This window comes from Eubalaena glacialis, chromosome 6, assembly GCF_028564815.1.
Source record: "Eubalaena glacialis isolate mEubGla1 chromosome 6, mEubGla1.1.hap2.+ XY, whole genome shotgun sequence".
In the NCBI taxonomy this organism is placed as follows: domain Eukaryota; kingdom Metazoa; phylum Chordata; class Mammalia; order Artiodactyla; family Balaenidae; genus Eubalaena; species Eubalaena glacialis.
The window spans coordinates 78,167,825-78,239,913 of NC_083721.1; the positions used below are offsets into that span (position 1 = coordinate 78,167,825).

At 36.9% G+C, this 72,089-nt stretch overlaps 1 protein-coding gene and 1 pseudogene across 1 annotated transcript; both read left to right on the top strand.

Annotated features, from left to right (window-relative positions):
- Positions 1-2,017: 2,017 nt before the first annotated feature.
- LOC133092989 (ZZ-type zinc finger-containing protein 3-like) lies at positions 2,018-3,133 on the top strand (annotated as a pseudogene).
- Positions 3,134-20,245: 17,112 nt separating this feature from the next.
- LOC133092990 (pleckstrin homology domain-containing family A member 3-like) lies at positions 20,246-34,535 on the top strand. Its single transcript, XM_061192744.1, is given in 4 exon segments — positions 20,246-20,529; positions 33,356-33,533; positions 33,664-33,750; positions 33,753-34,535. Coding segments are annotated over 4 exon segments (1,332 nt in total).
- The last annotated feature ends 37,554 nt before the right edge of the window (positions 34,536-72,089 follow it).

Genomic DNA, 72,089 nt, shown 5'->3' on the forward strand with positions numbered 1-72,089 from the left:
TGATCTCCATTTTACAGATGAGGAAACTGAAGTCCATAGAGTTTACGTAACTTACCCAAAGTCACACAGATATTGAGTCAGAATTTGAACTTGGGCAACCTGAGTCCAGTCTATGCTCTCAGCCCCTCAACACGTTGACTGTTAATGTTGTCAGATATTTAACGAATATTTGCTTGAAGGAGCTTTCAACTTATTAGCCTATTCTGAAGACCAGCTTCTATTTATGCTTTGAGTATGAGCTGAGGTCTCCCCTTTCTTGAAAATGTCCTCCTTGGACTAAATCAGGCTATGTTGGGTATCCCCCTTTCATCCTAGCCACAAAGTCTAGAACTCCTTGCTGTCAGAACTGTGACTTACTTTTTGAATTCCCAATGCCTGACATAGCAATGGGAGCTAAAGAGGAGCTTGTAAAATGGCATATTGCAGTAGGCAGTATATTTAAACATAAGCGATACTTAGAGATCCAAAGAAAATTGAGTATGACCTTAATAATTCAGTTTATGACCATTCTGAAAAGCAGTTGGTATATGCGTTAAATTTACATTCAACATTATGATCATTTATTATACTCTTCAAAGTCTTCTTCAGAATTTATAAAGCAGACAAATAGTAACTTCTACTTACATGTGAATGCTGTTAATGTTTCAGTATTAGATACTAAAACTACTAAAATGTTGCCCCCAGAATAACAGAATCTCCTTTATTAGTTAACATAAAACAAAACTCTTCTGCTTTCCTTTTGTAGAAAAGGAAATCCATCAATTCATTTATCTAGCTATTATTTGACAATTCTCTGTAACCAGTGATACAGATTGAAACTTTTCCTTTCTTCCCATCAGAATTAATCCTGAGTCCTCTTGTCTCACAGGTAGCTGTGACCTTGAGAAATAACATGATAAATAATAGAATGATGATCATTAATAATGGCTCAATATGTTTCAACATTGGGATCTCAAGCATTTGAAAAGGAAAAATTTTAAAGAAAACTCAGAATCATATCCAAGGTTATTAGTCTTTAAAGCTATAATGTGCTGTGTTTTGAATAGGTAGGTCCTACCTATGTCTTTGACAGCACACAATGTGAAATAATCATGTGCATCATATTTTCACTTCCCTAAAAATTCTCTGTGCTCTGCCTATTTATCCACCCCCTCAACCCATGCCCCAGCCCCTGGAAACCACTGATCTTTTTACTTTCTCCATAGTTGTGCCTTTTCTAGAATGTCATATAATTGGAATCAAACATTATACTATTATTTAAGATTGGCTTCTGGCAGGAACGGGAGGCGGGGACCCACCTGGAAGTGCCCCAGCACTGCTGTCTAGCTTCCGGGGGCGGCAGCCAGCCGAGCCAGTGCCGTGGCGGGGGCGGAGAGCGGCCATGGCGGCGGCGCCTCCCAGAGTGGCCTGCGGTGCTCGGCCCCGCCCGGAAGATATCAAGTTGTGCTAGTACAACCATATATATAATTAATACCTGAAGTCTCAGTGTAACATCGACATTAACAGTGATGACAGATAAATGCAGATGCTTGGGAATCAAATACTAGGCGAAACACTTTTAAAAAACAAAGGAATTTAGGAAGTTCTAGTATTCTCCATGGCTGAAGCTGAGAGTCTGAAACCGTGATGCTTAAGCTCTATTCTAGATCATAGCTCCAACTCTTTCAGGATATGAGGAAAAGAGATAATATTTCCACAATGATAGATCTTTGGTTGTACAGGTTTCCCAGTGAGTGGATCATGATGACCGTATTGTAGGGACTTGCCATAGTATGGCTGCTTCCCGATCTACTCGTGTTACAAGATCAACAGTGGGGTTAAACGGCCTGGATGAATCTTTTTGTGGTAGAACTTTAAGGAATCGTAGCATTGCTCATCCTGAAGAAATCTCTTCTCATTCTCAAGTATGACCAAGATCACCAAAGAAGAGACCAGAGCCTGTGCAAATTCAGAAAGGAAATAATAATGGAAGAACTACTGATATAAAACAACAAAGTACTCGAGAGTCATGGTTATCAGAGACTGTTACAGACGATTGCTGTACTCGAGGCTCAACGTTCTCAAGCAGCCCAGGACCTTGAAAGTTTAGGCAGACATCAGAGAGAAGCACTAAAAAATCCCATTGGATTTGTGGAAAAACTCCAGAAGAAGGCTGATATAGGGCTTCCATATCCACAGAGAGTTGTTCAATAGCCCGAGATTGTATGGGACCAATATACCAATAGCCTTGGGAACTTTGAAAGAGAATTTAAAAATCGCAAAAGACATACTAGGAGAGTTAAGCTAGTTTTTGATAAAGTAGGTTTACCTGCTAGACCAAAAAGTCCTTTAGATCCTAGGAAGGATGGAGAGTCCCTTTCATAATCTATGTTGCCTTTGAGTGATGGTCCAGAAGGCTCAAACAGTCGTCCTCAGAGGATAAGAGGACGCCTGTGTGATGATACCAAACCTGAAACATTTAACCAATTGTGGACTGTTGAAGAACAGAAAAAGCTTGAACAACTACTCTTGAAATACCCTCCTGAAGAAATAGGATCTCGACGCTGGTGGAAGATAGCAGATGAACTGGGCAATAGGACAGCAAAACAGGTTGCCAGCCGAGTGCAGAAGTATTTCATAAAACCAACTAAAGCTGGCATTCCAGTCCCAGGCAGAACACCAAATTTCTATATATACTCCAAAAAGTCTTCAACAAGCAGTGCCCCCTTAATAAGCATCTCTTTAAACCTTCCACTTTCATGACTTCCCATGAACCACCAGTGTATATGGATGAAGAAGATGACCGATCCTGTTTTCGTAACCACATGAATACTGCTATGGAGGAGGCATCAGATGAAGAAAGTATTCCTATTATGTATAAGAATTTACCTGAATATAAGGAACTATTACAGTTTAAAAAGTTAAAAAACAGAAACTTCAGCAAATGCAAACTGAAAGTGGATTTGTGCAACATGTGGGCTTCAAGTGTGATAACTGTGGCATAGAACCTATCCAGGGTGTTCAGTGGCACTGCCAGGATTGTCCTCCAGAAATATCTTTGGATTTCTGTGATTTTTGTTCAGACTGCCTTCATGAAACAGATATTCACAAGGAAGATCACCAACTAGAACCTGTTTATAGATTCTTCAGCTGACCACTCCTAAGCATTTGGACGACAAACAAGGAGCCCCAAAGAAGAAAGATGACACCCACACAGCCAACTCAACTCTGGGATTATACAGATGTTGCTGAAGCCCACTGACTCTTGCATCAGGACCACAGAATTTAACCTAGACTTCCTTATTTTCTGTGACATCCCACTTTGATAGCTCCAGGACTAACATGGGACCTTCTCTCTAGTCGTTTGGCAAATTATGTGGCATACGGAGCTTGGAGAGTATTCTGATTGAGTACTATAAGGACAACTGCCACTTAATGGACAAAGATCTTTACAAAATGGTAACATTCAGTGTTGGAGAGGTTCTGTGTATGATATGCTTGAGATCCTAGAAGAAATCCTGTCTAACCTCCCGTAGATATCAGCAATGAGAGATTCTGTTCTATGAAGGTGTGACTTCCCTCAAAGATGAAATGAGTATAGCCTCTGAAAAGTGATTAGCCTCTGTGCTGTCTCCAGCCAAGTCTGCTTCTCTTTATGATTTATCTCTGCCATCGTGGGCATGGTGAACTTCCTCCTAAAGGGGCTGGGAACTGGTAAGCTTACCTAAGCTATAAAGGGTGCATAGTATTTGCAAAGCAACGGACTTCTCCAAAATTTTATAGACAGCATTCCACATGGTACACATGGGACGTGCCAGTGGAGACCAAAGCCAATGAGAATCTGTTAAGAGTCTCAGGACAAAAAGCTGAGCCTGAGAAAACCAAAACTCATGTCAATTTCAAATGCAACCTTCAAGCTCATAGAATAAGGCAGCTTTGATTACACAAAAGCAAAGGCAAATATATCAGCTTTTACAAAATGAAAAAAAAAAAAAGATTGGCTTCTTTCACTTAGTAGTATGTATTTAAGGTTCCTCCATGTCTTTTTATGGCTTGATAGCTCATGTTTTTTAGCACTGAATAACATTTCAGTGTTTGGAGGTATCACAGTTTATTTATCCATTTACCTACTGAAGGACATCATGAGTGCATCTAAGTTCTGACAATTATGCTCTCAGCAAAGCTTTAAGTAATTGTTCTTATTAATTACAGTAGCATCCAAATACATTTGAAAAGTAATACCCAAAAGTATGAAACATATTAATATTTTTTTTGTCTACAGAAAATTCTTGGCAAACACTTTGAACTTTTTGCACTGGTAAATTTGGAATCATTGGTACAGTAGAAAGAATCCAGGACTTAGAGTCAGAAAATTTGTGTATATATCTGGATTAACCAGTGAGTTCATTCTCTTTTAAGTAGGGATGTGTGTTTGGGAAATTGACTTGACGTCAGAATTTTGTTTGATTACAAAGCCAGCACAGAGTACATGATATTAAAGGAAGCTATCGATAAGACAGGCATCTAATGGAGAAAGTTCTTTCATGGATTAATTTCCTGTGATTCTGGTCCATTCTTACTCTTGGTTCCTCTTTTTTCTAATTATCATGGAACATAGACTTCTGCTATGTTAGATGCCCCCTCCTATGAAGAATTTGGAGATAAGAAAAATAAAGTTGTTCTCTAGCTTAAACTAGTGCATCATTTATTGGATGAGGGCAGAATGTCTCCTAGGCTTAATCAGTGTTATTAAAAACTCTGTAGAAGTACTACATTAACCTAAGACCCAGGGATAACACAACAAAGTAGTATTTAGAGAAGAGATTTTATGTGGTTGTGAAAGCACCGTCATTCTGGAAAGAGAAAGAGAGAGCAAAAGAGAGATTAAATCAAGCCTGGCTGGGGTGTGCGTGTGTGTGTGTGTGTGTGTGTGTGTGAGCTCATACCACACACCTACTGAGAGGAGGTGCAGAGTTTAGGCACAGGTATTCATCCCACTTTCTACAGGGAAAGCAGATGCCCTCAATATGTTAAAATTAATTCAGCATGATCTATAAGCTAGTCCTGAGTTTAAACAGAAGCTAGGCACTTAAAATGCTCTAGCACAAATTACATAATTTAACAAATTATTCTATTGGCCAACCTTATGAATTTAGTTAACAAGAGTCTGTCACCGGGAGGGGGAATGGTAAGCTGGGACGAAGTGAGAGAGTGTCATGGACATATATACACTACCAGATGTAAAATAGATAGCTAGAGGGAAGCAGCTGCATGGCACAGGGAGATCAGCTCAGTGCTTTGTGACCACCTAGAGGGGTGGGATAGGGAGGGTGGGAGGGAGACGCAAGAGGGAGGGGATATGGGGTTATATGCATATGTATAGCTGATTCACTTTGTTATAAAGCAGAAACTGACACACTATTGTAAAGCAATTATACTCCAATAAAGATGTTAAAAAAAAAGAATCTGTCACCAAGAGTTTGATCATCTATTTATTATAAAATCCAAAGTGATTTAAAAAAATGCATTTTTAGTCCTTTCAGAAGATGCCTTTTAAATATGCAAATATGTATACCCAAATTCTTGGCCAATGTTTTGACTCTTGCAGCTTCTAGAAGACAAATTCTAAGAGCAATATAAATTTTTAAAAGTCAAAAATAGATATTACATACTTTTTCAGTGAGTTTGAAAACAATGTTTATAAAACATTGTGTAGAATTTATGATTGCTGTGCAAATAAGTGGGGACTGAAATCTCCCTGAATTCAGTTGTGGGAATAAAGAACCAGATGGTCTGGTGAATCTTCCCCATTTTTAATTCTAATTAATTGAGCATTTCTTTTTTCCTTTAACAGGTGTTTTATTTCCCCCAATACATACCACTGTAAATTTATATAGAAAAGAATCATAACTGAGAATAATTCCCAACTGCCCTGACTTCCTGCTAAAGAGGAAAAAGAAACATTTATACTCCTTTTGTTTAATGAAATAAATTTAGATAAGAGGATCTATCTAGGTAGCCTGTGCTTTCATTCAGTGGTTCTGACATGAATTTGCTTTAACCAGATTTGAAATTTACCTCTCTGTATTACATCTTCAGGTGTTGATTACAACACACATTTGGATGAAAAATAAAATTAGAAGGATTTCAGCCAAGCCAGTGACTTCATAGCAGAGGTATAAAGTTAAGTTCTATTGATACTGGATGAAGCATAGTTTATACATGGGAAGCTTTACAGTGACTGATAAACTCTTTGGTAGGGAAGTTGTATCAGGCTCTTAAGGGAAAAAAAAAAAAAAAAAAAAACCCTACACATCTCTAAAAGATCAGAACTAATGCTAGAAAAGCTTATAGCCCTAAGTCTTTCCTTTCGCCAATGAGAAGACAGTTTTCCAGAAAGGTGGTTGGAAGGTTAATATATCTAGATACTCTAGGCTACAAACCAGCAAATGCATAGAAGATGACCACTGTGCTATTAAGCACTCTGGAAATGCTATCATGTGAGAAAGAAATAAAAGCGAGGAGGCCTCAAAAGTAACCTCTGACATTTGTCTCTTTTCTTTGACTCATTTTTCACGTTTTAATGTAGGCCTATATCATATCTTACCTGGACTTTTATAATAGCCTTTCAATTTGTCTTCCTCTCTTGAACTTCAACATATCTCCAATCTATCACCCATTTTGCCACCAGAATTATCTTTTCTAAATTAGGAGTCTGTTAAAATTACTTCCCAAGTTGGTGTGGCAATCTATTGACTCTTGGTGAAAATTCCATCTTATTTGCCTGATCACACAAGAACTTCCATAATTTGCTCCCCAACTATATTACTATTTTATTCTTCCTTCTTTACCCTAACCCTACAATAATATTTAACTACATGCCGTTTATCAACTGTTCTCAGCAAATGCGTGTCTCTGGTATATCTGTGAAAAAAATTAAATGCTATAAATTATATTTTTTTCTTCCTTCCTTCCTTCCTCCCTCCTTCCTTCCCTTCCTCCCTTCCTTCCCCCCTTTCTTCCTTCCTTCCTTCTTTCCTTCCATCTTGCCTAAAAGTTTCTGGCTCTACAAAAAAGTTCCAAGAATAGTATAACCTCTCATGGTCTCCTCACTTGGATTCAATTGCTATTAATATTTTGTCACATTTTCTTTCTCTTCATGTATATGTTTTTCTTTTCCTCCTCCTCTTCTTTCTTCATATTATCAATGAAACATTTGAGAGTAAGTTACAGATGTCATGACCTTGTGTACCTAAATAGTTCAGTGTGTATCACTAAAGGAAAGGGTATTTAATTTGCATTACTCTAGTACAATTCCCAAATTCAGAAAATCCATGGTATAATAATATTTAATATAGAGTTTGTAATTAAATTCTGTCAATTTTTTTCAACAACATCTTTTATGACAATATTTTCCTGATCTTGGATTCAATCTAGAATCACACATTGCATTTAGTTGTCATGTTTCTTTAGTTTTCTTTAACATGGAACATTTCTTCAGCTATTTTGTTTGTATTTGTTATCATTGCCACATAACCCATTACTTCCAAACTTAGTGGTTTAAAATAACATTATTTCACAGTTTCTGTGGGTCCAGAATGTGGATACGCTTCCCTCAGTTGGGTCCTCTACTTCAGAGTCTCTCCTAATCAAGATATCAGCTGGGGCTGCAGTCATCTCAAGGGTAACTTGGGAAGGAACCACATCTCAAGTTCACTCCTGTGCTTTTTTTTTTTTTAACATCTTTATTGGAGTATAATTGCTTTACAACGTTGTGTTAGTTTCTGCTGTATCACAAAGTGAATCAGTTATATGTATACATATATCCCCATATCCCCTCCCTCTTGCGTCTCCCTCCCACCTTCCCTATCCCACCCCTCTAGGTGGTCACAAAGCACCGAGCTGATCTCCCTGTGCTATGCAGCTGCTTCTCACTAGCTATCTATTTTACATTTGGTAGTGTATATATGTCAATGCTACTCTCTCACTTTGTCCCAACACTTCTGTGCTTATTGGCAGGATTTATGGACTGATGGACTGGCCGCCTCAGTCCCCTCTTATTAGAGGAAGAATGGCAAAATATGAGCCTTCTTGTGACTCAGGCTCTCCTGCATTCCATCATGCCATCCTTAGATTCATTCAGAGGTGACAGCAACTGTTTTCCGAGTTTAGCAGTGGATTCTGGCTGCTATCAGTAAACTTTGACACTCCTGGGGAGAATTTATTGAGACTAGTTTCCATGGGAAATTATAAATAGGGCATTGACTAGTATTTGAGCTCTTTCTGTCCTGGATTGGGTACAATGTTGATGAAGGTGACTCACTGGAGAATGAAAAATTACCCAAAGAAATATGAGACACTTTTGCAGGCAGATCCACAACCCTGAAAACCCCCTTAGCCCTTATGTTTGAAACAGATAAAGAATTAAAAGATGCTATTGTGAAAATGGATTAGCAAATGCCCCATAGTAAGGTAGATTTTTTAAAAAGCTGTCATCATGTGATTCAAGTCCAAGTAAGGCAAAGGGCCCAAATCCTAGTCTCAGATGGAAGTAATGTGGCCATGACTGCTGAATAAAGAAGTCTCTCAAAGCTGGAATAGATGGTGTCACTAATGATGACTTTGCCACTCAATATATCGAGAGTTTTCGGTGGACAAAACATTGGAAATTCATTCGATTGGGTTGCAAGCAGTCACCACGTGGCACAAAATGGAAAGTGAACGCGCTCACTTCCTGGTATATGGTAGCTCTCTCTTACCCCTTTATCCCGATTTCGGTCACTTTAAAAAGAATAATACTCAAGGGTAGGACCAAGTTCTCCCTATCTCCAAGGTAGACTAAAGGTCAAATGAACCGATTTCAATACGCTAAAAAAATCAGGAAAAGGAGAAACTCATACTTTTATGGCTCTATTTGACACAGGTACCACAAATCAGCATCTTACCCAGTCCCATGGTGGGAGGGGGTGCCTAGATTCACCTTATGCAAGTTTGGGCAGAGTTCACAATGTGGAAGGGAAACTAAGGTGACCTTGTAGAAGGGTATCTTTGGGCAAACTCAATGAATTTTTGTTATTTCTTATACACCTGAATATATAATAGGAATTGATATTTATATGCTTTTATTTCTCAATTCCATCTGTGGCCAAGTGGATTCTCTCAATTGGACAGAGTCACGTGTAGAGAAGTGATAGTATCTTTGGAGGCCCACAATCCCAATGACAACTTTGAGCTACAAGTTTCTGTGACAGATGATTTTGCCAATTGGAGACTCAAGCAAATGAAGCAGCCTCCATTTGGAGGTTCCCCTTGAGATTCTGGACTGATTGCCTCTCTTCCATGTCTAACAGTTATATCCACTTTGAAAGGCAACTAATAACTTTCCATAGAGACACCTGACTCATGGGTTCCTGTTACTCTTCAGCCTGATAGTCTGATAAGATATGTCAACTTGAATACAATAAATAATATAGTAGGAAGTCCTCAAGATATCTTGCTCATCAAATGGAAATGGTATATCCAAGAATGCAGCTAACTTCATCCCAGAGGCACCTCAGCTTTACCTTGTGCACTTGGGAGAAAGTTTATTTTACACTCCACTGCCTCAAGCAAAGTCACTAGCTCAGTGGAGCCCTTGATTCACAGAGGTCTCCTAAACACCTAGTCCTGGTACGCTGCCGGTTGAGCTAAACTGCTATTCACCAGTGTGTTCTGGGCTGCTGCAACTGTTCAACCATAGTACTAGTAATGTAGAAGCAAAATTGATTGTGGTTGTTCCTCTCTGTGGGCAGAATTCAAGTCCATTCTCATAGCTCTGGCCATACTCCCCTGAAGGAACTTTGTTATATTTGATTCTGTTGCCCTTGGTCTAGCTTTTTGATCTTCCCCTTGGAAAACCACAGATTAGCAGATTTAGGATACTCTTATTCGGATCCATGAACTGTTGAAACAAATTGCAGCTGCTGATTGAACTATCTGGGTCACCTATATAGATGCCCATGCTATGGGCCCAGTTTTAGAGACTGGATGGATCTAGCTGCTGAACAAGATTTCACTGCCTAGACTGCCATTGCTTTGGACACAGCAACACGTCCATCACGTGGACTGAGCACACATTATAGGACACAATATTTCTAATGCAGACGTTACCACTGAACATCTGATGTGTTACTTCTGCTAAAAGTTGACCCATTTGATCCGTGGTAAGAGAGGCCACGCTGCAGGAGGAGGGGCCTCGATGGACGTATACTCAAGGGAACTGAAATATCTTCCATGATCCCTATGATCCATTCACAGGCATTTGGAATTGCTGAGCACTGGAACAACCTCCTCAAATAGGGACTTAAAAATATTTCTGACTCATCTTTCTCAGCTCCTCATGATCTACACAGTTTAGTAAGGCAATGTGGTCACTAAATATGGCTGTTTCTCAGAAAAGGAGCTCCTATATTGAAAACTGGTCACTCCTATTTTGAAAATTCTGGATTGCACCCTCTTTACTCTTGAACATACTTCTTTCTTTCCCTTAACAGCAACCCAGGCTGGACTGTTTGGTTCGCCCTTCAAGTGGCCACCCAGACAAAAGTGTTCAAACTTAATTGTGGTTCAGCCACCTGTATCCTTTAGTTGGATGGACATGGGAATAATTTACTACTTGGTTGCATATGCTGCTCACTTAACATCCCTAAGTAGCACACAAGAGCCAAAGTGGGTGACATACTGAACCTCTGTAAGTTTTATGAAAATGCCTTTGTCCCTCTTGCACTTGAACTTTCTAGACCACAGGTATGGCATGAGCAGGCGATTGCTGAAAAAAATGTTACTGATATAGCAATGGGATACACCAACTTTGTGGCAATAGATGTGAAATAATAAACCAGGTACTTGTGGAAGGAACAATAGAAACCCGCAGAAAGAGATACATTAATGATCTTTTTCTTTAAGATCCACCACTGGCATCTTCCTCACGAAGGAAAATACCCTGACATGGCTCTTCCAAACTGTTGCAAGCACCTTAACTTCAACTGGAAAAGATGATAAGAAATGTGTCCTTGACTTTAGCTGAAGTGATTGATGATACCTTTAGAGGTTCATTATTTTCCCTATCACAGTGAGTGAAGGGAGCCAGACACGCACAGGACACTCTGTATGATTTCATTTATATGAAGTTCAAGGACAAACAAAATGAATCTATAGTGCTAGAAGCCAAAATAATAGTTACCCCATGGATAGGGGCTGTATTGATGGGAAGGGGCATGAGGTTATTTTCTGCGGTGATGGAAATGTTCTGTATTCTCATCTCTGCTGTGGTTAAATGTAAAATTCAAACATCTGTATAGTTTAGACTTGTGAACTTTAATATATGCATGTTACCCTCATTAAAAATGTTTAAAAAAAAGATTTCTAGGGGGTATCACGTTTTTCTCCCTTTCCAGCTAGTGTCAGAGGTAAGAAATTCAAATTCTCATTGTCTGTGTCATGTGTTTGATTCACCCTTACTTCCTGTAGAGCCCTTTGGGAGTCCCAGTTTTATCTGAGAGATGTCAACTTGAGAGTTTCCTGAACTTCACCTTATGTTCCCATATCACGTGTAGTCATCAAAGTGTTTTCTCCGCGGTTTGGCAGACATTCTCAGAGTAAATGGCTATACAACCCTACACATCCCAGGGTTTCTGTTTTATTTGTTTATTCTGCTCAACATATCTCTATTTTCATGTCACTTTAAAATGAGTTTTAAAAGATGCATGTGTACGTGCATATGTGTGAGTACATGGGCATTTCAAACACCCTTTATTCAGCATTATACGGTTTTAGTCAAAAAGGTCACTCTGGCTAGTGCAGAGTTTGTACCAAGTACTAAGGAGGGGTCCACATATGGCTGGCTTTATTTTTCATTGCTTTTCTTTATGGAAGATGTTCAGCTGACATAAACAGAAGTTGGTCAAAATATTGCCTGTACTGTTAACTTCCAGTATAATTCACTTAAATAAAACAGGCTAACCTCAGTGATAACAGTTAACAGTTAAAATGTTCCATCTTAGGTTTCTTTTAAGTATTACCATTATGGTGCTACAGAGTGTTTTCTTTTGATAAAAAGAAAAATGCCATGGGCTGCAGTGTTCTTTCATCACTTTTCTCACCAGGCCCATTAATATGCTTATAATACTAGTGCCAATTATTTTATCTGATCATGCTTATTATGGTATTTGTATATTTGTCTGCATTCCAATTTTGTTCATTAGTGAGTGTCTAAACTGCATCCATGAAATAAATGTAAATACTAATGTAAAAAAAAAGGACTTTTAAGAGTTACTCTCTCATTTTTAATTTTCCTTCTGTGCTTTAGACCATTTGTTTTCAGGCTTAGTTTGAGTGGGAGGTTTTTGTTTGTTGTTTGTTATAATGCTCTTGGTATCTGTAGTCCTTGGATCCAATATAGCTATTTTGCAGATGCACTCCTGTATCCTCATCGCCCAGTCCAGAACCAGGTCCTATATTTACAACTGAGGGCTACTCTCCTGTGACAAAACTATGAAAAGACTTATTCATTCACTGAACCGCAGATGGCTTGACCCAGGTCCTATGTGTATGGCTTTGTATTCTTTCTCTCAGCAACTCAGATAGACAATTCTACTTAAGTAATCACTACCAGTGGTCACAGTGTTTTAGACTTTCTCTTGTTGGTTGGAACAGCCAATCCTGGCTTCTCATTTAATAGAATAAACATGGCTTGTGTCACTTGACATACATACATACCCTGTAGTCAGAGAAATTAATTACCTCAGTCTGATTCTGGCACCAGGGTGTACAAAACATTGGCTGAAGTCCACAATTGTCCCTGCAAATTTTTGCTTTGGTCAAACGCAAACTTGTTTCTGTTTCAAATTTTATTTTTAGAAGTATATTTTATCAGTTGTTGTGATATTTAAAGAGAAGGGAGCAACAGAAAGTATTACCTGACAGTGTGCCATCTGAATTAAAATACCTGCCTCTGGATTTTTGTAGCTGCTGATCTCTCCATGAGAAATGCACAGTAAACCATTACTTGGTCTTACCACTCTGACCAACTGAAACCTATTTTGCGAAGCCTTTCTCCTCTCATTTTCCTAGGAAGATTGAATAAGCCTTAACCTTAAATCCTTATGCATTTTAAACATGCCCCTTTTAGAGCTCTTATCATACTGTATTGCCTTGTTTTCATGCCTTTTTTTCCCCTGTGAAATTCTGAGCTCCTGGAGAGCAGGTATCATATCATGTTCAAATCTGAATCATCAGTACATAACAATGTGCCTTCTGAATTAAGCACTCAAAGTATTGTTAAAATTAATTAACTAATTAATTAAACACCTCAATTTAATTTCCAGGATTTTATCATTTGACTCCATACAAGTTCTGCTTTTTTTTTTCTACTCTTTTTTAACAACCACCCACTGTACCCGCGAAGCTTATTGCCTCATGTTTCCCAAACATGCTGTGACATGCTTATCCTTTTCTTTGGGCTTTTCTCTTACTCGGAATGTTGTCTCCCTGCTTTGAAAATTGGTGGTGTATGTGTGGTATATTTAGCAACTCTCTATTTACAGCAGTATTTTTAAATCATGAAGTGCAATGAGCAATGTATATATTTTTAAAAGACATACAAATGAAAAGCCTCAGGGAAATTGTAGGGAAACTAAGGGAAGTGATTCAAACCTAGGTGACATTAAACACAAGTTCAAGTTTCATTCTGCTTGCATTGGTCTGAATTTCACCGAACTGTCTGATATATGCCAGCGTTTTAATGGGCAACAGAGAAATAGAACTTATAATGTCTGATGTGCATCATGCTGTAGTTTGCTTTCCAGAGGTTAGAGGGCTAAGGAGCTTATTTGGACTTTGCTGTTGCAAAACCACACAAATATTATGCAGACGTTAGAGCATGCAATTTGACTAAAATACGTGTTTATAAAACCATGTGTATGTTCCCTCCAAATATGATATTAGATAAAACAAGTACCACTAGAGCAACTTTGCATGTGTTTAAAGAGGATACCAATGTAGTGTTTGGATTCATCCCACACAGTTTTCAATTCACATTTTAAGAGTGTGGCAGGATACAACCAAAAATGGAATTTTGAAAGCTGAATTTGTTACTGACATGTATTTTTTTGAGTGACAGTCTTCAGATAAAGGAGGAAAATTCTCCTTAAAAAAAAAAATACATCACAAACACACAAAAAAGAAAGCATGCCATAAGTAAACTCAAAAAAAAAATACATCACATAGGAAACTCAAAGTGATTGATCAAATTTATTTCTCCTATTAATTTTAGCAGCTGCATTTATGAAAGCCACATGAGAAATGAGATTTCTTTTAATTTAAGCTTAGTTAGTAAGACATGTCTCAAAACACAGGAAAATTGGTAAATTAGCTGTTTGGTTAAATGTCTGTTAACTATAGATGCTTAATAATATTTATCAATTCACTAGCAACTAATCTGACTAAAAAAAGTGTCTATGGATGAATACAGCATAGAAGTTTAAGCCTAGAGATTTTGAATATGTCTGCCTGGATTTAAACCCCAGCTTTACCACTCTTGGCCAAATTACTTATGTACTCTCTGCCTAAGGTACTTCTTGCATAAAATCAATATCTATGGCATAGTATATTTTTAAGTGAATATGGTATAGAATATATAGCTAATTTCATTTATACATATATTTTTCTAACAATACTGTGCATGTACATAAAAATACATGTATCTGTGTACATATGTACACAGTGTTGTTACAAAATAAAATTAGTATATTTATATAAATATATATATATGAGTTCATATATATTTACACATAAAAAATATACCTACATATATATGAGTTCATATGTATATATGTGTGTGTGTGTGTGTGTGTGTGTGTGTGTGAAGTACTTTGAACAGTAAGTACCTGGTTCATGGTAAGTAATATAAGCGTTATTGATTATCATCACTAATATTGCCATTATTAATGACTGTCTATGCTTTTAGCTAAGGTCACCATCTCCATTTGTACTTTAATGAACATCCACAGTAGCCTACTCCAGTTTATTCTGTTTTCCCTTTCCCACATCATCAGTTTTCCCCTCTCTACTGGATTTTCCTATCAGTATTCAAACTTACCAAAATTTGTCCCACTTTACACAAAGTGCCATAGCAATGGAGGACAAGGTGTTTTTATTATTCCAATAAGTGATGTTGGAACAGTTGGAAATCTATATTAAAGTAATTTTGCCCTGTACCTCATACTTACCAATTCTAGATGGATTGTAGACATATATGTGAAAGATAAAACAATATATGTTATATAGGAAAACAGGAGAATACCTTCATTACTCTGGGATGGGCAAAGATTTTTTTAAGTAGAATACAATAAGCCTCTAATCATAAAAATAAAAACTTGAAAAATGGATCTTTATTAAAATTTAGGCCTTCTGCTCATGAAGAGACTGAAAAGGAAAGCCACAGAGTTCAATAAGATGTAACTCATATAACAACAAAGTTTATATTCAAATATATGATGAAGTCCTACAATTCAGTAGGAAGAAAACAATAAAAATAGTGGTTAAGCACTTCAGAGGAGGATATTCAAACAGACAATAAAGTTCTCAAATGGTGATCAGATAAAAGGAAATTAAAATCAAAATAAAATACTACTTCAAAAAGAGTCATGTACCACAATGTTCATTGCAGCTCTATTTACAATAGCCAGGACATGGAAGCAACCTAAGTGTCCATCAACAGATGAATGGATAAAGAAGATGTGGCACATATATACAATGGAATATTACTCAGCCATAAAAAGAAGTAAAATTGAGTTATTTGTAGTGAGGTGGATGGACCTAGAGTCTGTCATACATAGTGAAGTAAGTCAGAAAGAGAAAAACAAATACCGTATGCTAACACATATATATGGAATATAAAAAAAAGGTTCTGGGGCTTCCCTGGTGGCACAGTTGTTGAGAGTCTGCCTGCCAATGCAGGGAACACGGGTTCGAGCCCTGGTCTGGGAAGATCCCACATGCCGCGGAGCGACTAGGCCTGTGAGCCACAATTGCTGAGCCTGCGCATCTGGAGCCTGTGCTCCGCAACAAGAGAGGCCGCGATAGTGAGAGGCCTGCGCATCGCGATGAAGAGTGGCCCCCGCTCGCCGCAACTAGAGAAAGCCCTCGCACAGAAACGAAGACCCAACACAGCCAAAAATAAATAAAATAAATTAAAAATTAAAAAAAAAAAAAAAGGTTCTGAAGAACCTAGGGGCAGGACAGGAATAAAGACACAGACGTAGAGAATGGACTTGAGGACATGGGGAGTGGGAAGGGTAAGCTGTGATGAAGTGAGAGAGTGGCATGGACATATATACACTACCAAATATAAAATAGATAGCTAGTGGCAAGCAACCATATAGCACAGGCACATCAGCTAGGTGCTTTGTGACCACTTAGAGGGGTGGGATAGGGAGGGTGGAAGGGAAACGCAAAAGGGAAGAGATATGGGGATATATGTATAGCTGATTCACTTTGCTATAAAGCAGAAACTAACACACCATTGTAAAGCAATTATACTCTAATAAAGATGTTAAAAAAAATTTTTTTTTAATTAAAAAAAAATACTACTTTACACTGACCAACATAGGTAAAAATAAAAAGATAGACAATGCCAACTGTTGGTAAAAATGTGGAGCAACTGGAATTCTCATACACTACCAATGGGAATATATAGATACAACTACTTAAATAACTCTTTGTTAGTATTGATTAAAGCTGAACTTACATATAACTTATATCCAGTGATACTAACATACTATCTTATTTACATTTTTATTTTGTTAATGTTTATTTTCTCCAATAGAACCATGAGGACAGGGGATTTTATCTGTTATGTTTGCTGCTGAAACGTACATGCCTAGAACATAGCCTGGCCCATTGTATATGCTTAATAAATGACTTTCAATTCCTTTAGTAGCATCTGAATGGGAAGCTTTTTATTTGCTACACATTACCTTTTGCCCTTATGATTATTCTGTGATTTGTCAGGACAAAGAAGTTGGTTCTACCTAAAAATGTGATAAAATGAATAACCATATAGTATATAATAACAGTATAAAATGAATAACTATAGCAGTCTATAATAATTCTGATTTAAATAACCTCTTAGTCTCTCAAAACAAAAATGATGAAACATAGCATTTTTAATCTCTCAAGTCTTTTAAAGTAACTCTGGGTCATAATTTTATTTTTATAGCACCTCAGTAATGTGAAGTGGACAGTGAAATTTTTTTGTTATCATTTAATCCAACTGTGACCTAGGTAATTGATTCTGGAGAAATTTAAAACTGAGTGGGTTAAAAGTATCATGAGAATGGTATTGGGTAGATTGAATGATTGATTTAATTTTGCAGCCTCAGAGAGAAGATGCTAAAACTATAGAAAGAGAGATTTATATCAGAAATTAGAAAGCCTAAAGCAATTAAGCCCTAAGATAGACTTTTATTATGGATATGAAAATTTCCCTGAGAGTTTTTAAGAAAACAGCAAACAACAAATATTTGTAGAACAGCTGCAATGTAGATAAATTAAAATTTAAGCTCCTTCCCCCCCCAAGTTTGGGGTTAGAAAATATGAATTTTGGAGATTCTTTGGTTTAGAATTCTTTGATTTTGTATCTGACATAGCACACAATCCTTTACACAGCTGAATGGAAAATTTATCTTAGCAATTTTCATAAACTAACACAAATATTATTTTTTAAGTATTTGAAATTCCCTGAATACAAGTGTGTTTAGTATTATCTTAAATATGAATTTAATTCTGGTATATAATTGCCAGAATTTTAAAATATAATTACATTCAACAATTTGCTAGCCCTAATTTTAGTGAAATATTTACCAGCTTTGTGATGTAGATGATAATTAGTAGATAAATATACTTATTACTGAGAGACGTTATGAGGTTATTTGTAGCTCTCTTAAGCATTCATTTCTGGATCCAGATAATGAGGAAAATGGCAATGACTATCTTATAGGGTAGTTTTGATAGTTACATCAGATCCTGTTGGTATAGCAGTTAGTGCTAGGCGTGGTACATGCAGCATACAATAAATGTTAGTTATTATTATTGTTGCAAATATTCATAGTTGGTATTTTAAATACTTTTCTTAATGACCAGGGCAACACCTTACTGTGCATATAACGGACTATGTTTTGCAAGAAAAAGTTCATGAAATCTGAAAAAGAATAAAATGAAAATGTCATATTTTAATAATTTTTACTGGCCCTAAGCATACCGAGAATATAAATATGTTTTTTAAGAAAGTGTTCTCCCTCCCCTAGGGAGCATTTTTGGTTCTGAAATATAAAGATTTTAACACATTTGCCTAAAAATTGTTGCCAGTGTAATAGACTAAAGTAACTAAAAATTAAATTGAAGCCACACACTAGGAAAATACTCATTTTCTAAGAGGATAGTTAACATATCTTCTTAAAGACAATTTTTGAAAACAATAAAAATCTCAAGAACATTATAGATATAAATTTTAAAACTGGTTTTATACCTAACAAATGTACCTATATTTATGGAAAAAATTGACCACATAATATTTAATAAACAAAACAACCTAAGAATTACTGTATTATTGGTTTAATTTGCTCACAAATTGCTTTCACATTAGCTACAGGATATTTAACTATTTGATGTGAAAAACAAGCAAGCATAATAGAGTCGCTTGAAAACTACATTTGATTCTCTCAATTTAAAAGCAAAGTTTTTTTCACTCTTACTTTTACTAATTTTCATTAGTTTAACCTGGAGAGAAGGTAGTTACAATGATTCAATATCATCTGATCTATAGCAGGCTTTCCATTTCCTAGGGAATAAATATGAGTCTATCATAAATAAAACTGATGGACACAGTCGCAGTTCCTTAGCAATTAGTGGGGATGGGCACAGGGAGGGGAATAATTTGCCCCGAAATCAAATTTAGTTTTCAAACCTGTATTTATGATTTTGAAAAGAGCCAAGAACAGAAAAAATTTAAATAGTTATTAGGGGTTTTATGGAAACAGAATAAATGAATGGTTTCAATGGTAAGCCAAATATAAGTATAAAAAAAGATAACTTAGCACTAGCAGGAAACCCTTAGATCTTAAAATAATACATTTCAAAATGAAGACATCCATTCTTGAAAAACAATAACAAAGCCAATCAAAAATGATTTTCCCTTTCTAAGGCCTCTCCAGAGTTTTAAGGCATTGTTTCTCTATTGGCTTTTTTTTTTTTTTTTTGAATCTTTAGTTTGACATTCAACTTTATAGGAGGTATAGAAGAATGTTCTACTTTTATTATTAAAGTATGGTTTAAAATCTTAAATATCCAGGAAGCTCCTTCTCTCTGTGAATTATTCTAATAGTATATAACAATTTTATTTTGCTTGATTTATTTAAATAACATAAATTATTTATTCAGTATCTATGCGACAGTCACTATATTAGGTGCTGTGAAAAAATAGAATAATTAGATATAGTCATTGGCCTGAAGGAAACTCACAACCAAAGGGGAAGAAATGAATATAAAAATAAATTATATACATATAAATATCTGAATATATACGTACGTAAATACATGACGAGATAGAGATGAAAGAAAAGAGGAAAACAGTGAAGTTGAAAAGAAGTTTATTAAGAAATAATACTTCAAACAGTGTCCTATAAAATATAGAAAGAAACTGAAGGAAGCAGTCAGAATTCTGGGGGATTTGGCCAATTCTAGGGATGAGAGATTTTATCACTAAGTTGGGACATTGAAAGGTGTGAGAAGTGAGGGGAAGGTCAGGACTGGTTGAAAACTATTTAAAGGATGCATACAATTCACTAGGGAACAACAGAGGAAAAAAAAAATTCTGGTAAATAAAATAGCATAAGAAAAACATGATTTCCTTAAAGAAAATGAAGGCATATAAAAAACCTAGTACCATACTTTTTTTTTTTTTTTTTTGCATTCTAAAAACTTCAAAAAAAACAAGCAAATGCTATTAGAAGAGTGGGGATTGAACATTTTTAAAAGTTGCATGTTTTTTAAAATCCCTTTAATTTTTTTTCAAAGTGATGCCCATAGGCTGGAAGGCGTCTTTCCCTAACTTTTGCAGGGTTGGGGCAAGAGTACAGTGGAGCGCTACATATCATACAGGGAAATGTTCTACACTGAACTAGAAGACCAGGTAGAAACTTAAAATTATCTACTTGCTGGAAAAGTGGCAATGCATGAAGAGCTGGCCCTGGCCCCTGAAGAGTCGACCACTCCCTTCTTCCCCACCCCAAATTCCATTGACCTGTCCTGTGAGCAGCTGTGCACGAAAGTGGAAACTCCAACCCACACAACCAGCTTCTCTTTATGTAGCTACAAAAAGGCACTTAGTAGTGTGATTCATCTTTGGGAAAAAGGACAGGGGGAGGAGGCCCAAATAACCTTAGACAGTTTGGACAAAGAATTCCAAGGTCTTGTGTGCCCAGATCATGGTTTAGAAGTTGGAGTGTGTTTCCGGTTAGTTGTGTCTCTTAGGTCCCTCGGATTCCTCACCCTGTGGGAGGGGCATGGCTGGAAGAGGGCCAGAGTGGATGATCTCTAAAGCAGTACTACTCATAGAACAGTACTCCAACTGACACCATGAACTACTTGTTACTGTTCCATGATGAGATAATTTGCTTCACCAGAATATAAATGAATGACATCACTAAGCATGTTATTTATTTTTGCTAACATTTTTCTTTAGAACAGCTAGGTAAAGAAACCAATATTAATTTACATTCTGATACAAGCTTCTTATCCTGTCATGGATCCACTCATGAAGTGGTACTGCTCTAAAGTATAAGGCTAAAACTGGGGCCACTCTTGACCAAGTCTAGAGAGTTACAAGAGACCAATACAAGCAAACAAGCTGATTTTTTGATGCACAACATATTCTAATGTAGGATTAACTATCTCCACTGTCCAAGACAGTTCTGTCAGAGGTGAAGTCACTAATGAACTCACATTATATTCTTCCCAGTAACAGCATCAATTTAATTGGATTTAAAATATAAAACGTGAAAATTTTGGACACTAAATTTTTATTCCATAAAGTCAGTCCTAACTTTGTATTCTGTCTTCTTCCAAGATTAGTGCTACTAGTTATAATTACATGCAATGATTATATGAAAAAGATTTTGGTAATCTAATGTAAAACCGTAGATGTGAAGAAATGGAAGTTTTCAACTCAATCTAATTACTTATAGCCAAATAACAAAAGCGATGAATTATAAGACTACTACTGTAGACTACCTGAACTCTGTAACTAGAAGTTTTTATTTCAGTACTATAGAAAAGATCAGATTGGAGGTATAATAGTTGGTCCAATATCTTCTAATTTAAAGAGATCAGAACTATTAGCATTCAAATTTATAGAGTTGATTAATTAGGAGTTATCTCCCGATAACTAGAGTTCTTCCCTTAGGAATCACTCTAAGGGAAGACATTTAATATATTTGCTTCTTTGTTTTAAAGATGTAAGTAAATATTTCACAGAGAGGCTGGCTATCAAAGAAATTTAACCTCAAAAATAGTTCCCTTGATAATTAATCAAAAAATTTATTTAATCTCGGAAATTGCAAGTTCCATCAGAAAACGGATTTATTTAATTTACACACATTTATTTTACACACTTTTTAGAATACAGTGTTTTACAATAACAAGACTATTGAAATGTTAGATTTAATAAATTATTATTTTAAAAAAGAGAATTCCATCAGCAGAGTGAATGTAAGGAGATAATTTTGAAAGAAGTAATTTGAGCTCAACACCTGTAGAGTACAATTCATTCTAACATAGGCTCAAGTGTACAGATCCAGGAAAGGACAATTAGGACCTCTTTAAATCTAATTTCTAGCTCCTGGTCCTAAAACTCATTTGGCTCCAGGGATGATCCAGATGTTCATGTTCATTTTAGCTCAAGACTGAATGAAATCTAAGAATAGAATTCAAGAATGCCCCAACTACAAGAGGTCATGAAGATTGGCTTGTTGATCACTTTCTTTTCATAGATATGGAAACTGAGTTCTGGCGAGAGTAGGTGAATTTTTCAAGACTCACAGAAAAATGAGGTCATGATTTTCTTTCCTAAATCAGGATTCACCCTCTCCCACTGCTGCCCCTAAAACTAATTTTATTAATTACCTTCCTTTAACCACCCAAGCTTACTAAGAATAATAACTTGTGATTGAGTAAGAAGCTCATTCTGTCTAGGATGGACCATCTAGTCTTGGATACATAGCTACATCATTTATTCATTCATTCAGCCAAATACATGCTGAATAACTTCTACATTCAAAGCAGAGCTGGGCATGATGAATCACAGAGAGAGGATTAAAGCATGTTCAGTACCCCTACTATCATCAAAAGTAGTAGTGACTGCTACTAGATAATAAGCTTTTGATAACAGTAAGGGTACTGAACATGCTTTAATCCTCTCTCAGCTATTGGCAACAACACGGATGGGCCTAGAGGGTGTTATGCTTAATGAGATCAGTCAGACAAAGTAAGACAAATACTCTATGTTATCACTTATACTTGAAATCTAAAAAATAAAACAAACAAATATATATATAACAAAACAGAAACAGACTCATAGATATAGAGAACAAACTAGTGGTTACCAGTAGGGAGAAGGAAGGGGAGAGGGGCAAGATATGGGTACGGGATTAAGAGATATAAACTACTATGTATAAAATAAATAAGCCACAAGGATATATTGCACAGTACAGGTAAATATAGCCATTATTTTATAATAACTTTAAAGGGTAGTATAATCTATAAAAATCTTGAATCTCTATGTGGTATAACTGAAACTAATATTCAATATAATATTGTAAATCAATTATACTTCAATTTAAAGAAAGAGAAATAGATACAAATATCCAATGTGATTTTTATTCTAATACAAAAAATGCTATCTTCTTTGAAGGATCAGTTCATAGGTTATTAGAGGAAGTAAAGAGCATATCCAATGGCAGGGTGGTGAGGATGAAGCTTCAAAGTGGAATTGGTGACTGGGACTAAAAGGGTTTCCCTGGGAAAGAGTGGAGATGGAGGCGAGTTGCCAAGGAAAGCTGGCAGCTGAAGGATGGAGCAGAACTGAGTCTAGGATGAAGATATCAAGCCTGGCTGAGAAGCAAAGTTGATAAAAACCTAACCAAGAGAAGGAAAAGGAAAGGGATCAGCTCACCACAGCTACAACCCAGGAGTGTCAGAGCTGAAATAATGTCAGAGTGAAAGAACTTCTTGGTCCAAACCATGTTTATTTGGGAATGACTGGCAGGCTCAATATTCTATTCTGGGTATATATGTTTAGAGTGGGGAGGCAGCGTTCAATGACTGCTGTAAAGACCTCTACTTCTATTTTCTATCTGACAGGGTCACACTGTACAGTGCTTATCAAATCCAACTGATAATGAATGTAGACAGGTCCCACTGGAGTTCTATTCTATTGAGATTTTTTTATGAGGTTTTCAAAGAATTTCATTGTAATATCTCGAAGATGGAACTCTAGGGATGGCAATAATGTATTATATGATTTTATCTATTCATCTTAATCATAGAGAATTTTTGAAAATATATAGAAAATATATAGAAAAACGTAACAGTCACCCATAATTCAACAAAAAGGACCCAAAGTGACTATTGCTAAAATTTTGGTTTCATGTGTGAATGTGTGTGCATGTAGATATATATTATATATATATATATATAAAATATAGGAGGTGATTAAATGATCCCTTTTAGAAAATGATACTGTTATATTGTATGCCTTGGAAACTCAAGAGGCTAAACTTCACTAGTAGTCAAAGAAATACACTTAAAACAGTAATAAACTATATTTCATTTAATAAATTAGAAGTTTAACAATCAATGACAATATCCAGTGTTGGCAAAGGTTTAAGGATATGGGCAAACACTGGTAGAAGTGTAATCGTTTTAACATCTGGTAGTGCAATCAGTCTATATCCATCCAAAGTTTTTGAGATAGCTTTTACTGTGACCTAGGGATGTATAAAAAGGAAGTGACATGAATATATACAAAGTTTTATGAATAAGCATATTCACTAAAGTAATATTTCAAATACTAAATGATTTTAAACAACATAGTTTTCAATACTAATTAAGTAAATGATGATGTGGCTCCATGATGTAAGATACAGCTATGGACCATCATGAAGTGCAGTATGATGTAATTATGGTGTAAAATGTTAATGAAGTGTGTTGAACTTTAAAGGTTCTAAAACTGGTGTGTGTGTGTGTTTGTGTTACATCAAATCTTTTAGGACATACATATGTATTATTTGGTTGTGAAACAATTTTATTAAAATGATAAGAATTAAAATGTTATCTCAGAGATAAAGATGAAACTTTTAGTAATGTGGATAAACTACAGTTTAATGTGAAACTACTCTTTAAGGATAAGAAGAGAAACCATGTGTGCAATAGTCTAGTCCTGCATTTTTGTCTACTATTTCTTCGTGTGTGTGTGTGTGTATTTATACTAGTTTCTGTATTGGTGGATGAGTTTTTTAAGAGTACTTTTATTTTGGAGGTAGAATCAAAGCTGAACTCAGCTCCCCTTTTGCCAACTGCAAAGCAAATAGCAGACAAAAAGGTTTGCTGTATGGGGTTTCCATCTCTGTTCACATAAATTGTACTTCTATTGAAAAGTATATTCTATTTTCTCAAACTTAGAATCTGGGTTGGACTTGCCACTTGCATTGATCAATAGAATACAACAGAATTGACCCTTTGGGACTTCTGAGCCCAGACCTTAATAGTAGTTGTTGGATCTTCTGCTTTTGCTCAGGGAGAACCCAGACACAATATAAGATGTCCAGGTTATACATGTGAATTGAGAGAGAGGCCACGTGAAGAAGAACTGAGGGCTCAGACAAGTGTGGGAGCCCGGCTGATACCACAAGAATAGAGAAGCCCAGTCCTCCCAACCATCCCAGCTGAGTGAGGCAATCTGGAACATTCTAGCTGACCTGATGTTCTAGCCGAATGTAACTGAAGAGGGACCTGTCACTACGCAGAAGAGATAAGCTATCCTTAATGAGGATGTTCGAATATCTGACTGGCAGAGAAAAATGATTGTCATTTTAAGCCACTAAGTTTTAAGTTGTTAATTACGTAGCATAGTTAACTGAAACAGTTAACTATGGGCAGTTAAGTAAATTAGTGTGCTGTAAGAAACATAAGTAGTATCTAGTAAACTAACTCTAAACTAGGTAACTAGCATCCAGAGACATAATTTAGTAGCTAGAATTTGTCATTGAATAGCTCTTTCAAAGACAGATTCTCTTGACATGGAAATGAATCAACATTTTCTATATGTGTTATTTCTATATATGCTATTTCTTATAAGAGGATTTTACCTGTAAATGAATGTCTTATATGCTATTTCCTGTAACATTTTGCTTATATGGTTTTGTCATGTTTATTAATAACATAAAACATGTCCTATGGTTATGTTATATTCTCTGCACGGGATATAAGGTAAGTCATTTAACAAACTAAGGTGACATTTGGCTCTAATTGCAACTTATGGCAGGCTGAATATACAGGGTTCATGAGAAAGAGGTTTGGATTGGAGAAAGAATCCTGCTCCTCCCAGTGATTTGAGGGTGTAAGCAAGTAGTGGGGCAAGATACTTACTCTTTCCCAGTCTCGGATTCCTCATCTCTAAACAGAGGGGAGAAACCTGTTGGCATCTAAATTCCTATCTAATCAAACATTAAGAGTCTGGACTTAAAGTACTAAGGCACACATTTTAGATTGAACATGTATTTTACTTTCCTCTCTTAAACATGTTTCATAATGTAATGAAGGATTACAAATATAGTCCTTAGATTTCTAAAAAATTAATTTGTATGATTTTATGGGGTAACAATGGGAGAGAAGACTGTCATGACTGAGATTTGGTGATTAGTATTAATTCTTTTTATCTAGAAATTATTTCTAAAAGCCAGAATTATATGAGTAAACCCACTTTATAGGGCATCAAGATTCTGCTTTATTTTGTAGGAGTATTTCAGTGCAACCCAGACAAAATATTTTTTAAAATTACCGTAAGCACTTTTAAAAGATGAAAATTAAGCTGGGCACATGCAGGAAAGAATGGTTAGGATGGCAAAGTACTTGAAATTATTAGGTGAAAGAACTGGAATATTTAATCCAGAAAAGAGATTGGGGAAGGGTAGATTATTCTTTGTAGCTCTTAGAGGAAGAACAAGAATGGATGGGTGGAATTAAAGGGAGACAATTTGACTCTTTTATGTGGAAGAACTTCTTAAGAATTCTCTCATAAAGAAGTCGATCAAGCAGAGATTATACAATCATTTGAGAGTCTTCCAGGTAACTTCAAGAACTGGTTTCTGGTTATTCTAAGACTCTAGGAGACTAGTGTATATGCATAAAGATACTTCTGATTTTAAAAAGAAGTTTAGGTAGAAATTTCTCCTCCTGGACCTGGAGCAGTGAAAGGACAAAGGCTCAGGCTGCACTGTTGTGATGGTTTATAAGGCAAATCTCTTCAGAGACGGTAGAACCCACTCCCAGGAAAAGAGTCCCATTACAGGTCTGAAGCATTCACAAGGTTAGCCAACCTTCAAAGACAAGAACACATTTTTCTAAGTGCTCCTGCACCAAAATGACATCAATGTGTTCTTTAACTCTTGTATTTTAAAACCCATGATTTTCTTGTGGTGGGTGCCTCCAAGCCATTGGAGACCTTGAGGATGAGGACTTGCCAAAGCCAATTGTGGCCCGGGCACGTGTGCCAGCTGGATGGCCATGCTTAACTTTGGGTTTCTTATTTTCCTTCTTCTTGCAGCTTTGAGTAACGAACACTTTCTTGGTTTTCTTGAGTCACAAATACAGGACTCTGAAATGAAGTCATCTTTAGAACTCGGCTGTCATAGTGTACCTCTGAGGGAAACTAAATTTGTTTTCCTTTCTAAGCTATTTGACCAAAATTATTTTCCATCTCAGAGCCTCTGTTAAGGAATTCAGAGCTCCCCTTCTGATCCTTCAAAGTTCTAAAAAAGAATACAAGCTTTTCTTTGCCTACTTCATAGCTTGGATGTATGTCCTTATTAATGTTATAAATGCGTGCCATGTCCATGTACTTTCAGATTCCTGGGTAAACTGCTGATGCACTGAAACACAAGCTATAATTATACATAAGAAATGACCAGTATCAAAGTGTTATTAACATTCTGGCTTTTCAGACTGGAATTTTAGTCCTTTTAATTTTCCTATATTCCCTGTCAAACAATAGTAGAGACAAGAGCTGAAGAATTTAGCTTTGTAAAATTTTCCCCACTTGACTAGAATCATAGAACCTAAGGTAAGAAGGACAAACATTTGAAATCATTTATTACAAATCCCCCAATTAATAGTTGAGAAGATATTTGCCTTGAGGTGTTGAATGATTGAGCATAGAAGGCAAGTATCATTATTCCTTTCCCGGGGCTCTTCCAACCACACCCTATTTATTCATAAGACATGTACTCAGCTTCCACAGAACTCCTAAGGCTGTGACTAAGTGCTTGGCTACTATAATGAGAAAGTCTCCTCTTACAGCAGAAAGATCCCAGAAATCAGACTTACTGGTTGAACTAGATACCAAATATAGTGTTATACATAAAATATCCAAATTTAAGCTTCTTTCTCTCCCAAAATTTCAAATGGGAAAAATATCAAAAAATAAAATTATGGTGTATCCATAGCATGTAAGACAAGAAGACTGTTGTTTATAACACCTTTAAATAAAGGAAAACATACAAGAAAATCTTATTATATATATCATGAGTAAGGATAGCATGACAACTGTGAATGTAAGACAGACATGAGGTTCATTTCTATGTGTGGATTTAAGAAATCAGTTTTACATTTAAAAACATTTACATAATTAGCAGCTTCATTTTTTGTTTTCTGAATATTCTGCATAATATAAATTGCTTTCTAATATTCAAGTTTTTATTTAATAATATTTTGGTGGTTTTCTTTCTACTGATTGACATACAAATCATTGTTTTGATATACTTTTATGGCAAAGTTGAAACACATAGGGATTTTCAATTGTTTACCTTAGGCCACCAATATGTGCATTTAAGGAAATATGTATTTCTTGTCTTTGGAGGACCAGTTCAATTCACCACACATTTATTTAGTGCTACTTTATAATGGGCTATCTATGTTTAAGGGCTTAGACCTTCATAATTAAGATTATGAAAAGAAAAAAGATGTAGGGACTTCCCTGGGGCTGCAGTGGTTAAGAATCCTCCTGCCAGTGCAGGGGACACGGGTTCGAGCCCTGGTCCGGGAGGATCTCACATGCCATGGAGCAACTAAGCCCGTGCGCCACAACTACTGAGCCTGAACTCTGGAGCCTATGCGCCACAACTACTGAGCCCATGCACCACAACTACTGAAGCCCGTGCGCCTAGAGCCCGTACTCCACAACAAGAGAAGCCACCGCAATGAGAAGCCCGCGCACCGCAACAAAGAGTAGCCCCCGCTCGCTGCAACTAGAGAAAGCCTGCACACAGCAATGAAGACGCAACGCAGACAAATAAATAAATAAATAAATAAATTTATAAAATAAAATAAACTTATTAAAAAAGAAAAAGAGAAAGGATGTAGTAATGTATATGCAGAACAATGTGATCATGTGCACACAGACTGAAAACTGCAGGAGTCAGGGATTTGCGAGTGGTATCTTGTGCCGAAAGTCTGGAGAGTGTCACAGGGAGGCCATATGGTGATGAAAAATCTAGAAAAGTGAGTGAAGGGCTTGGATTTTATCCTGTCCTATGAAGTCTACTTCCTATCTTCCATCATTTTTCAAAAATTGAGATTACAATGTTAATACATTAAAAGAGTGTTAGGAAAAATAAACTTCTGAGGTAGATAGCCTGGGTTCAAAGCTCAGCTCCTGTACTTTGTATGTAAGTTTGGACAAATGCTTTATCTTTCCATGTCTCAGGTTAGATATTTGTCAAATGGGGATCATAATATTATAGACTTCATTCAGTTTTTATGGGGCATAAATGAATGAATGAGTATAAAGTATTCATATTGAGTAAGTGCTCAATACATCTTGGGTATTATTATTAACATTGCATCTACTAGTATTTGGTATGACAAAAACCCATAATTTATATTTTATTTCAGTGAATCTTTGTCTTATCTCTGGAAACATATTCCTTAAGGCGAAATATTTGTTTGATTTCAATACTATCCTCTTTTGAGACATATATTATTTTAAATGAATTTGGAGCTATAGAGATAAGGTTGCATTCTGAAAAAGAGGATAGGAACCAACCTGATTAGGTCAGAATCTTGGCTCTACTAAATTCTAAGCATTTGACAATAGAAAATAATTTAAATTTAAATAGTTTAAATTCTCAGGGAATTGTTTCCTGAGCTGTAAAGTGGGGATAATATTTCTTTTCCACAGTTATAGTTTTATAGAGGACTATCATTGAATGGGACTAGAAAAGTAAGTAGAAAGCAGACCAGGCAAGGTCTTGCAGATGGTGTTAAGGAATTTGGTCTTTGCTCTACAGGCAATGGGAAGCTATATGAAGATTTTTAGTAGGAAAGAGAAATGATCAAGTGTTAGTTTTTAAAAGATCAAGCTGACAGCAATGTGGGGAATATATTGGAGGAAAATAAGAGTAGGTGGAAGAAGCCCTATCAGAGTCTATTACAGGTGAAAAATAACAATAGCCTAGTTTAAGGTGTGGGTACTAGAAATGGAGAGAGATGTATGGAATGAGACCTATCTTGGAGATAGCGTTAACTGGTGAAGCTAGTTTGGGAGGAGAGGGAATGGGAGGAGTCAAAGATGACAAGCAGGTTTTGCCTTGAACATATGGGTAGAAGGGGGTGCCATTGACTAGGCAGCACTGAGCAGCACTGAATGAAGAGCAAACACTACTGGAGAAACAGGAAGATCACGAGTTCGTTTTAAATATCTGTTGAGTTTAAGGTGTCCGTGAAGCACCTAAATATAGATGTGAAGTAGACAGCTGAATAAATGACCTGGATCTTAAAGGACAGGTGTGGGTTAATGGTATAGATTTGGTATCCATTAGAATATAGGTGCTCATTGAAATCAGAGGAGTGGAATAGATGCCATAGTCCTAGATAGAGAATGAAGAGTAGAGGACAAGAAGACCTAGGACAGACCCCTGAGAAAATTCTTACAGCTCAGTATGGGAAGATGAGCCTTCAAGCAAGACTAAGATTAAATAGCCAGAAAAAAGGAAAATTAAAATTCTCTAAGGTTTAGAAGCTAAAGGAACAGAATTGTATTTTTAATTTTTTTAAAAAAATTTATTTATTTATCTATTCATGGCTGTGTTGGGTCTTCGTTTCTGTGCGAGGGCTTTCTCTAGTTGCGGCAAGCGGGGGCCACTCTTCATCGCGGTGCGCGGGCCTCTCACTATCGTGGCCTCTCTTGTTGCGGAGCACAGGCTCCAGACGCGCAGGCTCAGTAATTGTGGCTCACGGGCCTAGTTGCTCCGCGGCATGTGGGATCTTCCCAGACCAGGGCTCGAACCCACGTCCCCTGCATTGGCAGGCAGATTCTCAACCACTACGCCACCAGGGAAGCCCCCGGAACAGAGTATTTTAAAGAGGAGAAGGCGAATGACTGTTTTGGAGATAACTAAGTGATCTAATAAGCTAAGGAACAAAAAAGTTTCTCCTGGATTTGGTGAAGTAGATGACATTGATAATAATGATGAAAGCAGTTTTGGTGGAATGTAAGGGGAAAATCAGATTGCAGAGGGATGAGTAATTGTCTTTCAGGGTTAAGATCAATGATTGTGAATTTATAAGGAAAAATTTTTTTTAGTACCTTGGGTACAGGCACAGAAAACTCAAAAAGTCATTAATTTGGAGAATGTGGTTTGTTGAAAATGTGAAATGAAAAGAGAAAGGGGGCAGTGATTTTAGGGAAGAGAGTAGTTGCAATGATGACCACGGACTCTGACCTGGATAGGAGAAGAGTAAAGAGCTGACAGATGGGGGAAAGCAGAGGATTTAATAAATCAATGATTCCACTGAGGTTGAAGTTCAGCTGTACTGAGGGTAAATGATCCAATAAGATGGAATTTATAGAAGATTGTGGTCAGAATCTGAGATATTTTAATGATTGTTCTGAAAGGTAGAACAGCTTACGTGCTGACAAAAGAAGGTGTGCACTTTGGGAACTAGCTGTTTCTTTGTTATCAAAAGTGGGCCTGAGGCCTTGATATCAAGTACTCAATTATGCCTCCAAAGGTAGGGTACTATTATGATTGGTTGAGAGCTAATGTCCCAGAGGAGACTCTAAGTAGAGAGCAATGGGGCCCTAAACTATACATAGAAAATTTGGATGACTGTGTCTGGAGCTTAAAAGAGAGGTCTGAGTTAACAGTACAGTTCTGATGTTTGTATAGGTAGTCAAAAGATCAAAAGGAATCATTTCAGGGTAATAAAACCTATTTTTTTTTTTTATATTTCAATATATGTTGACACAGAATGTAATATTTTTTAGGACACAGAATGTAATATATTTAGGACACAGAATGTAATATTTAGGACACAGAATGTAATATTTTTTTCTACTATAAACAAAATACATATTCAATATATTAGAAATCACTGATAAGCCAAAAGAGGAAAATGAAAATAACCTATAATCCCACCATAAAATACTTACTTGACAACAGGTCTCTCTCTTGGAGGTATATGCATATCTATTTAATTTTAATAAAGACAGGCTTGTATTGCACATATTATTGTGCAATATTTTTTCACTAAGGTATATATCATTAATACTTTTCAGGTCACTACATATCTATCTACTTCATAATTTTTAATACTCCACAAAGCAATACCTATTTGTCCAGCCCCAGATACAATAAAATATTCAAAGGACGTATTCTAGTTTTTATTTCCAAGTTGAAAAAGAGAAGCTTTCAAAGCACTAACTAGATGTGTGATTTGTCTCTTCTCTCAAAGCCATAGTGTTGAAAGGATTGGATTAGTGGATCTGTAAAATTTCTTATAGCTCTATAATTTCAATTCTGTTCTATTTTATTCTCTTCTATTTTAAAACACTAACTGGTAACATCCTAGTAAATTCAGTATGTGGTCAATGTATTCATCTGATTATACTTAGAAGAAAACTGGGACAGAGAACGTTAAGTGGCTAACACTGATTTCTTGGGAGAATAAGAGCCAGGGTTAGGAACAGAGCCCCAGATGCCTCGCTCCAGTATGCTGTGTTCTCAGCTACTCAGCAGAATCAGGAAGGTAACCCCACCCTGCCACTCTGAAACACTGACTTACCCAATTTGAACCTCCGAGGTTTTTGAGGTTTCGGCAACACTAACTTTTATGGGCAAAAGCCTGCTTTCCAATCCCAGTGTGGCTTTGTTCTGGACATCCCCCCTTTTTCTAGGCCAGGATTCCAGCTCAGCATTGGCAATAAACCTCTGTACTCTGGATCCTGGAGTCGTATCTTGCCTTGTTGTCAGATCCCATTTTAATCTTTAGTGACTATTCTGTTGGGTCACTCCACTGAAGCTGATTCCAATATTATATTCATTTTGACTTTTCTTTTGCAGACAGTTTTTGTCATGGTGTAATTTGTTTGGGGGCAGATTGGAGTCTGTGATTATAGACTAGCATTACATTAGTCAGTGCAAGCCTTGGCATTTACAGCTGCTTCTCTTTTGTGGTACCTTTTAAAAGTTAAGTTTCATTAAACTTTTATGAATATATAATATTTATGTATGGTCAACAATAAAGGGAAAATGCTCTATGGAATTCATGAGCAAAATCTGAACTCAAATTAGGGAAGACTGTCAATTTTCCTGATTAACATTTAAACCAATATTAAGATTGAAAGGATATCAGGAGTCTTCAATGAATGAATCTAATTGGGAAGATTTTTTTATACACGGGTCCACTTGATGCTAAACAATCCTTATTCCATGAAGTACATCAAGGTAGCTATTCCATAATCTTCCTGGGTTATGGAGGAAATATAAGTTCATTTGAAAAATCATCATATCTTTACGACATGTTCTGTTATTTGTACACAGGTAATATATGCTCATAAATAAGCTGGCAATTTTGTACAGAGTTGCCAAAAAATTGTTAAAGCCTTGCTTAAAATTTGGGTGAACAAAAATACCGTCAAAAAGCAATTGCTCTTAGAATGTTTGATGATGGATATTCAAGAAGCCTTTAAAGTATGGTAAACATTTCCCCTTTTAAAAATATGAAGACAGAGGGGGTGCGGAAGGGAGCAGCCGGGCGGTGGAAGCGCGAGCGGGAGGCCGGCCGCGGTCCCGACTTTGCCGCCGCCGCCGCCGGGGCTCGCCCGGGGATGTCTCAAGACCCCCAAGCACCACGCGGCGGCCGCCGTCCCGGCCTCTGAGGGCCGCCACGTCCCGGCAGCGCGCGTAGGCTGAGGGCTGCTCGGTGCGGGCTGGGGGCGCCCGGGGAGGGGCTGCCCAGGCCCCGCGTTTCCCCCTTCACCGCGGCCGGCGCCGGGCCAGGAGGCTGCGCGGCGCCGGGCTCTGAAGCGTGGAGGGAGTTCTGTACACGTGGACCAACCATCTCACAGGTTGGCAGCCTCGCTGGTTTGTTTTAGGTAATGGAATCCTGTCCTACTATGATTCTCACAAAATGATGTTTGCAAAGGGAGAAAAGGAAGTATAAAGATGGCAGTTTGTGGAATTAAAGTCCATTCAGCAGACAACACAAGAATGGAATTAATCATTCCAGGAGAGCAGCATTTCTACATGAAGGCAGTGAATGCAGCTGAAAGACAAAGGTGGCTGGTGGTTCTGGGGAGCTCCAAAGCCTGTTTGTCTGATACTAGGACTAAAAAAGAAAAAGAAATAAGTGGAACCAGTGAATCTCTGAAAACCAAAATGTCTGAGCTTCGCCTCTACTGTGACCTCCTAATGAAGCAAGTTCATACGATCCAAGAATTTGTTCACCATGATGAGAATCATTCATCTCCCAGCATAGAGAACATGAATGAAGCCTCTTCTCTGCTTAGGGCGGCGTGTAATACATTCATCATAACGCTTGAGGAATGCGTGAAGATAGCGAATGCCAAGTTTAAACCCGAGATGTTTCAGCTGTGCCATCCGGATCCCTTAGTTTCTCCTGTGTCACCTTCTCCTGTTCAAATGATGAAGCGTTCAGAGAGGAGTAGCCACTCTATAAAAGAAACAGTGTCTACACTTCACCGACTCTCCCAGCGGCGCCGAAGAACCTACTCAGATACAGACTCCTGTAATGATGTTCCTCTCGAAGACCCAGATAGACCTGTTCACTGTTCAAGAAATACACTTAATGGAGATTTGGCAACAGCAATCATTCCTGAAGAAAGCAGACTTATGGCCAAAAAAAAATCTGAATCGGAAGATCCTCTTCCATCCTTCTCTTCCTGAGGAAACGGAAGTACCCAACTTCCTCTAAGTATTGCTCTGCAAAAGCTGCTGTAATTAAACTATGTTATAGGGAGTAATTTTTCCCTTAGGATTTCTCTGCACTTTATAGACTATTGTAAAACAAACAAACAAAAAAACAGCCCACATACCTTTGAAGTGTATTTTATCTTTATATAGTTTATTTGCAAGAGTATTTTCCTAATAACTTCACGGTATGAATGGGTATCTTTTTGTTTTTTGAACAAATGATGGTGTAACGTTTTGACATCTGTCAGGACAAATGTAGATATTTTTCTAAAAAACTGTGAGGGACTGACATCTTAGTCAGTGTGTATTGTAGCTTATAAACATGAAATCTTATAAACCTAAGGTTTCAGTTTGACAGAAGTGTGATATATGTAACTTGTGCCATGGACCAAATGGTCACTTTACCCCAGCTGAAAGTGAGTTACGGTCGCAGCTTGATGGTGTTTGTTTTATATTCCTTTAAGCAAAAAGGAAACATTTAATATTCAAAATATTTTTACCCCAAATACCATGACATTGAGGATTTTTTAAAAACCAGATTGTGCTGTCCTTTGTATATGAAGTTGATACTACTGATTTGTCAATACCAAATATTGGGTTAAAGTATTTAATTTTTACTTATTTATTTTTCTGTTGCATCAAAAAAAATGATTGCATCCTAACTTCTATGACCTACCAAATTTAAGATGTGTATACCTTGTTATTTACATTGTTCTAGAAAAGAGGTTAATATTGTAGTGACCTTGCTCACTTCCACCAGAGAAATAAATGACTTGCAATGGAAGAGGATTTTAGTGCTTTTTTCCGAAAATAGACATAAGCTGCTGTTGTAAGGTATTAATGTTTGCAGCTCTTTAGAATATCTAGACATTTTTTATTTATGAATATTTTTAAAAAAGGAATCTGTCAAGGTGACTGCCCTACATAACTTGAGAACGGCATTATTTTATTTATTTATTTATTTATTTATTTATTTATGGCTGTGTTGGGTCTTCGTTTCTGTGCGAGGGCTTTCTCTAGTTGAGGCAAGTGGGGGCCACTCTTCATCGCGGTGCGCGGGCCTCTCACTATCGTGGCCTCTCTTGTTGCGGAGCACAGGCTCCAGACGCGCAGGCTCAGCAATTGTGGCTCACGGGCCTAGTTGCTCCGCGGCATGTGGGATCTTCCCAGGCCAGGGCTCGAACCCGTGTCCCCTGCATTGGCAGGCGGATTCTCAACCACTGCGCCACCAGGGAAGCCCTAGAACGGCATTATTTAATTAAAGAACAAATAGCATTTTTTGGTAGTGCCTGTCCATACCTATTGTCAGTGTTTGCCTTGTAAACTGTTTTTTCAGTTCACTTTGGAGTGATGGTTTTGTCCAAGGTTTTGGATGAGGAGCACTTTAAAACAAACTGGTTTGTTGTTTTTAAGTTAATCATATGTTTAATAAATATGTTGTTTTTGCATTCAAAAAAAAATATGAAGACAGAAATGTAATAAACCACTATTTTTTTCCAGGGAAATTTCTTACTAAAATTTTTTCTTAAACGATAAAAAGGCTATTCAAATGCTCCAATTTCTAAGCTGACCTCCAATCTAATGTTCGAATCTAGACTTTTTGGTCATTTCTATTTGGAGTTCACTAGTCACTTCACACTAAGTATATATGAATCAAAATTTGATTTCCTCTCATCATAAACCTGTTACTTCTCGGTTTCCAGTCATGGTCAATGATGTGTCCCTTATTTTATATAAGTGTAAAATTTTATATTATTTTGACTTTTTCTTTTAACAATCATATCTAATAAAAATTTGGTGATGCCTCCATTCTCCCCCTGATGCACCCAATAATTTAGCATAAGTTGAAATACATGCATAGGACTCAATATTTGACATATCATTATTTTAAACAAGTTATAGAGTCACACAAATTTCTTCTTAGAGAGGCAGAGAGAGACAGGACGATACAGAGAGTTTGGGCTTCATTTCCTCAAAATTTATACTATGTACTTAAAACTTGGATAGCCCTAGGCCAGCATCTTGTAATTTTCAAATATTGATACTTTTTATAACATAATGAGGTGTTTTGCTCATTTTTCATCTTTTCACTAGTTTTGGCCTATTTATTATTATACTGAAAGATTTATGTCATACTTTTTTTCCAAAACCTTTTTGGAAAACTCTTTTAAAGCTAACACTCTATTAAAAAGGATAGAGAGAGATTAACTTAGATCAAATAAACCAAAATAATTTTTAAAAGAAAAAAATATGTTCAACTATAAAGGGAATTTTTCATATTGTGTGTGTGTGTGTGTTTTAATACACAGAACAAGGAATGTGTAAAATACTCAGAAGTAGTACTTCTCTAAAGCCAATCAGAACTGATTAAACAGATAGGCATTACTTTGAGAAGAGCTAAAAATTATGTTATAGATGGATATTTAATGACATGAAAAAATGTTCATGGCATAAAATCTAATAAAAATATTATAAAACAATATGTACAATACACACCTGTTTTAATTAAAATAAAGATGTGTGTGACTCTAAACCAAAGACCTGAGAGATGAAGAGACCTGAGAGACGTATATCAAACAGCTTTACTAGCAATAAAGCTAAAATTTGTATCTCTGTCACTTTGTATCTATGCTCATATGTAATATTCTTTTCAAGTAAAGTTGTTGACTGATTTTGATACCAGGGTTATGCTGGCTCATAAAAATAGATGTGGAATGCACACTATTTCTAAAGGAACTTGTATATTCTTGGATTTTTTTTTTCCATTAAATATTTGATAGAGTTCACCAATGAATCCATCTAGGCCTGGAGTTCTCTATGTGAGGAATTTTATTATTATAAATTTAATTTATTTAACAAACAAGGCTGTTCAGATTTTCTGATTCTTCTTATATTAGTTTTGGTAATTTGTGAAGTGAAATAAAGCACATCTTGAGTGGGAGAGGAAGAGGGAACGAGAAGGAAATGAAAAAGACAGGTACTCCTGTGATCATTGGGAGGAAGGAGTGAGGTGTAAGAAGAGGCTAGAAGTGTGAATTTGCTACCTAGTTAGTTATCTGCAGGTGGCACATATTCCTTGTGTACTGAGAAAAGACATGAAAAATGCCTAATCTGAAATGAGTTAAAGTACTCCCAATGACTTAAGAGTTTAATAGCTTCTGCATCTCTGATTTCCAAGATTGAATTCAACAATTACAGGTCTTAAAAATAAAAATGGAATTTAATCTATAAAGAGAAGATCGTATTACTTGCAACAAAGCTTAATGACTCTACAAGCCATCTATCTCAGTAAAACTGTCAAAAAAGTTAATTTGCGTGTCCACTTTCACTAAATTAAGTTGTGTTTTAACATTTTATATGCTCTTCATAAGTGTGAAGTTTTACTTTTAAATACTGGCCAAGTAAACCAAACCAAACCAAGTACATCTATTTTTTTTTATATAGATCTTTACTGGACTATAATTGCTTCACAATACTGTGTTAGTTTCTGTTGCACAACAAAGCAAATCAGCCATATGCATACACATGTCCCCATATCCCCTCCCTTTTGAGCGTCCCTCCCATCCTCCCTATCCCACCCCTCTAGGTCATCGCAAAGCACCGAGCTCATCTCCTGTGCTATGCTGCTGCTTCCCACCAGCCAACTATTTTACATTCGGTAGTGTATATATGTCCATGCCGCTCTCTCACTTTGCCCCAGCTTCCCCCTTCCACCCCATGTCCTCAGGTCCATTCTCTATGTCTACCTCTTTATTCCTGCCCTGCAACTAGGTTCATTCGTACCATTTTTCTTTTCTTTTTTTAGATTCCATATATATGCATTAGCATACGGTGTTTGTTTTTCTCTTTCTGACTTACTTCACCCTGTATGACAGACTCTAAGTCCATCCACCTCACTACAAATAACTCAGTTTCGTTTCTTTTTATGGATGAGTAATATTGCATTGTATATATGTGCCACATCTCCTTTATCCATTCATCTGTTGATGGACATTTAGGTTGGTTCCATGTCCTGCCTACTGTAAATAGTGCTGAAATGAACATTGTGCTATATGTATCTTTTTGAATTACGGTTTTCTCAGGGTATATGCCCAGTAGTGGGATTGCTGGGTCATATGGTAGTTCTACTTTTAGTTTTATAAGGAAGCTCCATTCTGTTTTCCATAGTGGTTGTATCAATTTATATTCCCACCAACAGTGCAGGAGGTTTCCCTTTTCTCCACACCCTCTCCAGCATTTATTGTTTCTAGATTTTTTGATAATGGCTATTCTGACCGGTGTGAGGTGATACCTCATTGTAGTTTTGATTTGCATTTCTCTAATAATAGACCAATGGTACAGGATAGAATGCCCAGAGATAAACTCATGCACATATGGGCACCTAATTTACGACAAAGGAGGCAAGAACATACAGTGGAGAAAAGACAGCCTCTTCAATAAGTGGTGCTGGGAAAACTGGACAGCTACATGTAAAAGAATGAAATTAGAACACTACCTAACACCACCTAACACCATACACAAAAATAAACTCCAAATGGATTAAAGGCTTAAATGTAAGACCAGACACTATAAAACTCTTAGAGGAAAACAGGAAAAACACTCTTTGACATAAACCACAGCAAGATCTTTTCTGACCCACCTCCTAGAGTAATGGAAATAAAAACAAAAATAAACAAATGGGACTTAATTAAACTTAAAAGCTTTTGCACAGCAAAGGAAATAAACAAGACGAAAAGACAGCCCTCAGAATGGGAGAAAATATTTGCAAATGAAACAACAGACAAAGGATTAATCTCCAAAATATACAAACAGCTCATGGAGCTCAATATCAAAAAAACAAACAATCCAGCTGAAAAATGGGTGGAAGACCTAAATAGACATTTCATCAAGGAAGACATACAGATGGCCAAGAGGCACATGAAAAGATGCTCAACAGTACATCTATTTTTAAGAGGATTTGTCATACCTTAGAGTTCACCTGAATCCTACTAAGAATTATGGCAGAGGTGGGATGGGGAGGAGTGGCAACTTAGAAATTTGAGTGATGAGATCAAATAGAACACATTAGATTATATGTTAGTCCTGAAATTTGGATATAAACTTATGCAAAGGAAAAGTCACACATAAACATTTGTCATTTAAACAAAATTTCAAGTGCTCTGCAATGCTGTAAGTGTTATAGACATTTTTACAACCACAACAGAAAATATTATAATAATCAAACAAATGGAAAATGCAAGTCTGGATCAATATGCAAAACTAATGGAAGCCATAAAGTTTTAGAGGACGCATTTACGACTGTCACAGTTTATTCGAACAGTATGTGTCTTGGCACCCAGAGAACAATCCTCCTAGTCTCCTCCGGCATCAAGGTTCCTAGCTCAAAAATCAGAATTCTTACTTGAATGACAGTTTGACAATTTTGTATTTATCAAAAGGAATGAAATCTAAAGCGACTATGAAAGAATAGTTTGCATGTTCTCATTGAACAAACATTTGTAAATTGACCTCTGCTTATGTAAATTACCAAGTTGAGAGATGGTAATAGGTTGGACAACTTTTATGCCAATTTTAAAATTCCCACCACCTTTTGGCTCTGGCTATCGCTGTGACAACCAGCAGTCTTCAGATATATCTTAACAGTTCCTCATTTCTTGCTTTTTGCCCTAGGGCTTCTCTTATGTCTGAATACAGGATGCTGTGGGAGCTGACGCAGCCTTTCTGGAACAGCTAGAGAGATAATATCTTGCTTGACGTGCGGTAGACAGGAGTCAGGGGATAAAAATCCCTCTCTCGAATGCCCTTAGACTGACAGTTCTGAGACATATTCTTAGTCTTCAGAAACTCTGCAGGGAAATTTAGTTCTGGTTGTTCATAGCAGAACCAAGTCAATAATGCACCTTTGGATTAGTCTTCCTTTCTTTCCCAGTTTACTCTTGCAATTCCACGACTCTGGGTCCCTGGGATCACTTCACACATGTAAGACTGTCTCAAGCTCTGCTTTTTGGGAGAACCAAAACTAAACATTATTTTAAAATGTGGAAGTTTCCCTTCCTACCACAAGAAACTCATGTGCTATATATATTTTTAGTTTAGCTCAAGCACAAGAAATACTGTTAGTATTATATCATGCGAAACAATTTTGTGCAAAATAATCACTAATTGTGTCACAAAACTTGTCCTTAAAGCAAGTGGCAGAGTTGGAATTCAAAGTCAGATTTGCTTACATCATCATTTATGTCTCAATAAGAGTAAGAGGGTGTGCTCAAATAAGGCAATCAAGGAGAGTTGGATAAAGACATGTTTACCAAGGTATAGGTAGGGTTAAGGAAATCCAAAGAGGGATAGTAAACTGACCCTGGGGTCAGGAACAGCAGAGATCCATTATTACTCCTGAACTGAAGAGGAGAGGGGAGGGAGTAATCAACAGAATGTGGAGATAGTAGCTCTATGGAGGGGGCTACCTTTCAAGATCTGCCACTTTGAGGACAAGAAAGCAGCCAAGCCACTGCAACCTAGCAAGGAGGGAGCTAGGGGAGCAAGTACCGCACCGCCCATCATACACTGGAGGGAGAAGTCCACTGGGAAAGTAAGTAAAATCCTGTCCTAGCCATAATCCTGAGTTCCAATGGGATAAGAGATTGTGGTCAAAACAGACTGGTTAGTGGGGACCAAATTCTGATAATGCTTGACCCACTAACCTGGAGCAGAGATGGGCTACAAAGGACAGGGGAGTATTATGGAGGTCAGCAGCCGCTGACAAAGTCAAAGAGGGCTTTGCTACCTCATCCTTGGTGACGCTGATGAAATAGAAAAGAAAGTGGGACTAACAACAGACAAAGGAATAATTTAACAGTGATTAGAGTCTGGGGCCCCAGAGGACCACAGATAGAAGAAGACTCCCCTCCAGAGTAGAATCAAAACCTACTTGATTCTAAGAATGCAAAGAACTTCTCACATCTCCAAAATAGGGACAGGAGGGTACTGTCCATGTTAAGATTGCTCAGGAGGATTTTTGAATTAACACAGAATAATGGTTGTTTTATGTCTCCTATTCTTCCCCTTTCTGAATCAGAGCTTGTGGAGTGGTTTTTCTGTCCCTGGTTTTAACACTGTGCAATGCGTGTGGAAGGGAACAGATAACTAGTTTTATTACTTATTGGCTGCTGGAACAGGAATCATGTTCAAATCTGAAGAAGAGGACAGAAAATCACCTGAAGATCCTGGACTTTGAGCAGTATACAGTGACGGCGTATGTCTTCGGGATATTTCTCAGGGGGACGTCAGCATGGAGAGGAGAAAGTGGATATTTGGTGAGTACAATTATGGACTCTGGCATGACTGGCCCAATGCTGACCAATATCTGTGTTTTCTTTTTGCTTAGTCCACAGCTAGACTACATTTCCCAGCTTTACTACAGAGACTTGTGGCCAAACAATAGGTATCATTATTAAATGTGAATGGATGTAATGACTGCCATCCTTGAGGAATAAAGAGCTTTTTCCACACATGCTCTCTTTTCTTTGCCTGAAGCCTGGATACAAAGATCGTGTGAAGGACTCTGAAGCCCTATGTAATCAGAGGGGTTTGAGTTTGAAAATCATTTTGCAGAATGTAAGTTAATTGGATATAAAGTGAGAAAGAAGGAGGTTTCTATTTTGGAAATTTACTGACTGGGGTTCTTTTTATTGGTGGCAGTCAGCTTTATATGATTAATATAAAGAGAAGGCATTCAATTTAATGTTACATAAAATAAAGTAATTAAAACACAATAAGTTAGAAGAAAATAAAGAAAACAAATCATTGCAGAAATTTTAAGATGTTTCTTTGAGATAAAAAAAAAGTAAAATGAAATGTTTATGACAAGGAAAGAAACCCACTAAAAATAATAACAGTAATAAAAGGAGTATAGCTCTAGATGAAGCAGAGATTAACTATTAAGAAAACAAAATGAACAACTGGATGTGCCAATTTTGAAATTTTAAATAGATGAACAACTTCCTAGAGAAATAAAACTTACAAAAACTGGATCAAATCAAAAGAAGAAAATTGACATATTACTGTTAAATAACCACACGTACACATACACACCCTCACACACCCAGCTATTTTTTGAGTTGAAACATACCAAAGATTCAAGGGACAGAATTACAAAGTTTTCCAGAAAACAAAATATCAGAGATTGTTCCACAACTTTATGAGACCAGTATAACTTTAATGCCCAAACAAGATTTGGATATAACAAGAGAGGACAAATAACAAGCTGATCTCATTTCTGAACATATATTCCAAAAAAAGAGAAAAACATATAAAGCAATATATTTAAAAAAACATTATGGCAAGATTGTGCTTATCCAGCAATGTACACTGAATTCAATTCGGAAAAAAAAATCATTATAAAAATATATTAAAGGGGACAAACCATATAATAATCTCAGTATATTTAGAAATGTTTTGTTAAAATTTAATATTCATCAATGATGAAAACCATGGTACACTAGGAAGGAGCTTAGGCTGAAAACGGGAAACTACAAAATACTTTCCATGAATGTCTAAGATACAGTCTTTTCAAAACTAGGATTAAGACAAAGATTAACACTTCTAGTCAATGTTGTAGTGGGGCAAAAAAAAAAGAATAAAGATATGTGGACTGAAAAAGAAGAAAACCAGCATTTTAAGCACAAATGAAACACCATTTACATGGAAATCAAGAAAAAAACTATGTTTTTTGTAAATTGTTCAAATGATTAATAGAGTGAAGCAAGGTAGTTAGATATATGATAAAAATTCTGCTCCTGGGTATGTACCACAAAGAAATTCTCAGAATACAAGGGTATGATATTAGGAATTACTGAAGCAGTATTTGTGTTGGGTGTTAGAGTATTGGAGACATCATGAGTCACTCATCCTTGAGAGTTGTAGATAGTAGTGTAAGTGGAAAGACATGTGGGATATTATGAAATAACTGGAAGCAATTTATAGATGCAATATAGCAAAATTTGTGGAATGCAACTAATGCAGCACTGAAAGAGAAATCTGTAATCTTTAAATACTTATATTAACAATGAATACAACTTTAAAATTAATACTCTAAGCTTTTACTTTCAGAAGCTAGAAACCCAAATATAAGAGGAAGAAAATAAAAAAAGTGGAAGCCAGTGAAATAGAAAGTAAACTAACAAAAAAGAAAACACATTCACATGTTAATAATTTGAAAAGATCATCAGTTTGGATAAAACCATAGTTCTGTAGATCAAGATGAAAGAGAAAAAGCACAAACTATCAATATTAGGAATGAAAGAGAGAACATCCCTACTGATCTTACAAACATTAAAACACGATAAGGCAATTTTGTTGATAACTCTGTGCCAATACGTTTGACAATTTAGATGGAAATTTTTTTTTAATAAATTTATTTATTTATTTACTTTTGGCCGCTTTGGGTTTTCATTGCTGCGTGCAGGCTTTCTCTAGTTGCGGAGAGAGGGGGCTACTCTTCATTGCGGTGTGGAGCACGGGCTCTAGGCAGATGGGCTTCGATAGTTGTGGCACGCCAGCTCAGTAGTTGTGGCTCATAGGCTCTAGAGCACAGGCTCAGTAGTTGTGGTGCATTGGCTTAGTTGCTCCGCAGCATGTGGGATCTTCCCGGACCAGGGCTCGAACCCGTGTCTCCTGCATTAGCAGGTGGATTCTTAACCACTGAGCCACCAGGGAAGTCCCCTTAGATGGAAAATTTATTGAAAGACACAAACTATCAAAACACACCCACAAAGAAATAGAAAATCTTGATAACCATGTATCTATTAAACAATGTGAATTCATTGCTGCAAACCTACCCACCATCAAAACTCGAGGTACAGATAGCTACAGTGATGAATTCTATTAAATATTTGGGAAAACGGTAATACCATTATTACATAAACTCTTTCAGAAAACAAAAGGGAAGTATCTTTCAACTTATTTTTGAAGCCAGAATAATCCTGATACCAAAACAAGACAAGCACATTAAAAGACCGTTTAATTATAGACCAATATAATTCATGGGCATAGATCCAAATATCCTTAACTAATTTTAGCAGAGAGAATCCAGAAATACATCAAAGAAATCAGAAGAGTTGCTTTTTGGGATGTTACTATGGAGAGGATGCTAGGAAGCCACATAAGCAAATGTTCTAGAGGGATGGAAATGTTCCATATCTTAGGTGTGTGGGTTATCTAGATGTATGCATTTGTCAGAACTCATTGAACTCTATATTTAAGATCAGTGTATTTATTATAAAGGGAAAAATAGTAATTTACAATGGAGAAATCTGGCAGACACCTCCTTAACCAAGTTATCAATATTAACATCACCAGTAAGAAGATATAGTGATACCATGCACTGAGAACATAACATTATTTCTGTGTATTATTTTTTTAAATGTATAATCTCAGTCTAATGATGAGTAAACATCAGACAAACCTAAATTGAGAAACATTTTGCAAAATGACAGGCTAAAACTCATCCAAAATGCCAACATCATAAAAGACAAGGAAAGAAGGAGAAAGGGAGGAACCGCCACAGATTAGAGGAGAGCAAGGAGACACAACAACTAAGTGCAATATAAGAACTGAAATTGGACCCTGGAAAAGAAAAAGAACATTGGACAAAAGACTGGTTAAATTTGAGAAAGGCTTACATTTAGTTCATAGCAGCGTAACAGTGTTGATTCCTGGTTTTGACAATTGTACTATGTTATTGAAAATGTTATCATAGGTGCGGGGGGAAGGAATAAATAAGGAGTTTGGGATTAACATATACACACTGCTATATATAAGATAGATAATCAACAAGGATGTACTGTATAGCAGAGGGAACTCTACTCAGTATTCTGAAATAACCTATATGGGAAAAGAATCTGAAAAAGAATGCATATATATATATATAACTGAATCACTTTGCTGTACACCTGAAACTAACACAGCACTGTAAATCAACTCTACACCAATAAAATTTTTTAAAAAATTTTAAAAAGATGTTACCATAAGAAACTGGTTGAAACTTATACATGAACTCTGTACTATTATTTCAACTTTTCTGCAATTCTAAGATTATTTCAAAACAAAAAGTTTAAAACAATTAGTATATATTGAAAAGCTATACAGGAAGAAAGGATACAGGAGACCCATGGGAAAAAAATGCACAGATGAAAAATAGATCTATGAATAAAGGAGAAATTGATATATAAAAACAGTATCATTTAGATCAGTGGAGATCATGAAAAATTCAAAACAATAATTTGCCCACATGCTTTTTAAGTGTAATCCAGAGCCCACAGCCCAACTAACTTGTCTATTGGATTCTCATATTCTGGGCCACTAGTCACCTGCCTTAATCATCCCAGGGTCGGGTACCAGAAAACTAGAGACCCCAGAGCCAATGGAATTATTCAAACTACTCAATCCTAAAAATGTTTAACCTGCCTTGCCTGTTCCTTCCCATGGAAACCACAGTAAAGTTGACATCCATAAGTATAACAAACTATATTTTCAATGACAGTTATCTCTGTTAGCCTTACCATTTCTAAATAATAATAAAATCTATTTTAAAACAACATGATACTATTATACATACATGCATTCTCCAGCTTAATTCTTACATGCAGAATTTCCTCAGAGGAAAGTAATGAAATCCACTCCATATTTCATAAATAAAGAAATAGGAGCTTATAGAGATGAAGTAACTTCCCCAGAATTACAGAGCAGATAAGAGGCAAGAATCCAAGAATTAAACTCAGATCTACATAAAGTTAAATTTCACATTCATTATTGAGGGGATATGAATGGGATTTGCCCCATATTGTACCAGTGCTCTTTTAGGGGTTAAAGGATACATCAGCTCTCAATGACATTTATGTAATGTCATCAAAGTTTAAAGATATCCCTCCATAATTTTGCTGTTTCCACTCTTTTTATGCTTAGTTTCTGGAATCACTGTTGCTTTTTCCTTGTTATCTGTATCCTTTCAAGGGTATTTTCATGGAGAGTTAAAGGGGGGTGGTTCTCAGATTCCATTACTCTTTATAATCCCTGTGAGTCAGTTCTTTACTTTTAAAATTTGGTTAATATGCCTGTGTTACAGGCATGCATGCACATCTAAATACACATGCACATCTAAATTAATTTCCCAGATCTTTAGTCTCCTAGCTCAGAGCCCAAGAAAGGGGTCATGCACAGTCATTTGATCCATACCTTGATGTCACTAGCTGGAAGGATTTAGATTATTTGTGGCCAAAAATCAGAGAGCTGTGTTAAGTCAACCTTCTGATGTGCAGGCTATTATGACCTGAATTAACTGCACAATCAATCACCACATCACTAAGAAGGGACAATCAGATATTGCATGTCTCCAAACACGATGCAGGATACATGGCACAACTTAAGAACTATTCTTTCAAAAACAAACAAAACATCTAATCCCAAATTTTAGCATATCTGTAGGGCCAATAATTAGTATATTAAGAATACTAAGGGACTTCCCTGGTGGTGCAGTGATAAAGAATCTGCCTGCCAGTGCAGGGGACACGGGTTCGGGCCCTTGTCCGGGAAGATCCCATATGCAGCTGAGCAACTAAGCCCGTGCGCCACAACTATGGAGACTGTGCTCTAGAGCCCACGAGCCACAACTACTGAGCCCACGTGCCACAACTACTGAAGTCCGTGTGCCTAGAGCCCGTGCTCCACCACAAGAGAAGCCACCGCAGTGAGAAGCCCGTGCACCGCAATGAAGAGTAGCCCCCACTCACTGCAACTAGAGAAAGCCTGTACCCCAACGAAGACCCAACGCAGCCATAAATTAAAAAAATTAAAAAAAAAGAATACTAAGGGGAGAGAAACAAATAAACCAACATCACAAAGCAAACAGCAAAGAAAATTTAGAATGTTGGAAGTATTAGAGGGCACGTGATCTGTCGTCTTTAGCAGATCAACAATATGTAATAGTATGGCTGTTTTAGATAAAAAGAGATGTAAGCAACATAACCACCTGGCAAGTGTGGACCTTACTTGGTTCCTATTTGAAAAAAATCAATTGTAAAAACATATTTCAAGACAATTGGAGAAATTTGGTTATGTAGGAAAATATCCAGATAATTTTTTAAGGATATAAATACTGACTGATACAGGGGTGAAATAACAAAGTCGGGGTTTTGCTTTAAAATAATTAAGACAAAAAGAAAAAAGATAGTATAGGTGAAACAAATGTAGTAAATCCTTAAAGAGTCACAACATGTTACAGTATAAAATCCTAAATAGGCTTTTAATGTTTCTTTTACAAAGATTGGGATAGAAGGATATTTAATCCAGAATTCACAGTTGATGAACTAGAATCCACTTCTTTTCCCCCAATATGAAGGGAGAGTATAATTTAAAAATTGTGTCCATTTTAACATTTTCTTACCTTTAGAAAATCTGGTATATAGCTCCTGAGGTTAGATTTTCTATCTGAGTTGGGAAAACGTAAACTTTGAAGAGAAAAATAATAACCTGATCAATTCCATGTATTTTTGTTTTTATAAACAATATTTGGCAAGTATTGGGAGCATGTAACAGATAATGTCCCTATTATATAATACTATAGCTTTATAATATATGATAATACAATGACATTCAAATATTCAAATGTCAATAAAATGACCTTCTAATATTAATTGAAATAAATAATCAGTGTGAAAGAAATAGAGTGAATAAAATGAAGAGTGCTGTCTACCTTAAACTCATTTCTTTTTCAGAGCATTTATCAAACTTTAGGAAATATCAGATCTCTAAATTCCCTATGTCTTGTGTTCTATAATTATTTAATTCCAGTATCCTAAGAGGATTTCTGAAGGTTTTCACAAACAAATGGGTAATACTTTTTCAAAGAATTTGGTGAACAATTGTACAGAGTGATGTACAGAAAATAAACCACAGATTTGCCTCCTTTGGCATTTGTAGCTAAGGATTGTAAAGTCCTATTGTTCTAACCTCATTGTGGAGATCAAATAATGAGTGGAAGGGATAAATGATAAGCTTCAGGCTACAAGGATAGAGAACTGGTAAAATTTAAGTGTTCTGTTTAATACAGTTATCCTAGAATGTAAGGGATATATGAAATGTGGACATATGTGTACTTGATAGACAGTGATTTATAATAGAATAAGGCTTTCCAGTAAGAAGGAATATCCTAAAAATAAATCTAGGCAAGTAGATTATCCACATGTTCTTGGAAGAACAGCTTTACTTGCACACCGGGTTCATATAAGGAAGCACGAAATAATAATTTAGAAAAACATGGCATGGCCGTATGGGGCAAACCTCAATTTTTTCTTAAGAAACGTGTATAATCCCCAATGTAGAAACGCCATGGATTCCCTGGAAAGAAAATAGAGGTGATGCTCGTCAGAATATGAATTTGAAATTGGACTTGGTAATTAACCACAAGCAACAAGAGAAAAGGGAAGTTGAAATGACTCTAAGATTTTGAGGTAATCACAACAGCAACAAAAATCATAGCTTGTACCTAACTTTAAAAAAGAATAGCTTTCCTCCATTTACTTATCAAACATTATTGTGCTAAACAACCTCTGCTTTGAAATGTAAATATTGATGATATTTTATACTTTTCTTCTGTACTAAATAGTGGGAAAGAAAAAACAATGCAGTTCATGTTTTCTTGCTGTTTTATTTCTTGGGGTTTTTTTTTTTTAGTCAGAGGTTTTCCAAATAATTTTTGAAGGAATATGTAAAAATCCTGGAATATCACCTATCCAGATCTGGGTGCAGACATAGAAGATAGTTTTATTTCTTCCAATAATGACAAAAACAACACTAAATATTATGTTCATTTCTGTCTCTCATCTGGTATATGTCTTAAACAAAACTACTTAAAATCTGTGAGATTCATTTACTTCTATGGGGCTAATAATGGCTTAAGTTTATTTAAGGAATAAGTGAGACTTTATATATACACTGGCACAAGTCTAAGTAGCTTAGAGTCCAAACCAGAGTAGGTATAGCCTTCCAACCCACAGTAGATACTGTGCTAATGATAGAAGTGTTGAAGTTGTAACAGGGAGGTCAATGTGAGAAAAGGTAAATGAAGTCAAAATTAGGCAAGTGGACTTTTCCTTCAAAAACCAAGCAAAGAGCAAGACAGCTTTTGTACTAATAATCAAGAAAGATTTGCTGGACACTCTCCTCTTCCAGGAATGAAAATAAAATAATTTTAAAGGGCATGAGTGGCAGAAATGCAATTCATTAAATGAAAGTAGCATCAATGTAATGAACTGGAAAAGAGAAAGAAAGTGAAAAGGAGAAAGACTATGGCGTATCAGCAAGAATAGGATGACGAGAATTATTTTACACAATTCTCTAGGAAGGCCAGGAATTCCATATTCAATAGATCTATCTGTAAACTCTATTCCCTCTCCCTACAAGACCAAACTTGAACGAGGAGAAAAAAAAAAACAAACAGAACTTAACTGAAATCTGTGAAACTCTTAATGTGAGTTTTCCATTACAGATTTCCTGAAATTTCACCTGCTTGTCCATTTGGACATCAGAAAGAAAGACCAGAGACTAAACTCATTTGCAATGACTTCTGGCTTTTCCATTGACTATTGAGAACTATCACTAAAGAAAACAAACCTGATATTCAAGGAAGTCCATGATTATTCTCCAGTATGTGTTTCAGGAGGCACGTTCTCAGCTAACCCAAGCTCTTTCTTCTGAACCTTCTTTCCAATGAAAAAGGCAGTTCACTTACACTGCAAATCTGAATAATCTATTTGTTTAAAAACATCTGGGGCCTCAAGCATCATAGCTAACTCGATTTTAAATGGCAAGCCAGAGTTCTTGCAAATTAAAATAGCGTGAGGGTACAACACATTTGGGCTAATGATTTGGAGACGTTTTGGCCCTGCATTTATATGAGTATCTGAACAATGATTGCTTAATCATCACAAATTTTTATCAATGGCTGAGAAATAATTGCAGAATACAGATGAGCAGTACTCACACAATTAGTAGCTGTATCATGTTAGCAAGTGATCTAAACTCTCAGGGCTTTAACTGAATTGTCTTTAAAATGAAGACAGTTTACATCATTGAAACTTTAATGCAATAGTTCCAAACAAAATTCCTTCCGTATTTATATGTCATATTTGGATTTAGATATTACTATTCACTTAATTCAGAAGAGGAAGCTAGAGAAGAGATATATAAAAATAAATTGTTTGCATTAATAATATTATGGTATATAAATTGTTTGGAGTGGAAGCTGAATGTTATCATGTCAAAAAGAGAAAACTGTTGATTAGAAGTTATTTTGCTCACTCTCTTTGTCTTTTTTGAAAGGGTTAATGACAGACATTAGCTTGCTCCAGGCCACGTAGCTGATATCAGAGATCAGGGATTCAAACTTAGAATCCAGTGGTCTTCCCACTTCTGAATTAAGTTCTTTTATTTTAACTTGGTCTTTAATTCAATCATCTAAGATGGTATCTTTGATCTGTAGCATCTCTGGCAGGGGCTACTGTGTTTGTCCTCAATTATTAATAGAACTTCTGGGTCTGCAGCTTACATGGCATTCCTGGCTTCTCCTAATTTTATCTCTGATACCTGTGAAAATAATCATACTGCCTAAAATTTATTTAGAAAGTATTTTAATTTCATAATTAAATGCTCCACATAATTGCTCTACGAGGAAGGCAAGGAAGATATTATCACTCCTGTTTCACTGAAGTTAAATGATTTTCCCCATGTTGCAGAGAGACCAAGTTTCCTGTTTCTAATTCTGGAGTGATTTCCAACACCCCGAACAGCTGCAGGGACACCAAGATGGATGACCTGCCTCCACCAACCTGACACGTAACCTCTCTACTGCCACAAACGGGCAAAAATTACAGAAAAGTTGGCAGCCTGAAATATATAGCCCCTTCTCTAAAGAACATAGACATAATTATATAATAAATTACACACTCACTTAAAAATCTCATTAAGGTGTTTTGAAATAATTTTACTATTTCCAAATAATGTCAGGTATAGCAGAGGATGGGGAAGGAGAGAGGTGATAAGCTCTTGGGTTCTCAGTCAGACAAATTCATCATAGAAGAACCAAATATATCTCTTTCCCCTTTGGGAGCTCCTTATCTATCAGATGATGCTAATCAAACTTGACTAATAACTTCATTCGCAAAGTATGTTGGTGAAGAATGGTAGTCCTCATGAAAGAGAGTCAGAAAGGACACTGGCTGCTGCTTTATACTCACTAAGTATGTTGCTTAACTTATTTAGTGGGTAAGTAAGGATATTCAAGTTAATTCATATCTCAGAACTCTAATTTTATTTTCTAAATGCATTAAGATTTGTGATAGATTTTACTTTATTTTTTAAAAAAATACTAAAAGTATATTCCTAACGATCAATTTAAAACTTGAAAGTATATGTTGTCTTGTAAAAAGAATTTCACTTTTCTATTCATTTTTATTATTATTCTAGAAAGACTGTATCTGTATTTATTGTGGAACCAAAATTGTCAGGGGCTTCTCTTTCATATACTTTAATCTTCTCTGCTCATTCCCTTATGAGCTATATGGTTACTTCTACACAAACATTGAAATCAAGTGAAAAGATAATTTTGGTAAAGAAAAAGAATATAACTGCACACAATCTGCCAGATCTCCTTGATTTTAATGTGAGAGTTATTATGGATTAGGTTTTTCTAAAGCAGTGCCCTACTAAATAGTTCATTGGCAGGAGAAGTTATAAAACAAAACTAAATCAATTTCCTTGAAGATGCCATTTATTATGAATATGAGACTTCTTGAGGTTGAGTCATCCTGTTTTAATATCAGTGTACTTTTGATTTTTATTGTATTAATTTGGAAATATCATGATATTAGAGTGGTTCAATAGATTCCTGACCCTTCTTGGTGAGCATTTGACAAATTCTCATTAGAAGGATAAATGAATGAATGAATAAATCAATGGCTGAATAAAATCTTTACAATTATTTTTCTTTGAAGAAAAAAGTAACTTCTTACTCTGAGGGAAAAAATTCATATAATGTTTATTGTTCTGTGTTTTTCTTGTTATTATTTTTGCTTTTCCAAAAAAATAAGAATACAAGTTATGTCATAGGTCCAGATGTCTGAATTTGTTCTAAGAATAGACTCTAAAAGCATTTTAGTTTTTCTGTTTTTTATTTCTCAAGTTAGTAAAACTTACAATCTACTGTTTAAAGTCAATCTGATAGGGCTTCCCTGGTGGTGCAGCGGTTGAGAATCCGCCTGCCAATGCAGGGGACACGGGTTCGAGCCCTGGTTTGGGAAGATCCCACATGCCGCGGAGCAACTGGGCCCGTGAGCCACAACGACTGAGCCTGCGCGTCTGGAGCCTGTGCTCCGCAACAAGAGAGGCCGCGATAGTGAGAGGCCCACGCACCGCGATGAAGAGTGGCCCCCGCTCGCCGCAACTAGAGGAAGCCCTTGCACAGAAACGAAGACCCAACACAGCCAAAAATAAATAAATAAATAAATTTTAAAAAGCCTTATTTTAAAGTCAATCTGATACATTTTAGTAGTGTCAAAGAACATACAGAACAAAGGCCCAAAAGGCACATGGAACTACATAGTTCATCTCTGGGACCTATGACAACGTGGGAAAACATAGTTTAAAACAGTGCCTTGTTTCTGGCAAGAAGAATTAGAAGCAAATTCTCCCCACACAAGCTCACCTGCATCACCATCTGTTTGGAAGAAAAGCATCTCCTGAGGAAAAAAAGAGAGATTGAACTCTGACAGCCTGAACCATCTCTGTGCTGTACCTACCACCATAGAGTTTCAAGGATATTCACATATGACTGATGTGCTGGGGCAGCCCTGAAAAAGAACAAAGGGAAGGTGGAACAGAGCACAGGGAAGTCTCGGTAAAGGAAAAAGACCACAGCTAGTCAGCACTAGGCAGAAAGATCAAAGGAGTATTGGTTTTGCATTTAGGAGAGTGCTCATAGAGAAATAATTTCTGTCCCAGACACACTTGCAGCATATATGTTTCCTGAAGACTGATAGCTGTGTATGTAATTTGAAAGACCTATACCACTGAGAGTTGTAACACATCAATGTTGAAGCACTTGCCTGCGCTTTGCTGGGACGCATTTAGGCAGGCAAACTGCTGAAATGTTCCCCTCCTGTCACCAGAGCAACATTGGCTTCAACAAATTAATAAGTATTTGCACTGAGAAAGCAAGAAGCAGAAGTCAGCATGAGGAGCATTGCACAACCAGAACTCCTGGAATCACGTGTGCGCAATTGATGTGTGCGCGAAGCCTAGCTGCTGAACTCATGGTCATCAGAGGAGGTGAGTTCCTGATTCACTGGCAGGTACAACTAATAGTGCGAAATGACCAAGACTTACATAAACATCCTTGAGTTTCATGGAACATGTACTAAGGAGAAGTCTGTGGAATACTGGATTTCTTATAAGTAAACCATACAAAACCTCAGAGTCATAGTAAAGTGGACTTTAATATACATGGGGCAACATTAGTACTTGTGAAGCATGATTCATTCGGATTGTATAGAGATATTAAGAGAAAATGGGGGGCTTCCCTGGTGGCACAGTGGTTGAGAATCTGCCTGCCAATGCAGGGGACACGGGTTCGAGCCCTGGTCTGGGAAGATCCCACATGCCGCGGAGCAACTGGGCCCGTGAGCCACAACTACTGAGCCTGCGCGTCTGGAGCCCGTGCTCCGCAACAAGAGAGGCCGCTATAGTGAGAGGCCCGCGCACCGCGATGAAGAGTGACCCCCACTTGCCGCAACTAGAGAAATCCCTCGCACAGAAACGAAGACCCAACACAGCCATAAGTAAATAAATAAATAAATAAAATTTAAAAAAAAAAACGAAAAAAAACTCTCGATCTCTTTCTCCAAAAACTCCTTTAACAGCTTATATTAAAAAAAAAAAAAAAAAGGGGAAATGGCAAAGAAGAGTTATTATATCTTGGACATCTAAAAAGACTTTAGGTGCAGTTGGCACTGAACCAAGGACACGCCCCCCTCAAGAAAAAAAACACAGTTAATTGACAGGCAGAGGTGAAGGAGACATATTTAGGCTGAAGTCTTAAATAAGCAAAGACATAGAAATGAAAAGTAGAAAGGATATTTGTCAATGTCCAGAAACATTTGTGATTATCACAACTGGTGGGGTGGGGTGGGAGAGTGTGCTCTTGGTATCTACTGAATAGAGGCCAGGGATGCTGCTAAAAATCCTTCAGTGCATAGGACAGTCCCCAACAATAATAAGTGTCTGACCCAGAATGTCAGTAGTGCTGAAGTTGGGAAATCTTGTCCTTATGCATTCCCTTCCACTGGTATAATAAAATATGCTAGTTTTAATAATTGCACTGGGGCAGTTTTAATAATTGCACTTTTACTATATACCAGGGCTCTCTGTGCACCACCTACCAGCAGTGATGAGGTCATTATTCTGAGCTGGGTGGTGAGTCCTCACCATCTAGCTGTAAGATCCCATACTGGTGTCTACTTTTTCTGACCACTTCTGATACCAAATGTTGCAGCCTGGGTTCCCTGGGAAGCATACTCTGACATATGGGGCATACAGAGATTAGTGTGCAGGAAGTTTATTAGGGAGTGTTCTTGAGATCAACCCCTGTGGAAGGGAAGGAAAGGAAGCAGGATTGGGCTGAGAGAGAAGCTAAACTCTGATAGTCTCAACAGAGGTTTCAGCCAAAATGCTTAAAGTTTTGAAATTGAGTTGAATGTTCAGAGCTGTCCTGAGATGAGGTGAGGGGAGAGGACTTTTATACTGCATGTAATCAGTTATTGGAAACACACTACTTGAGGAAGAACACATGACCTTGGACTAGGTGACTCTCTTCAGCCTAGACAACCTCTTTAAGGAGTTAACAGCTGAAGATTTTCTTCCGGCAGTATTTCCAGAAGTTGGAGGAGTGAGTTCCGTTTTCTTGAAGGGAGATTTAGGTTGTAAATCCCTGTATCAGTGACTGTAGTCTTTGTCTCAGGTACATTATTAAAAGATGTTCTTTTCCTGTAAGCTTGTTTAAATATAATTAAAAACATTAAAATAACAACTTTTGTTTGCTTCTTCAGTCTTCTTTTTCCTGTCTTAAATGCAATTCATTCAATACTGAATTCCTGCATTATGTTTACACTTCTCTCTCTTGCTAAGGGGAGGGAGGGACCCATCTGAAAATTCCAACCATGTCTGATTAATCTCAAATTTATATTTCCATCTGTGATATCGTGAGCTCTTAAAACCCTTGGAATTTCCTAAATAATGGGACTGATCAAGGTGTCTTTTTTTATGTTAGATCTTTAGACTCCCATCTAAGAATGAGCGCTGGTTGCCAGGAGAACCAAGCATATGATTAAAGGGTTGAAACTTTCAGTCTCACCCCACCCACATTTCCATCTCCAGAGAAGGGGGAGAGGCTGAAGATTGAGTTCAGTTGCCAATGGCCAATGATTTAATCAATTATGCTTATATAGTGACGCCTGAATAAAACCCCACAAGGACAGGATTCCGAGAGCTTCCAGGTTAGAGAACACATAGAGATCGGGGAGAGTGGTGCCTGGAGAGGGTATGGAAGTGCCACACCCTTTCTCCATACTTTGTCCTATGCATCTCTTCCATTTGGCTGTTCCTGAGTTATATTCTTTTATAATAAACTGGTGATATAATAACATGTTACTCTGAGTTCTGTGAGCTGCTCTAGCAAATTAATTGAACTCAAGGCAGGAGTCTTGGGAACTTCTGATTTACAGCTATTTGGTCAGAAGTATAGGTAACCACCTGAACTTGCCACTGACATCTGAAGTTGGGGGCAGGGGGTGAAGGGGCAGGTGGCAGTCTTGTAGAACTGAACCCTTAACCTGTGGAATCTGATGTGATCTCCAGGTAGTGTCAGAATTCAGTTAAATTTTAGGATACCCAGCTAGTGTCCTGAGAATTGCTTGTTGGATGGGGAAGTACCCCCACCCACTAATCCCCCTGCCCCTCAACACACTGAAATTTGTACCAGAACCAATTTACTACCTTTGAACACTCTCCTATATCTCCAACTGCACTGAATCTTTTTATACTAGTGAAAGAAAGAAAGAAAAGGCAGCCCCAGACATTCAGAAGCTTGCCCGGCACTCACAACCAGCCATGTTATTCTATTAAATATAAACAATTTTACTTATCATCAACCCCAGAGAAGGTTACATTCAGACCATGATAAAATGAGAAAAATTATGGTTACTTCATAATTATGTATAAGCACAAACAAAAGTGACTGTGCCACCGACAAAATACCAAATTTCCTCTTTTTTGGCCTAAATGAATAATTGCTGTTTCTTTACCAATCACAATTGTATCATCATTCTAGTCTCTTTTCTATATAGATATGACTTATTAAGGTACAATAAAAGAACTGCTCTTCTTACTAAAAATCCCCACTTCTTCCTACCCTCTCCCAAATCTTCCTCCAAATCAAAGCCTAAATCCTATACTTTAAGATTTTTTTCTACTACCCTCTTGAGTCACACCATGATTCCTCAAGGTTGTATTCTCCTTCATTGTGATAAGTAATAGAACCAACTTGTTCAATACAAGTATGTTCCTAGTGGTCTTTGGCTGAAGAGCAATGGCAATGGATAGTTTGCTTATGCCCACTGATGCCAAAACCTAAACTGGTAAGTCCTTAAGAAGAGGGACCTTTTTATGTCAGAAAGACCACTGAAATTAAATTCAGAAAATCTGGCTTTAGATTCCAGGAATATATCCAAAAAACCAAAAATACTAACTTGAATAGATATCTGCACCCCCATGTTCATAGCAACATTATTTACAATATTCAAGACATGGAAAAAACACAAGTGTCCACTGATAGATGAATGGATAAAGAAGTTGTGATATGTATGTGTGTATATATATATATATATATATATACATATATATATGTATATACTCACACAATGGAATATTATTCAGCTATAAAAAATGAGGAAATCCTACTGTACAACAGCAGTTGTAAGCATATGTTCAAAAGGAATCATTTCCCTATCTGTTCATGTTTCTGAGTTTAGAACAATAAAATGAATGTAACAACTTTAGAGAATCTTTAGATAACTTTATCCTTTACCATCCTCTTCTCAATTTTGTAGTTGGTAAACTTTCTGAATATGTTGAAAAAATTGAGCTTAGCATTCTACCACTGATTCCCTTCTAGAAACAAATGTCTTGAAGTTTAATGTGTATTTCAGATTCTTCTCTATTCTAGTAAATGAATAGGTATCTAATGTGAAGGCTTGGAAATGTGTACCACATAAAATGGCTGAAAAAATTTAACAATGAAATAAGAGCTAGAGAACTCTCCATAAAGAGAGAAAGATACATCGCTGGCATTTCATCATATTCTTTTCCTTCTATCTTGACTATTTTTCTTGAGTTCAACTCTGGTTTTGCTGAGAGAATCATGTAATTTACATTGACTCTTCTGTTCCCTTCCACAGCTAATTCTATCTGATACAGTAATGTGACTTTTTTTTTCCAGAGCAGCAAAAAGTAGCTTAGAAGTTTCCCTCTTAACTTCCACTGCTTGTTTTCTCAGAATCTGAAATGTATTTTGCATGCAAGAAAGATTAAACTGCATTAGAGTTGGCTGCCCTTATTATTTTTTTAAAAACAAAAGAACACTTGAATGTTCCATATCCTTCCAATTTTCCAGCTGTTTTACTAGTCTTCCTTTCTTTCTTCTTTTATGTTACTTCTTATGAACGCATCAAAATAGTAAACAGGAACTTACCCCAAATTATCTTTCTTATATACTTTTAGACCATCAATTAACATTTGTTGCTGTTATTTTTAACCTACTATGTGTCTGAAGGTTGTGCAGTTGGATCTAGATGGATTAGTAGTTCCTAAATCTGGCCGCATCAATCTAGGGTGAAGCCTAATATGTTTTAAGCTCCCAAAGTCCTTTTGATGTGGAGAAAGTCATAGGAACCAACAGACCAGAGGACTTTTAGGTTCCTTTCCAACTCTGAGATTTTATGATCCTAAACTCTCAGCCTATGGCAGGGTTCATTTTAAAACGTAAAATTATTCTTTACTGTGATATACCAGTTTATGACTTCCCTTTCAGTGGGGGATTGCATAGTTTCCTGGGCATCACAATGTTTTGAAACAGGTACCTCAAAGTGCTTATGATGTATATGTTTTAAAATACTAACTGGAACACAGTTCTGAGTTTGATAGTCACTATATCTTGTTCATGCTGTGATGGTTCATTTTAACAAATACTTTCACAGTTCAAGCTCCTTGTATTCAAGGAATTACAAGGGATGGAGATTGGGGATAATTTAAAAGAGACAAAAATCATAAATTTAGGATAATTATTTTACGTTTTTGAGAATACTCAGATATCCTAATCCAGCCACTGTAAGTCAGCCTTTGCCTAAATTTAATTTGTCTCTTTACAATGGTTATTTTATTCTTATTAAAACCTATGCAATTAGACATTTGAAAAGCTTTTCAAAGTAAAATTTAGTTCTGTATGGAAACCACCCTTAATCTCCTCTGGGATGTGATTTCTCACTCAAAACTTCAGCATGAAAGTGTGCCATAGTCCGCACTCTCTTTTGACACGCTTACCTCATTACCTTGCTCTACTGGTACTGGTGAGTCTGACTTGCCTTCCTTCTACAGAATCTGTTCTTTCAAAAAAGGCACAATCTCAACATTTAATCCCTGGGTTCAGTTAAACTAAAGCAGGAGCCAGGTTCTCATCTGAGTATCTGAGTTCTGTGAATAATTTCCTGTGACGCTCTCAGAAGTTCATTTAATACATCAGTCAAGGCTCTTTTGTCTTGCAAGCAGCAGAGATTTAATACAACTAACTTAAGCTGGAAAAGGAAATGACAAAATGATATTTGATAGCTTCAAGAAAACTGGAGATCTAGTTTTAGAGACTATGAGACCAAAACAAGCCTGAAGTCATGTCACAGAATGATTCTCATGAATATACTGTGAGAAAACACAGATTCTAACACCATCAATACTCGATTTACTTCCACTAGGACACCTCCCTTGCAAGGATGGATTTCCCATCTTTTTCATAGAATTAGTTTCAGAGTCCAGACTTGGATCAATACATGAGGTCCTGTGCTCATACTTTAATCTCTTTAATAAGGAAGCCTGAGGAAATCCGTATTTGGGATTTTTTTTGGCTTCCACAGCAGGAGAAGTTTCTACTTTATAAGAGGGAAGGTTTCCCAGACATAGGAAAGGAGATATGATTTTGGGTGGCAAAAAAAACCCTACTTTAGACATCCTCCTTAACTGTCCAAATTTAACATACATCGTTTTTTCAAAACAAAAATACCACATCCACCACAGTGCGTCTATACCTTATGCAACAATACACTTAGGCTTTATCATCTAAATTCTATTTTCAGTTAGGATACCTTTGGGTATGAGTAACAAAAAACTCAATTGGCATAAACCATAGGAATTTATAAATTTATAGAACAATAGTTTTGGAGAATAAGCTGTTTGTTAATTCAGTAACACGATGATACAAGGTAGAGGAGAGAGGGAGAGAGGGAGGAGGAAGGAGAACAGTTTTATCTTCCTTATCTCCTCATCTCTTATCATTGGGAGAAAATTATTTTCCAGAACATTCCAACAGGCTTTCTTGTATAAATCATTGACCAAGACCATGTCTTCTGCATGTGTCTAAATTAATCACTGGCAAAGGAAATGGGATTACAATGATTGGTTTAGACCCCTGGAGCAATAGAGGGTTCATCTTTCCTGAGCATATTGTTATTCGATAAATGTAAACAAAAAAACAAATAAACCAGAGTTCTGAAAGGTAGAATTGCTTCTTTGTAGGCAGTTTCTGCCACAATTGACCTTTCATTTTTTACAGTTTCTTAAGTTATAAAAGAAGTATCTGGCTTAAATTATCTCTAAATTTTCTTAAATGCTAATTTAAGCAGGCTAATTAAGAAAAATACACGAATATTCTCTTTAAAGGTCATGAATATATAATGATGGAGGTAGAGGGAGATAGATTTATAACTCCAATTCAAGGCAGAATGAATTACATACTTTATAGAGACGCTAGTTGTAATGGGATCACACTGAAGTGATATATTAATTGCTTGTATGTAGTAATTACTCAATACATATGGACTAAAGTGAAAATTTATAGACATAATATATTTCCATTAAGTATATAGTATGAAAATCTAATAAGACACTAAAAATTACTGACTTGATTGGGATTAAAGGATATTTTTATGTTTTCCATATTTTGCATTTATAAAATAACAGATGACAAAAAGTATTTTTTTTTTTTGCCACAAGTATTTTTCTTAAAGTTTACATTCACACACTCAAGAAAATCTAACCCATGTTGCAGACTGTTCACAATAAATTTACACTTATAGTGGTATATTATATTATACATTTGAGTATCTAATGCTTCTAAGAGTTTGGTTTTATTTCAAAATGATAACTTCATTCCTAAGAAATTTGTAAATGACTTTAGAGTTTACAAACTGCTTTCCCATTCACTACTTCATGTACTTTTAAAACTACATTGTAAGGCTGATAAGCTGATAGTTGTTTTTTATTTTAATTTTTTATTAGAGAGAACACAAGTAAACAAAACCTAAGGTCAAATAACTAGTAACTCACAGAGTTCAGTGATTAGAACTCAGGTCCATTGACTGCTCCCTGTGCCACCTAATTTGTTTTTTTTTTCCAAAAGAAAACAACTTTCAATACCAAAGGCTTCAATTTGATTAAAAAATCATAAATAGCTGCACTTGGATAGGACTTTGTCTTTCCTAGTACAGTGTCCAAAAAATCAATTATCTATGTTTCACTTTAAAAATAAGGTAATCTAGTAGAATAATATTCCTTAAAGGGAGTGTTAAATCAGTTAAAATTACGGTTAACAAAATATAATCTCTAAAACTCACCAAGGTGATTACTGGGTTGATACTGTATTATGAAGGAAGATATCTTGGACTGATTGGTAGAAGAATGAGGTTCACACCAGAGTCCTTCCACTGACCACGTGGAAGTCATTTTCTTTCTAGTGTTAGACAAGGAGTGTAGTGTTAGATAGATTGTTGTCGTGTTAGACAAGATTGTCTTTAAGGTCCTTTATAGCTTTCATAGCTGTTTCCATAGATATAAATTGAATAAAAGAAATCAAAGATTCATAGAATATTGAAACCAAAAGAGACTTTCCAGATAATTTATTCCAATCATTATTTTAGAGATAAAGATACCTTTGTCTGGAGAGGGAAATTGACTGATCCATAGTCACATAGAAAATTAGCATGCTTTATTCATCTATTTATAGCTGGCAGAAGTAGCTCAGTTTCTTAGTAGGTGTTACTTGTTCTTCTCTCTAGACTAGGCACATATCTAAGATAAACAGAAGTTATTAGCCTAGTGGTAAGTGTTTATTACTAGGAATAGGGCCATAGGTTCTACTTCAAAGCAACTAGCCGACTGTATGGCCTTCGACAAATCATTTATTTGTCTTGACTTCAACTTCCTCATCTGTAAAAGAAAACACTGGAATAGAGTAGGGACACATATGATAAGAATTTTTATGAGAATTCCATTTATTCATCTATTTATTTAAGAAGTATTTATTGAGTGTCCAGTATATGCCTGGATTGTTCTTGGCTCTGTTCTGGGTATTGGGTTTGCAAAAGCAAGCAAAGTACACATGTTCTCTATCCTGGGAAGATGAAATCTCCTCTGAAAGGTGGAAATTTTTTTTCAAAAAAAGATAAAGAAATAAATAGATAAATTCAGAGCCTAATGCTAGACATTTTAAGGGGCGTCAAAATGCATGGGTCAATGATTTGTGACTCATGAAGATTTAAAAGCTACTAGAGGGCTTCCTTGGTGGTGCAGTGGTTAAGAATCTGCCTGCCAATGCAGGAGACATGGGTTCAAGCCCTGGTCTGGGAAGATCCCACATGCCATGGAGCAATGAAGCCCGTATGCCACAACTACAGAGCCTGTGCTCTAGAGCCCACAAGCCACAACTACTGAGCCCGCATGCCAAAACTACTGAAGCCCACTCACCTAGAGCCCGTGCTCTGCAACAAGAGAAGCCACCACAATGAGAAGCCTATGTACCACAACGAAGAGTAGTCCCTGCTAGCCACAACTAAAGAAAGCCCACACACAGCAACAAAGACCCAACGTGGCCAAAAATACAATAAAAAAGAAATAAATTTATTAAAAAACTACTAGAGAACAGAAGCTCGAAGGAGGTTCTACATTGCTTTTATAGAATATTGTACTGCAGGAACCTAGCATATGCCTGCAAATAATAAGTATCAAACAAAAGATAAGTGAATAAATGGAAGAGAAAATAATATTTAAAATGTTTATGATCACAGTTGTTCTTCCTATATTTAAGATTCCTTTTATGAAGGAAGTAAGCTGTTGAATTTGTGGTTTGAAAGCATTAGTTAAACTTTAAAAAGGATAGCTTTACTGCTTGAGAAGTAGACCTGGAGAAGTAGAAATAAAAGACAGTTTTTTATGTTCTTATTTTACATCCATATCTATCTCTACATTTTATTCATCTCTTTCATCAGAAATATTGATGTTTCGGGAAAGGTTATTTGCTTTGAATTTGTTCCATGCCATTTTGTTTTGTCTTGGCAGAGGGGTGAGTGCCTTCTGATGATAAAAATATTAACTAAAAGCAAGAATGAATCTCTCACTCAAAGACCATGATATTAACACTTTAGGAAATTTGTCATGCATATTTGCAAGGCAAGACATATTTTGTTCCTCTGTGATAACTGCAACTGCTATAAATAGAGGAAATATCCTTCACTGTGAGATTATAAAAGTTTTGTATATTTGAAAAGTTTAAAGTAGAGGAATAAAGTATAATAAAAGGGGAAAAATAAGCACATAACCATACTCATTCTTGTGCAAATTATAAACCACAAAAGAAAAGATCAAGTATCTCATAAATAGGGGAAATCTCAGAGATTTGTCCTTGATATTTACTATTTATTATTTAATTAATACTTTGAAGCATGTAAACTAAGATATAAATGTATATGTGTATCTATCTAGCTATATTCCTAAAGTGCTACACCTTTTATGGTCCTGTTAAGCCACAAATTTTCCTTAAGCCATGAATTTGAAGGAATTTAAGATTCATAATTAGAATTTCTCAAAGTACACACTGTTGGTTCAAAAATTCAGGAGTTCCCACACGAAATCTGAAACTATGCACCTCCCCGCCCACCCAGCCCAAATGTGGAAGACAAGGAAAGACAAAGAAAGAAGCAGATTACTCCAAATTGGTAGGTAACAGGTTTAATAAGCAAGGGAACTAACGTATGCAACTTGTCTTGGGCAATGTAAAATAAGCAGATCTCTGCATCAGCCTGACAGAATCGTAAAAGTTTTTATAGAGAGGCCTTAACTGGGCTTAGTCACATACACAGTCCAGATGGTCTCAAGAACACATTGCTCTCTCAAGGCTGTGTCCTTGAAAACTGCTCCCATTATGGGAACACTGGGTGGAATGTACATCCCAAGGGGGGAAGAGGTGAGGAGCTTCGAATGGCCTGGGTCCAGCTCTCAGGTCAATCACAGGTCATGTCCTGTTGATGGCCTCCTCCAACATACACTTCAGATCAAATATAAGTACAGCTTTTCAAAGCATATTGTAACTGTGATTAAGCCTTTTTCATTTCTAACAATACACTTTATCATCCTCAACTTTCAAAGCATTTATTAAAACCAAGGGTACAGGAGGAGGAGCTTCAAGATGGCGGAAGAGTAAGACGCGGAGATCATCTTCCTCCCCACAAATACATCAGAAATACATCTACATGTGGAACTGCTCCTATAGAACACCTACTGAATGCTGGCAGAAGACCTCAGACCTCCCAAAAGGCAAGAAACTCCTCACGTACCTGGGTAGGGCAAAAGGAAAAAGAAATAACAGAGACAAAAGAATAGGGATGGGACTGGCACCAGTGGGAGGGAGCTGTGAAGGAGGAAAGGTTTCCACACACTAGGAAGCCCCTTTGTGGGCAGAGACTGCGGGTGGCGGAGGGGGGAAGTTTCGGAGCCACGGAGGAGAGCGCAGCCACAGGGGTGCGGAGGGCAAAGCGGAGAGATTCCCGCACAGAGGCTCTGCGCCGAGCAGCACTCACCAGCCCGAGAGGCTTGTCTGCTCACCCGCCGGGGCGGGCGGGGGCTGGGAGCTGAGGCTCGGGCTTCGGTCGGATCGCAGGGAGAGGACTGGGGTTGGTGGCGTGAACACAGCCTGAAGGGGCTAGTGCGCCACAGCTAGCCAGGAGGGAGCCCGAGAAAAAGTCTGCAGCTGCCGAAGAGGCAAGAGACTTTTTCTTGCCTCTTTGTTTCCTGGTGCGCGAGGAGAGGGGATTCAGAGCGCTGCTTAAAAGAGCTCCAGAGACGGGTGCGAGCCGTGGCTATCAGCGCGGACCCCAGAGACAGGCATGAGACGCTAAGGCTGCTGCTGCCGCCACCAAGAAGCCTGTGTGCAAGCACAGGGCACTCTCCACACCTTCCCTCCCGGGAGCCTGTGCAGCTCGCCTCAGCCAGGGTCCCGTGATTCAGTGACAACTTCCCTGGGAGAACGCACGGTGCGCCTCAGGCTGGTGCAACGTCACGCCGGCCTCTGCCGCCGCAGGATCGCCCCGCATCCATACCCCTCCCTCCCCCCCCCCCCGCCTGAGTGAGCCAGAGCCCCCGAAGCAGCTGCTCCTTTAACCCCGTCCTGAGCGAAGAACAGACGCCCTCAGGCGACCTACATGCAGAGGCGGATCCAAATCCAAAGCTGAACCCCAGGAGCTGTGCCAACAAAGAAGAGAAAAGGAAATTTCTCCCAGCAGCCTCAGGAGCAGTGGATTAGATCTCCACAATCAACTTGATGTACGCTGCATCTGCGGAATACCTGAATAGACAACGAATCATCCCAAATTGAGGAGGTGGGCTTTGGGAGCAACGATATATATATATTTTTCCCTTTTTCTCTTTTTGTGAGTGTGTATGTGTATGCTTCTGTGTGTGATTTTGTCTGTATAGATTTGCTTTTACCATTTGTCCTAGAGTTCTGTCTGTCCTTTTTTTTTTACTCAAAAATTTTTTTTCTTAATAATTATTTTTTATTTTAATAACATTATTTTATTTTATTTTACATTATTTTATTTTATCTTCTTCTTTCTTTCTTTTTTTTCTCCATTTTATTCTGAGCCATGTGGAGGACAGGCTCTTGGTGCTCCAGCCAGGCATCAGGGCTGTGTCACTGAGGTGGGAGAGCCAAGTTCAGGACACTGGTCCACAAGAGACCTCGCAGCTCCACGTAATATCAAATGGTGAAAATATCCCAGAGAACTCCATCTCAACACCAAGACCCAGCTCCACTCAATGACCAGCAAGCTACAGTGCTGGACACCCTATGCCAAACAACTAGCAAGACAGGAACACAGCCCCATCCATTAGCAGAGAGGTTGCCTAAAATCATAATAAGGCCACAGACACCCCAAAACACACCACCAGACGTGGACCTGCCCACCAGAAAGACAAGATCCAGCCTCATCCACCAGAACACAGGCACTAGTCCTCTCCACCAGGAAGCCTACACAACCCACTGAACCAACCTTAGCCACTGGGGACAGATACCAAAAACAACGGGAACTACGAACCTGCAGCCTGCGAAAAGGAGACCCCAAACACAGTAAGTTAAGTAAAATGAGAAGACAGAGAAACACACAGCAGATGAAGGAGCAAGGCAAAAGCCCACCAGACCTAACAAATGAAGAGGAAATAGGCAGTCTACCTGAAAAAGAATTCAGAATAATGTTAGTAAAGATGATCCAAAATCTTGGAAATAGAATGGAGAAAATACAAGAAACGTTTAACAAGGACCTAGAGGAACTAAAGAGGAAACAAACAGTGATGAACAACACAATAAATGAAATTAAAAATTCTCTAGAAGAGATCAATAGCAGAATAACTGAGGCAGAAGAACGGATAAGTGACCTGGAAGATAAAATAGTGGAAATAACTACTGCAAAGCTGAATAAAGAAAAAAGAATGAAAAGAATTGAGGACAGTCTCAGAGACCTCTGGGACAACATTAAACACACCAACATTCGAATTATAGGGGTCCCAGAAGAAGAAGAGAAAAAGAAAGGGACTGAGAAAATATCCAAAGAGGTTATAGTTGAAAACTTCCCTAATATGGGAAAGGAAATAGTTAATCAAGTCCCGGAAGCACAGAGACTCCCATACAGGATAAATCCAAGGAGAAACACACCAAGACACATATTAAGCAAACTATCAAAATTTAAATACAAAGAAAAAATAGCAAAAGCAGCAAGGGAAAAACAACAAGTAACACATAAGGGAATCCCCATAAGGTTAACAGCTGATCTTTCAGCAGAAACTCTGCAAGCCAGAAGGGAGTGGCAGGACATATTTAAAGTGATGAAGGAGAAAAACCTACAACCAAGATTACTGTACCCAGCAAGGATCTCATTCAGATTTGACAGAGAAATTAAAACCTTTAAAGACAAGCAAAAGCTAACAGAATTCAGCACCACCAAACCAGCTTTACAACAAGTGCTAAAGGAACTTCTCTAGGCAGGAAACACAAGAGAAGGAAAAGACCTACATTAATAAACCCAAAACAATTAAGAAAATGGAAATAGGAACATACATATCGATAATTACCTTAAATGTAAATGGATTATATGCTCCAACCAAAAGACATAGATTGGCTGAATGGATACAAAAACAAGACCTGTATATATGCTGTCTACAGGAGACCCACTTCAGACCTAGGGACATATACAGACTGAAAGTGAGGGGATGGAAAAAGATATTCCATGCAAATGGAAATCAAAAGAAAGCTGGAGTAGCAATTCTCATATCAGACAAAATAGACTTTAAAGCAAAGACTATTACAAGAGACAAGGACACTACATAATGATCAAGGGATCAATCCAAGAAGAAGATATAACAATTGTAAATATTTATGCATCCAACATAGGAGAACCTCAATGCATAAGGCAAATACTAACAGCCATAAAAGGGGAAATCGACAGTAACACAATCATAGTAGGGAACTTTAACACCCCACTTTCACCAATGGACGGATCATCCAAAATGAAAATAAATAAGGAAACACAAGCTTTAAATGATACATTAAACAAGATAGACTTAATTGATATTTATAGGACATTCCACCCAAAAACAACAGAATACACATTCTTCTCAAGTGCTCATGGAACATTCTCCAGGATAGATCATATCTTGGGTCACAAATCAAGACTTGGTAAATTTAAGAAAATTGAAATTGTATCAAGTATCTTTTCCAACAACAACGTTATGAGACTAGATATCAATTACAGGAAAAAATCTGTAAGAAATATAAACACATGTAGGCTAAGCAACACATTACTTAATAACCAAGAGATCACTGAAGAAATCAAAGAGGAAATCAAAAACTACCTAGAAACAAAGGACAATGAAAACACGACGACCCAGAACCTATGGAATGCAGCAAAAGCAGTTCTAAGAGGGAAGTTTATAGCAATACAGTCCTACCTTAAGAAACAAGAAACATCTCAAATAAACAACCTAACCTTACACCTAAAGCAATTAGAGAAAGAAGAACAAAAAACCCCAAAGTTAGCAGAAGGAAAGAAATCATAAAGATAAGATCAGAAATAAATGGAAAAGAAATGAAGGAAATGATAGCAAAGATCAATAAAACTAAAACCTGGTTCTTTGAGAAGATAAACAAAATTGATAAACCATTAGCCAGCCTTATCAAGAAAAAAAAGGAGAAGACTCAAATCAATAGAATTAGAAATGAAAAACGAGAAGTAACAACTGACACTGCAGAAATACAAAGGATCATGAGAGATTACTACAAGCAACTCTATGCCAATAAAATGGACAACCTGGAAGTTATGGACAAATTCTTAGAAATGCACAACCTTCCGAGATTGAACCAGGAAGAAATAGAAAATATGAACAGACCAATCACAAGCACTGAAATTGAAACTGTGATTAAAAATCTTCCAAGAAACAAAAGCCCAGGACCAGATGGCTTCACAAGCGAATTCTATCAAACATTGAGAGAAGAGCTAACACGTTTATAGAAGAGCTAACACCTATCCTTCTCAAACTCTTCCAAAATATAGCAGAGGAAGAAACACTCCCAAACTCATTCTACGAGGCCACCATCACTCTGATACCAAAACCAGACAAAGATGTCACAAAGAAAGAAAACTACAGGCCAATATCACTGATGAACATAGATGCAGAAATCCTCAACAGAATACTAGCAAACAGAATCCAAGAGCATGTTAAAAGAATCACACACTATGATCAAGTGGGGTTTATCCCAGGAATGCAAGAATTCTTCAATATACGCAAATCAATCAACGTGATACACCATGTAAACAAATTGAAGGAGAAAAACCATATGATCATCTCAATAGATGCAGAGAAAGTTTTCAGCAAAATTCAACACCCATTTATGATAAAAATCCTCCAGAATGTAGGCATAGAGGGAACTTTCCTCAACATAATAAAGGCCATATAGGACAAACCCACAGCCAACATCGTCCTCAATGGTGAAAAACTGAAACCATTTCCACTAAGATCAGGAACAAGACAATGTTGCCCAATCTCACCACTATTATTCAACATAGTTTTGGAAGTTTTAGCCACAGCAATCAGAGAAGAAAAAGAAATAAAAGGAATCCAAATCGGAAAAGAAGTAGTAAATCTGTCACTGTTTGCAGATGACATGATACTATACATAGAGAATCCTAACGATGCTACCAGAAAAGTACTAGAGCTAATCAATGAATTTGGTAAAGTAGCAGGATACAAAATTAATGCACAGAAATCTCTTGCATTTCTATACACTAATGATGAAAAATCTGAAAGTGAAATTAAGAAAACACTCGCATTTACCATTGCAACAAAAAGAATAAAATATCTAGGAATAAACCTACCTAAGGAGACAAAAAACCTGTATGCAGAAAATTATAAGACACTGATGAAATAAATTAAAGATGATACAAACAGATGGAGAGATATACCATGTTCTTGTATTGGAAGAATCAACATTGTGAAAATGACTCTGCTACCCAAAGTAATCTACAGATTCAATGCAATCCCTATCAAACTACCACTGGCATTTTTCACAGAACTAGAACAAAAAATTTCACAATTTGTATGGAAACATGAAAGACCCCGAATAATGAAAGCAATCTTGAGAAAGCAAAATGGAGCTGGAGGAATCAGGCTCCCTGACTTCAGACTATACTGCAAAGCTACAGTAATCAAGACAGTCTCGTACTGGCACAAAAACAGAAATATAGATCAATGGAACAGGATAGAAAGCCCAGACATAAACCCATGCACATATGGTCACCTTATTTTTGATAAAAGAGGCAAGAATATACAATGGAGAAAAGACAGCCTCTTCAATAAGTGGTGTGGGAAAACTGGACAGCTACATGTAAAAGAATGAAATTAGAATACTCCCTAACACCATACACAAAAGTAAACTCAAAATGGATTAGAGACCTAAATGTAAGGCCAGACACCATCAAACTCTTAGAGGAAAACATAGGCAGAACACTCTATGACATAAATCACAGCAAGATCCTTTTGACCCAGCTCCTAGAGAAATGGAAATAAAAACACAAATAAACAAATGGGACCTAATGAAACTTAAAAGCTTTTGCACAGCAAAGGAAGCCATAAACAAGACAAAAAGACAACCCTCAGAATGGGAGAAAATATTTGCAAATGAAGCAACTGACAAAGGATTAATCTCCAAGATTTACAAGCAGCTCATGCAGCTCAATATCAAAAAAACAAACAACCCAATCCAAAAATGGGCAGAAGACCTAAATAGACATTTCTCCAAAGAAGACATACAGATTGCCAACAGACACATGAAAGAATGCTCAACATCATTAATCATTAGAGAAATGGAAATCAGAACTACAATGAGGTATCATCTCACACCGGTCAGAATGGCCATCATCAAAAAATCTAGAAACAATAAATGCTGGAGAGGGTGTGGAGAAAAGGGAACCCTCTTGCATTGTTGGTGGGAATGTAAATTGATACAGTCACTGTGGAGAACAGTATGGAGGTTCCTTAAAAAACTCAAAATGGAACTACCATACGACCCAGCAATCCCACTACTGGGCATATACCCTGAGAAAACCATAATTCAAAAAGAATCGTGTACCAAAATGTTCATTGCAGCTCTATTTACAATAGCCAGGACATGGAAGCAACCTAAGTGTCCATCAACAGATGAATGGATAAAGAAGATGTGGCACATATATACAATGGAATATTACTCAGGCATAAAAAGAAACGAAATTGAGTTATTTGTAGTGAGGTGGATGGACCTAGAGTCTGTCATACAGAGAGAAGGAAGTCAGAAAGAGAAAAACAAATACCGTATGCTAACACATATATATGGAATCTAAGACAAAAAAAAAAAGGTCATGAAGAACCTAGGGGCAAGTCGGGAATAAAGACTCAGACCTACTAGAGAATGGACTTGAGCATAGGGGGAGGGGGAAGGGTATTCTGGGCCAAAGTGAGAGAGTGGTATGGACATACATACACTACCAAACGTAAAATAGATAGCTAGTGGGAAGCAGCCACATAGCACAGGGAGATCAGCTCAGTGCTTTGTGACCACCTAGAGGGGTGGGATAGGGAGGGTGGGAGGGAGGGAGACGCAAGAGGGAAGAGATATGGGTACATATGTGTATGTATAACTGATTCACTTTGTTATAAAGCAGAAACTAACACACCATGGTAAAGCAATTATACTCCAATAAAGATGTTAAAAAAAAAATGAATGAAAAAAAAAAAAACCAAGGGTACATGGAGCACTTGCTCCAAATCTCATAAGATCATAAATTATTTTTTCCGTATTTTCAATTCAATTTGACTTTTATGCACAAGGCATGTACTAGGCAATGTGAAGGATACAGAATTAGTGCTCTCTTTTTCATGAGCTCATGGTATATTAGTTTTTACCTACATCTCTAATCTCCTAAACTTTATCTCTTCTTTTTCCATTTCACCAGTTAAATTTATTGTATATTCCCAACCTACAAATTGGCCAGAATAGGATTGAGTGTTACTCAAACCCAGGTGACCTAGAGCAGAAAGGTCTATGACCTCTAGACTTCATGTGCTATGTTGTGTTGTTCCATGTTTAAAGCAAAACACATAAAATGAAACCAAAAAACTCCTAAGATTTAATACAGGGAGTGATAGCACATTCTTATAAAATTAGCAAAAATGTAGGCAGAGTGTGAAGAAAACCATGTGAATTAATATACTACATGGGAAAAATCCAAAAATACAACAATATTAAAA